General features: G+C 49.7%; 3 protein-coding genes across 3 annotated transcripts; all 3 read right to left on the reverse strand.

Moving 5' to 3' along the window:
- Positions 1 to 10,770: 10,770 nt before the first annotated feature.
- GPD1 (glycerol-3-phosphate dehydrogenase 1) lies at positions 10,771 to 16,215 on the reverse strand. Its single transcript, XM_007937819.2, has 8 exons — positions 16,175 to 16,215; positions 15,496 to 15,673; positions 14,228 to 14,368; positions 13,473 to 13,611; positions 13,115 to 13,227; positions 12,177 to 12,410; positions 11,852 to 11,958; positions 10,771 to 10,867 (listed from the first exon to the last, which is right to left on the reverse strand). Exons 1-8 carry the CDS (start codon positions 16,213 to 16,215, stop codon positions 10,771 to 10,773), a joined length of 1,050 nt encoding a protein of 349 aa, XP_007936010.1.
- Positions 16,216 to 21,073: 4,858 nt separating this feature from the next.
- SMARCD1 (SWI/SNF related, matrix associated, actin dependent regulator of chromatin, subfamily d, member 1) lies at positions 21,074 to 31,810 on the reverse strand. Its single transcript, XM_007937821.2, has 13 exons — positions 31,634 to 31,810; positions 30,815 to 31,002; positions 30,489 to 30,531; positions 30,274 to 30,396; positions 29,670 to 29,792; positions 28,533 to 28,649; positions 26,736 to 26,837; positions 26,236 to 26,397; positions 26,048 to 26,145; positions 24,123 to 24,258; positions 22,169 to 22,291; positions 21,268 to 21,369; positions 21,074 to 21,127 (listed from the first exon to the last, which is right to left on the reverse strand). Exons 1-13 carry the CDS (start codon positions 31,808 to 31,810, stop codon positions 21,074 to 21,076), a joined length of 1,548 nt encoding a protein of 515 aa, XP_007936012.1.
- A 2,960-nt stretch (positions 31,811 to 34,770) lies between these two features.
- On the reverse strand, positions 34,771 to 57,347 carry ASIC1 (acid sensing ion channel subunit 1). The gene is made up of 11 exons (XM_007937824.2): positions 56,986 to 57,347; positions 55,902 to 56,097; positions 38,570 to 38,720; positions 37,829 to 37,956; positions 37,408 to 37,558; positions 36,954 to 37,010; positions 36,344 to 36,497; positions 35,845 to 35,936; positions 35,260 to 35,339; positions 35,039 to 35,143; positions 34,771 to 34,875 (listed from the first exon to the last, which is right to left on the reverse strand). The coding sequence occupies exons 1-11, from the start codon at positions 57,345 to 57,347 to the stop codon at positions 34,771 to 34,773; spliced, it is 1,581 nt and encodes a 526-aa protein (XP_007936015.1).
- Positions 57,348 to 63,451: the final 6,104 nt, after the last annotated feature.

Here is a 63,451-nt window from a genome sequence, read left to right on the forward strand (position 1 = left end):
GGAGGAACACTCCCACCTGGAGACACAATACTGATTGCATTGAACTGGAAATTAAGAATGCCACCTGGCCGTTTTGGCTTCCTGCCTCTGGATCAACAAAGAAGGGCATTACTGTGCTATCTAGTGTGATAGATCCTGATTACCAAGGGGAAATTGTTACATAATGGAGGTAAAGAATATATCTGGAATACAGGAGATTCTTTAGGATGTCTCTTAGTACTACCATGCCCTGTGATTAAAATCAATGGAAAATTACAGCAACCCAATTCTGATTTGACTGCTAACGGCCCAGACCCTTCAGGAATGAAGGTTTGGGTCACCCCACCAGGCAAAGAACCACAACCAGCTGAGGTGCTTGCTGAGGGCAAGGGAAATACAGACTGGGTGGTGGAAGAAGATAGTTCTGAATATCAGCTATGACCACGTGACCAGCTGCAGAAACAAGGACTGTGATTGTTCTATTTTTTCATTGTTTATGTGCATCAAATATTTTTGTTTCCTTCTGTTATGAACTGTGAAATGTAAATAAGATTAATGCATTTTGGTTATATGTGTATTAGCATATCATGTTAGGCACAAATATGACTTTATAATTGCCCTTATTTAGAGATTATATATGGTTAAGAAGATGTATACAACTGCCAAGTTCACAAGGGGTGGACTGTGATAGTTGGAGCTGTGTGTCAACTTGGCTGGACCCCAGTTCTGTATGGTTGTTCCCATGATGGCATCAGATGACTGTGTTCTGAGTGGCCAATCTGTTCAAGGGGAGTTTCCCTAGGGGTGCGGCCTGCTTCCAGGATATCCAGGGACATCCTGGGAAGAGAGACACTCTTCTGTGGATCGGGATTCTGTTGTGCTGCCTACAACTGTCCATGAGTGAGCAGTCCACCATTTAGCCTGGAGATCCTGGATTCGTCATTTGTTGGAGTCTACAGCCGGTGTACTGCCTGCCAGCCTTGAGCTTCTCGGCCCCTGCTGTTGTGGGAGCCAGGGAAAGCCTCCAGCTTGACGTTTGCTCCAGGGACTTTGGACTTGCCGGCTTCTATATGTTTGTGAGCCATTTTCCTAAGATAAATTTATCCCTCTCTTTATATATATATATATAAGCTTTGCTGGTTTTTGTTTCTCTAGAGAACCCAGTCTAACACAGCTTCTCAGCCTCAGCAGCCAGTAGCTGTCTGAATGAAGAAAAGACTCTAGCTCCAGTGGGCCAGGAGCAAGAGGCAGAGCTGGACCCCAAGGTTGAGGGGCTTTCACCCAGCCCGTAGAGCCTGGCATTTTGAACTTGGACTTAAAGCCTCTAAATTGTAAGAATAAACTCCTGTTTGTTAAGGTCATCCCATTTGTGGTATATTTCTTGTCAGAGTGGCACTAGGTAACCAGAACACAGGCTATCAAACAAGGGCCACTACTTTCTTGACACAGATGCATGTGTGGTCCTGACAGTCAGAGCACCCATCACCTGGACACAGTAATTGGTCCACAACAGTCACTGACCAGAGAGCTTTTTAGAGAATCCTTTCAGGGGATTGATAAAGATGTTAGACAGTCTTTTCCCTGAGATCATGAGAGCGGATACCAACGAGAATGACAACAAAAGACCCAAATCCATGGCCATCAAGTCAATTCCAATTCGTGGCAACCTCATGTGTCCCAAAATTGTATGTGCCCCCACCACCACCACTCCACAGGTGATAAGAGCTTAAGCTATGGAAATTCTGTCTGTCACCAGAAAACTGGTAGTCAAGGTCCCCCTTCTGTGATCCAGACCCTATCTGGGTCAACAAAAACACTAAGACACAAACATGGCAGAATATTTAATGTTTATAGGTACATCTCACTCTCACACTCCTATTATGATTCATTAGCCTCTCAAACTGGCAGTACTAGAGAAAACATGGACACCTTCTTCCAGCAAAGTATGAAAACCATCAAGGCCCTAGTCTTCTTAACTTGGAAATAGTTGCAGGTGAGGTCTTTCCACAGCGTGTCTCAGGCTTCTCTGCTAAGGAAAAAGAGCTCTCATTCCTACAGGACTCCTGAGGTCTTCTGTTCTTCTGCGGCCTGGCGCTGGGAGCTGCGCCGTTGAAAATAGTGGTAGGCTCGGGCGCTGCAGAGGTAGCCCCCATACACAGTGAGTAGCATCATGGAGGTGGAGAAGGTCTTATAGCCAATGTCGGCTAGCTGCTTAGCAGTTGGCATGTCGTCCCCTACAAACACAGATTGGAATCAGACCCAAAGATGAGGTCTTACCTGCTCAGTCTACTTCCCTGTAAGGTCATTCGAGAACTTCCCATTTCTGCTTAGTCTGTCTGCCTCTATACTGAATAGTCCCTACACGTAGAGCACAGCCTTATAAGGAGACTGAGAAAATATAATTTGGGAACTCAAGGCTGAAACCAGATGCATCTGAATAACATTACAGCTAGCACTGGCCCTCCATGTTTGTGTACAGAAGTGACTGGTACAGACTATTTAGAAATGTCCTTAACTGGTACATTATTTGAAGCATGGGACAGTTTTTCTGGCTAGTGGGGAGTTAATGGAGATAGTTAGGGATTAAACATTAGCAGTGAATTATTCTCTCTAGGCAGATCAAATGGGAACCTTCCAGGCAATATCCCATTTATTTTCCCATAAAAATCATCTTATTCATGGTGGTTAGGTTCCCAGGCTAGCCCTCAAGCATCTGTTTAAGCTGTAATATACCTGAAATAGTGCCAACAGTAGTTTTATATCATTTCAATTACATTTAACCTTCTGTATCATTAATTCTAAATTCCAAATTTAACACCAAGAACCTATCCCAAGGGCTAAAATGAAACTCACTGGATCCTAGCAAATTGTTAACTTACATTTATATGAGATAAATTCTTTCCAATTTAATTATTCCCTGGATATTCTGAGCTAAAGAACAAGAGAAAGTTTAGTATGGGAATCCCTCATCCTGAACAAAATGTTTCTCTATTTGAGACTATGAATGTGTTCTTAGACTACTCTCTGTTGAAGGAATTGAAACTAGTGAAAAAACGTTTCTTCAAAGTCAAAAATGTGGGAGAAAAGCTCAGGATTAACCGGATTTGAGGGTCAGGATCGGGGTAAGAAATGTAAGCGCTCCACAGAGTGAGCCCAAAGGAGCTGACACTGCCTTTGCCCCAGCCATTAATGGTGGACCCCTAATTGAGCCGAGGCATAGCTTCTCTGAATTATAATTTCAAGTAACTACAGAAAGTGGCATTAAATGAGGTCAGAGGGAAAAAAACAAATGGCACAAATTTAAGACAAGAAAGGGCTGTGTTCAGATTATCTGAAGTCTGACAGGCTACCAAGCTGTGCACAAGACAGTAAAGAAAACATGAGCACAGAGTAGGCCATTAAGGTGGGAAAGGAGCACCCAGAAAAAAGTTTTAGATCTGTAGCCTTCAGCCGCCGCCTCCCTTATTCTTTCCCCTTCCATCCCCCATTACACTGAGCCTGACCAGACGTTAATCAGTTGTAGGACCCCCCTGTCCTATAGGAAGAGGAGGGATGAATTCACCAGCCAACAGGACAGTACAGGTTGGCTAGAAGAGCAACAGAAGACTGAATAACATAGATGTAATCCTGGTGTCGAGGAGCTCTGGTGGTGCAGCGGTTAAAGCATTTGGCTGCTAACCAAAAGGTTGGTGGTTCGAACCTGCCAGCCATTCCACGGGAGAAAAATGAGACAGTCTGCTTCCATCGAGATTTACAGCCTGGAAACTCTGAGAGGTAGTTCTTCTCTGACCTATAGGATCACTATGAGTCAGAATAGATTCAGTGACAGTGGGTTTTTAGTGGGAATATTGGTATACAGAACCTTACTGCCTTCTCTTGTCTCTAATCCATCTTGATTACAGGAGGGTTTCTTCTATTTTCAAATTAACAAAAACTCTTCAAAATTCCCAGACACTCAGGGGGCAGGAGTGCATGGAGGGATGGACACAGGGAAGACGTAACTATCGGGAGGAAGTATGAGGGGAAATGCTGTATTGTGGTAAATTGTGGTCAATGTCATAAGACAAAGTGTATGTGAACTGCTGTATGGAAAGTGAATTTGCTCTGTAAATTTTCACCCAAATCACAATAAAAAAAAATAAAATAAAAAAAAATTCCCAGACAATGGCAAGGCAGTAGCAGTAGAAATGCAGAGGACAGATACAGAAATTATTCTGGAAGTAGAATTTAAAAAAAAAAAAAAAAAAAAAAAAAAAACCTCACTGCTGTCGAGTCGAACCTGACTCATAGTGACCCCTCTTGGGTTTCCAAGGTGGTATCACTACACAAGTAGATTGCCCAACCTTCCTTCTGAGGAGTGGCTAGTGGGTTTGAACCGCCAGCCTTCTGGTTAGCAGTCTGGCACTATGCTACCAGAACTCCTGGAAGTAGAATAGGACTCACCAACTGAATGGATTAGAAGTTGTGAGGCAAAGCTGAAAAGGTAGCAAGTTAGGAAACTTCTTCAATTTGGATTCTGTCAACAGAAATGAGAAATGTGTGTGTGTTGCTATGTGAGCATGGCAGGGAAGGGGGCAGGAGTGTTGGTCAAGAAGATCATAAGCTGGGTTTTGGACATGTTAAAATTAAGATGTTTAACACAACATTCAGGAGCTCAGGTGGCGTAGCACCTAAGGCATTTGACTACTAACCAGAAGGCTGGTAGTTCAAATGCACCAGCCACTCTTCAGAAGGCCAATCTACTTCCATAGTGATACTACCTCGGAAACCCAAGGACAGGTCGCTGAGTCAGATCTGACTCGATGACAGTGAGTTGGGTTTGGTTTTTAACACAACAGTCATGGGATGATGTCTATCAGGCAGATGGAAACAATCGGGGCAGAGCTTGGAAGAGAGACAAGGCCAGAGATACAGATCAAGGTAATAGATGACACCAAAGTAGAGGATAAGAGGCGAGTGAGAGAATCCAAAGCAACAACTCTTTGGAGATGGAAACAGGTAAAAAACATGGGTAGGAAATTCCCAGGGGAAATCCAGAAACATCTGGAGTGGGGGGTTTTAACTACATTTCCCTTCTTGAATGAAAACTCAACTTGCTAATATTAAGTCACCACCACTGATGGAGGTGTGCTGTGTCCTTTGGATTTGGTGGAACAGAATAAAAGCTGAGAACTGTTACTGCAAAGTTAAGTGCCATGAAGATGGACAGATGGGACCACTGGTGGGAATGGGCAACTAGATCACTGGTAAGCCCTGGGTGGAAGTCAGTTTAGTGCACTGCTTGTGAATCAGCAATATAGGCATCATCTAGGACAGAGAGTAACAAATGATCAGAAGGCTCATAATCCCTAAGCCCCAAAGACAAGAATCACTGATATACTGGTTAAGGGAATGGGCAGAAGTAGCTTGAGAAGGTAAGAATTTTAGTTTCAGTTTGTTTTTTAATAAAGATCTTAATATATTCAGTGGGAAGAAGACAGTAGCTAGACTAAAGTAAAAGAAATGTAGAGTGGGGAAATGGATCAAGATCCAAGTTGGCCCAGGAAAAGATGAAATTAAAAACCCAGGTAGAAAGATTAACCCTGGAAATGAAGGAAAATTTTTGAGGTTAGCAGAACATTCTTATCTGAGGAAAATCCATTTTCTTAATAAGCACAAGGTTGTCTGTCTATTGTGGGAGGATGGAGTTGAACTGAAGATTTTAGAAAAACAGAAATAAAGGGGAAGAATTGTTATTGAAGATGCCATAGGGGTGAAACCTGCAAAGGTTATGTAGTTCTCTCTTTTCCTGCCTCCTAAACATAAGGGGAGCTCTGGTGGTGTGGTGCCTAAGACATTTGACTGCTAACCAAAAGGCTGGCAGTTCAAACCCAACAGTCACTCCTCAGAAGGAAGGCTGAGCAATCTACTTCCGTAGTGATACCGCCTCGGAAACCCAAGGAGGGATCGCTATGAGTCGGATCCAACTCGATGACAGTGAGTTTGGGTTTTCTTGGTAAACATAAGGAAGCACTGGAGGCTCAGTGGCAGAATTCTCCCCTATAACAAAGAAGCCCAGGGTTGGGTCCCTGGCCAGTGCACCTCATGTGCGGCCACCACCCGACCACAGAGTCTTGAGTGTTCTTGCTATGATGCTGGACAGGTTTCAGTGGAGCTTCCAGAATAAGACAATCTAGAAAGGAGGAGGGAACTAACTTCAGGAGGAAGTGAGAAATTGCAGTCAATGTCGTGAAACAAAATGTGTATGAACGCTATGTGGAAAATGAATTCGCTCCGCAAACTCACCAAATCACAAGAAATTTTTTTTTTTTAAAAGAGTAAGACAGTCTAGGAAGAAAGGCCTGGCAACCGACTTCTGAAAATCAGCCGGTGAAAACCCTGTGGATCCTAACAGTGGGATCTGTAACCAATTACGGGGATGACCCAGGTCTGGGTGGCATTTAGTTTTGTCATGAATGGGGTTGCCCTGAGTCAGGGGCCAATATGAAGACTTCAAACAAAACCTCAATGATCAGGTTTCTCCCCTAGAAAACTCATCCTTCAAACGATAGGTCCATCCCTTCAGTTTAGATTCACTCTATCTTTTTACTCCAAACGTAAAGCACCTCATGCTATGAAGGTCGCTGAGAAGAACATGGCTTCTGTATCAAGAGTTTACAGCCTGATGGGGATTAGATAAAACAAAAAACAAACTCGTTGCCATCCACTTGATTCGGACTCCTAGCGACCCATAGATCAGAGTAGAACTGCCCACAGCGTTTCCAGGGCTGTAAATTACCAAAGCAGAATGCCACATCTTTCTCCCACAGAGCGCCTGGTGGGTTCAAATCGCCAACCTTTCGGTTAGCAGCCAAGCACTTAACCACTGCACCACCAGAACTCCTTGGGGATATGTACCGCAAAATCTGTGAGACGAGGTAGAAGGCAGTAGATGACCAAACCAGAGAAGAGACATTGTGAGAGTGCAGATCAGAGCCATGCCTAGGCGAAGGCTCGAGAAAAATTAGCTGAAAGATGGAGGCAGGGAGTGTCTTTTTAGATGGATGAGAATGTTTACACCAGCTAAGAAGAGGGAGGAGGAGAGCAGCAAAAGAAGGAAAGGAGATAACCAGTATGCATAAAAGGTATCGGAAACTCCACGGAGCGGGGTGCAGCGGACCAGAAGGCAAAGAGGGATTATTCAAAGTTAGAACGTGAAGCGCTAAACCACAAAGCTGGAGCCAAGGTTTCCGGCAATCAGCGCTGCGCTTTAGCAAGGCTGCTCTGCACCAGCAAGGAGGGTGAACTGGAAGCTGTGGATGGAGATCGCGGGCAGAGGCTCTCGCAGAATATGCCCGTGACCTCAAGGGCACCGAGCCTAAAGACTAGGCGGGTGGACGGATGTGGTAAGCAAAGTGTTGGCTCCAAGTCAGCGCTCAAAAAGCGGATAGAAAGCCCCTGGCCGACCCCTGCAGGTGGCGTACCTGGATGCTGCAACACCCTCCTGTCCAACCGAGGCCTCAGCACGTAGCGTAGCGCTGTTAAGGTCTCCGCAATTTCGTACCGCAACAGAAAACAGCACCCGGAACTAAAGACGTGAGGGTAACAGCCCTGGGACAATCCTGAATGCCTAGCTACTGGCGCGGAAATCGAGCTTTTCCCCCTCCCATCTGCCTCGCTTACCCTCTAGAATTTAGTTCCCAACCGGAGAAAACCATGCGCTTGACACAGCACAAGCCCGCCTACTAAGGCGGGAACCGGTGCCAGCTGCTTCTCCGGCTGGTTGCTTCTTTTCCACTTCCGGCTTCCGAGGCAGCCATCTTTACTACTTATCTTTAAAGGAGACTTTCTCTCTGAGAATCCCGTTGAGTTCTGGGAGTTGTAGTCATTCTCCATTGAAAGCGGGTCTTTGATGACCAAGTTTCTAGAACCGGAATTTTTAGGATACTCAGTCAAGGTAGAATGGACTTGATCATTCTCTCAGATTTGGAAAGAACCCGCCAGTCCTCAGCGTACAGCGCGGTGACGTCAACAGGAGCTAGGTAGATTTTCTCGAAGTCACCTTCTGAGGTTCATCGCGCGCCCCCTAGAGCCTGGAGCTGCCCTCTTCCCTTAGCGAGTCTGCCCACCGAGCTCAGGTAGGAGCCTAACCGGCATCGCGAGGCTGGAACCGCAGAGGGTGCGGCAGATTGGCCCATCACCATGACAGAGTGGGAGTTTAATAGCGCTGTGGTTAAAGCATTGAGCTGCTAACCAAAAGGTCGGCGGTTTAAATCCACTAGCCCTCCGCGGGAGAAGATGAGGCAGTTGGCTTCCGTAAAGATGTTGTTGTTGTTGTTAAGTGCCGTCGAGTCGTTTCCGACTCATAGCGACCCCATGCACAGCAGAACGAAACACTGCCCGATCCCGCGCCAGCCCCACAATCCCTGCTATACTTGAGCCCATCATTGCAACAGCTTAGGAAATCCTATGCGACGATTCTGTTCTGTAAGGTCGCGGTGAGTCGGAATTGACGACGGAGGAGTGGGCACGGTGAACGAACCTCTAACGTCTTGTATGTAACCTCCCCGCTTGCAGGCGGCATGATACCACCCCTGAAGAGCACCCGAAGGCTGCGAGGTGGGGGTGGGTACCCAGTTTTGGGGGAAGGGGGTGGGGGACAGGATGGGGACTGAATGCGCATCGCTGCTGGGAGCAGTGATTATCGAGGTGAATTATTTTTTTGATTTTCACCTTACCTACCAAAAAACAGTGCTTTGGGATGTGAGTTATGAAAACTCGCACATTCATTGATTAACGACAGCATACGCAAATGCCCCATGTGCTGAAGCTCCCTTCCTCAACTCATTTCTGGAAAAAAAACACGTTTTATTGGGTGGACATGAAGGCCTGACTCACAGGCCTCCATTCATAGTTATCTGTGGAGTGAACACATTCCCAACCAAGGAAAGGGAGCTGGTCTTTTGGGGCCGGCTTTGACTCCCTGGGGAGACAGCTCTGGTTTCAGTGCCTGACTTGGGCCCAGCTAGGCGTGGAGTGACTGTGCCCCTCAGCCACCTTGCTGCCTTTCACTACTAGCAAGACTAAACTCTCAAGGGCTAGGGCCTGAGAGGAGCCCACCTACCCAGTTTGTATGGAGTGTGGGAGGGTTAGGAGCTCTGGTGGCACAGTAGTTAAAGCATTCAGCTGCTAACCAAAAGGTTGGTGGTTCAAAGCCACTTTACTGGAAGAAGGTGAGGCAGTCGGCTTCCTAAAGATTTACAGCCTTGGAAACCCTATGGGGCAGTTCTACTCTGTCTTTGTAGGTTTGCTGTGAGTCAGAATCCACTTGATGGCAGTGGATTATGGGAGGGTTAACATAATGCTGGCCAGGGCAACAGTGTGCCAAGTGCTGCCACACAAGCCCTGAGATCCTCTGCTGGCTATGGCAAGAGTCTCTCTGTCCTTGGGGACTATTTATAGCCAGGGGCCCAGGCTGCTGACCTGTGACATTCCCTTGTTGCCACCCCATCCTGGAGGAAGGCCAGTGCAGAGCACACTCCTCTCCCTCCTGCCTGTCCTGGCCTACCTTCTCACCCCAAAGCTTGAAGTGGTTTTATTTGTTCTTCCTCCTTGAGTTTCCCAGTTCCTGGGTAACTGATGTGGTCAATATCCCATGATAAGGCCTTCATTCGAAAGGAGGTGTGGCCTCTCAGGATCCACCCACCTGGGAACCAGCTCACAGTTTTCTCCCTGTCCCTGCTAAGCCTTTCCTCCTCTCTACTGTAGCCTCCAGGTGTCAGATGCTAGTTGGCTGTCTTGGCTGCTCTGGGGGCAGCTAAGAAAGAGGTATAGGGTTTGAGAGGAAGAAAGGGTGGAATCAGAGATGTCCTCCAGGGAGATAGTAGCAGGACAGGCCCAACAGACACCTCCCCCACTAGAGCTTCTGAGAAGGGAGGCTGGGCAAATACAAAGGTCACAGGGAGCTGAGTGATCCCAAGCCTGCTATGAAAAGGTGTTGCTCTGTCAGCAGATTAAGTTGCTCTCCCCAAAGAGGGTGCTGAGGGGGAGGGGGAGTGAAGGCTTGGAAAGGTCACACAGAATGAGGAGGAACTGGCAACTAGAACTGGGAAGTCTCTGGGGAGAGTGGCAAGCCCTGGGGCCAAAGATGCCAGTGTGACACCAACTGTGGTGCCAGGGCAGCCTGGGGGAGGGGACAGGGAGTGACCAGAGGTTTATGAGGACGCACATGTTGCTAGGAGAAGCTAGAAGGGGCTTGTTTGAGATCTTTGTATTTTGTTAACACTGAGATCCATTGATGCTGTGTGGGGCCTCGCAGAGGTCAAAGCCAAGGGGCCCGTAGGGCCTATGTCAGCTAAAAAACCCAGACCCTCCCTGGTAGCCCTTGCCTCATCCCTCCTGTGGCTGTGGTACTTCTTTAGCCACTTAACTGGGCTTGAGAACAGGATTCCTGGTTTGTATGAGGCAGCAACTGGCAGCACTTGCCCATGCCCCACCACCCCTGCCAAGCAGGCAGCCATGGGGCTTGGTCCTGCCTTTATCAGAAGACAGAGAGAAAGAAAGCCTCACATCTGGAGAGGGACAGAGTATGCCATTTCTGGCCAAGATGTGGTGTCTCCAGGCTGCAGGCTTCTTAGGGGGTTCAGGATCTCAAGATGAATAGCTGGGCCCCAGAGCCTCTTATTCTCCAGTGAAAAGCTGAGAAGAGGCTGTTCCATGGGGAGTCCTGGAGATCATGGTGGCCAGGTGCCCCAAGCTTCTGCCTGTCCTTGTTGGGGTAAAGCAGCAGCCTGGCCTCAGCCCCAGGCCTGCTCACAAGTGTTCTGGATGATTCTGTAGGCAGGTGATGAATTTAGCCACTGGCTGGCTCTCGTAGCATATCTTGTACACAGCGGTGAAAAGGGGGAACCTAGAGTGGAGAGGGAGAAGCCTAGCTTAATCATCCTCTCCATGTCTGCATCCCCCAACAACACACTCCTTGTCTACCCCATTTCCATCCACTCTCCTACCGGTCCACCTTCTAGCTCAGGCTGACTCTGGCTCTCAGTTTCCACTTGCTGAGAGTTTCAACTCTCTAGCCCTGGGTTTTAGGGTCAGGTTGCTAATTGCTCTGCTCCCTCTCTAACTGAACTTGCCGGCATGACTCCCTGGCTTAAATGTTTTGCTGAAATTAGACAAACCTCCTGAGCCTCAGTGTTATCCACTATAAAACAGGGCCCATATAACAAAGTAGTGAAGATAAGATTGAAGGTGCTCAGTAATTGCCAGTTTCCTTCTTTCTCATCCTCTTGCCGAGGCTGCTCCCTTTACCAGGAGGCTTTACCCTAATCAGCCATGAGCTGATCTTTTGAACCCTGTTTCATACTCTCTTCTTCTAGGATTCTTTCCCACATCAACAGAGCTCTGCTCTGATCAGCCCAATCACCCCAGCTCTCTTCTGTGTTCCCTGAAGCAGAGACCATCCTCCTCATACCTCAGCACCCAGGAGAGAGAAGGGTTAGCATTGAGGGAGAGGCTCAGATGGGGGCTGATAGACATAAAAGTGCTACAGTCCGATGGGTTTATTTCTGGTGTCCCCGAGCTCCAAGCCACATAGCAGAGGACAAGGAGGAAAAGACAGAAAGGAGAGGCTCCACAGAGGCCCCATAATGTAGAGTAAAGAATACCAGACTGGAAGGAGTTCAGAAGACCCAAATCTGATGACTTGAACTAGCCAAGAGACAATAGGTATATCACAGAAGGTCTCCAAGTTCTGATTTCATTATCTGTGAACACAGGTAGTAGTTCCCTCTCTCCCATTTCACAGATGGTGGAGGGTCCAAGGAAATGATGGACAGGGAGAACACTCCTGGCTGTGGCCCCCTCAACCAGCGGGCTTGCAGCAGATACTTACTTGTCCACCAGGCCCTTGTGCTGGAGGATGCTGTGTAGCTCCTGGGCTGTCTGGGGCCCCTGCAGCTTCTGCCCATTCAGCATTTCTTTCTCCAGCTGCTCAATGGACTGTGAAGGCAACAGGGTAGGGGAAGGGTGGCAGTAGGAGAGGAGGGCTGTCAATAGGAGGTAGAAAGTCAGGGGCTCAGATGATAGGTGGGGTCTTTGGAAAGAAGGGGTGAGAATGTTCAAACAGTCTTAATGTTTCTGCTCAGGAGGTGTCTTCTGCCTAACACTTCTATCTTGACAGGGCCCACCCTCTGTTCTCCCTTCTCCCTGGGCCACACCTTTCCTGTGCGAGCGAAGGCCTCGGCCACCTTGCGGTTCCGCCCTCCGTAACAGGTAGTAATGAGGTCAGCAACACCGCAGCTCTCCAAGAAGGTGGCAGAGGACACAGGGCCACTGCAGAAGAGCTTGGCGAAGGCAATCATCTCCATGAGCCCTAGCCGGATCACCGCTGCCTTGGTGTTGTCGCCAAAGCCCAGCCCATCACAGAAGCCAGCCCCCACGGCCACTATATTCTTTGAGGAATAAAAGTTATGAGTGAGAAGAGGACTCCTCAGCAGTTAGAGTTTTCAGCACCTGCCTCATGCTCCTTACATCAGCATGGTACAGCCAATGCATAAGTGAAGTATATAGTATATGGACCCCTAAACTGTTTCTACCTCTTGGCTTTCCTTCTCTGTACCCTACTTCTCTTAGACTATGCCTGTGCTTCCTGGCTCCCTGCCCTGCTCTGTACTCCATCCTTGAAGACATTTCATGAAAACTACTCTTCTTTCCAGCTGGCCTGTCCATCTATGACCATTCTGTTCTATAGCCCCAATGTCCACAGCTCTGAGTAGTGTCCAGGATCCATAGTTCTGGCCATCACACTGTCTAGATGTCATGGCTATCTTGATTCCCATTAGCCTGGGAGCTCCCCTAGGGCATTTCCTCTTCCCCTTGAACCATCCCCTGGAACCCTGGAACCAGGGACAGGGATGGCCCATAAGGGGCTAGAGGGAAAAGGGAAGAAAGGTCCCCAGTGTCTGATGATGAATAACTGGCAGGCCTAAATGACCTTGGCCTTGCTATTGCAGTTCTTCCTTATGTTATGGGACTCTCGGTACCAGGAGCAATTCCCCAAGAGTGAGAGCCTGGAGCACCAGCAACCCTGGGTAGCTAAGCTGAGCACCACCTTTGGGCCCTTCCCACTCTATGACTTCCTCTATGCCCCTCTCACCTTTAAGGCTCCACAGATTTCTACTGTGTCCACCTCTTGCACCACAGTGATGCGGAAATTGGGTGTCTGCATCAGTTCTTTCAGAAGCTGTCCCTGGGCTGGATCCTTGCAGCCTAAAACAGGCAGTGGGCAAAGCTTTGGAGGGAGGACTCTGACTGTTCTTCCTACACCTGTCCTAAGCAGGCCCTGCAACCTCTTTCCCTGGGGGTATATCCCAGCCCTCCCTCTCCTCTGATATTTGGGACTTCTTGTCCCTGCTTTATGGGAAGGAGGTGACTAGGTGGGTGGGAAGGAGTATGGGGGAAGGGATGCCATCAGAGCTGCATTGTGTATGTGGGTGGTGGAGAGGGGCTCTCACCAATGGTTGTCTCACAGAACTTCTCATCAGCCACCTCGCTGGCAATGTTGGCCCCCATCAGCACACTCATGGGGATGCCAAGGCGCTCCCCAATCACTTCAGAGATGAGCTTCAGCCCGTTGGGGCCCTCGTCTACCCCCTGGGCACAGGATGGAGCTCAGGCCAGGTGCCCTTTATACCCACATGAGGACTTTGCACCTAGAAATCCTGCCCCTTCCAAATCCACTATTCATCTGTATTCCTTCCCAGAGGTCCTGCCCCATTCCAACCCCACTAAAGTGGGCTGTGAGGAAAGCAGACAAAGTGTGGAAAAGGAATCCATCTGAAAACCCCATCCACATACTCTTAACCAACCTACTTTCTTTCCAAGGCATCACAGCTCATCCACATCTCTCAGCTCCCCTTCTGAGTTCCCTAGTCACACTTCCATCCCGGTGGTCACTGCTCTGAACCAACTCTTCTTTCATGCTCTTCAAACCAGCCTACTTTTCATGCCACCCAGGCATCCCTTCTATACCCCCTCAACTCCCCTAAGACCTTTGCCTCCAAACCAGTCTCTTACCTACTACCTAATCAGCCTCTTTCTTCCCAACGGATCCCAGCATCTGACTGCTTTCTCAAGCCTCCCCAAACCAAATCTCTCTGAAAACACTTGGTGTACTCTCATTTCTGTTCTCATTGCACTCACTCTAAGCCCCACACCAGTTAGCACCACTGCTTCCCCACCCCCATCAACATGACGGTGTCCCTGGCACCTTAATTAGAGATACGCCAATGGCCTTTGCCTTCAGATGGCCCTTGAGCTGGTCACAGATCTTGCCGATGAACTGATGGGGCACCACAAAGATCAAGATGTCAGCATCTGCTGCAGCTTGGACCACATCTGGGACAGCCACCTGTGGGGGTGACCAGGTGCTTATGGACCTGGCAGACCTCCTCTCTCAACCCCTATGGAACTCCATTCAGGAGATCTGGGAGCCAAAGAGTGAGGCTATGAAGGAGAAGAAATGGAAGTTTAGGGACTGAATCTGGAAGGGGCTGAACTTAGAGGAACAAGACACTCAGTTCCCTTCCTCCAGCCATTACTCTCTCTCAGTTCTTGCTGACCTGGACTCTTGAGGACTCTTGGAAACCTCTTCCCACTTCTCTCCCAGCCATTGGCTGTGGGACAGTGAGAGAGGCCAAAGGAGGCCCCAGCTTGGCAGAAGGGAGAGGCTGAGTAAAATTTCATCACTGTGCTCCTTAGGGCACCCAGCTGAGAAGGGGAAGTCTTAGATCTTCCTGCTCCCTCCCCTGCTTCTCCTTTCCAGGTGTTGGGAAAGCCACATGGTTTTGACCAAAGACCTTAAGTCCAAGAAGCAGCTTCTAAGTCTGCTGATAACCCAGTAAATGAGTAACAGGAGTAGAGCCTGAGGTGGCACTAACCAGACCCCAAATCTGGGAGCCCAAGAATCAGTCTGTGGTTGCCATGGAGACCAACTTCCTCATCCTCTCCTCTCCTTCCCACCTGGGAGCCTGTAAGGGGCAGCATTAGATTACTCAGTAGGCAAGGTAAGCACTGCTTGCTTATGCTTACTTACTAATCTGTAGTGAATAATTTCACATTTTTTCACCACATCAAAAATTCTGCTTCTAGGTATGGCTGGCATTTGTCTCCCACCCCCACAGCACCTTCCTACAGAATCAAAGCCTCTTTTTTTCAAATTTACAATCCCTGACAGAGTGCCCAGTAAGCAAAGTAAGCATGGGTTTACTCATCTGAGTAAGCATAAGGAAGCCCGCGCTTACATCGTCATTGGGTGATCCACCCCTGGTAAGGGGGCAGAAATGCATTCGGGTTTTCCTTAGTCCCAGAAAGAGGCCAGGGAACTGTTTGGGGGCTATCAAACAGGTGCTGTGCAGAAGCTTTCCAGGTGCAGCTGCCACCTGGGATGGTCCCTCTCAGCAAGGGACCCCTGGTGAGTCTGCTCTGCCCCTCCTCAGCCTTCCTTCCCCCTCTCCCTTGCTAGGTGTTAGGGCTCACCACATTAGGGGGCAGCTTGTGCCCTGGCAGGTATTTGACATTCTCGTGCTGTGTGTTGATGATCTCTGTCAGCTTCCTGCCCCCGATGTCTTCCTCAAACACCCACATGGCCACCCTTGGGTCGAAGTTTGCCAGCTGAGCTGCATTGCCACCCACGATCTTGGCGATGGCAGAGCCCCTGTGGGGAGGGGGGGGAGGCACAGTATGGTACAGCGGTGGGGGCGTGAGGGAGGGAATAGTGTCGGCTGACTAGTCAGGAGACAGTCTCTCACAGCCGCCCACCAGATTATTTATTCGCTGCCTTCCTTGTCAACCCCACTCCCGTGACAGAGTGTGTGTGTCCCCAGTGACCTGGCACTAGGAAGGAGATTCAACGTGTCTCACATTTAGCTGCTGGAGAAAGGGGTTAACCCTTCTGATCCCCCCACTTCCCCAACCCCAAGCAGCTTTTCAGGCAGGGAGCACCCTGGAGGCTTCCCTCCTATGGAGAACAGGTGCAGCTGTCCAGCAGGCAAGAGCCAAGGGAGGTTTGGGCACCGTCTGTCCTGGCGCGGGGGCAGGGGGTGGTAAGCACAGGAGCAAAAAGCAGGCCTCCTGCCTGCTAAGCCTCACTCCCTAAGCCACTGTGTGCTTGGAGCAACCCACCCTCCCCTCTATATCCCTTGACAGAGCCACTTACCAGTTGCCAGAGCCTACAATGCAGACTTTCTTGCCAGCCATGGTGCCGCTTCTCTTCTGGAGCCGGCTAGGTGCCACACGCCCTGGGTCCTCTGCCGGCTAGGAGCATTTAACTCCACCACACGTGGGTGCAGCCAAGCCCCACCCTCAAGGGGTGGGTGGAGAGGCAAGCACCCAGTGAGAGGGAGTCTGGCAGAGCCAGGGAAAGGGGAGAAAAGGGTAGGGACAGGTGGGGGACAGGAATGGGACAGAGACCAAACCCTGCATTTGCTGAGATTTGCCAGCCGACAGTGCTGGCGAATTCCTTCCTTGGCAGCAAGGTTCTTAGTAGCCCAGTTTGCTCCCTTGCTCCCCACCCCATGGTCTGATTTTGAGGTCTGCCAAGAAGCAGCCCAGATAAGGAGCCAGTGACTTATTTCCTCACACTCCCTCCTGTCACCCAGCACGGATCAATTTTACTCAAGTCCTAGCAAATACGGGAGTGCTTTTTTTCCAAAGGTAGCCTCAAACTATAGGGCCCGTGCCCTCCTAAAACCCCCAAGAATGCTCTGTAGGTTTGTCCTGTAGCACTGACAAGGATCACATATCACTGGTCCCACACTAGCTCCACTGCAGGGCTGTGGGAATGCTCGGTGGGCCCACTTTGAAAGGTAAGACCTAAGGGTAAGGGCCTGCTTTGGGCACAAACCAGCCCAAGGATAGGAAGAGACTCCAGGATTCCCTAGGGACAAGGTCTTGGTTATCCAGTGGTCATTTCAGGGTCTCTCACCAACGGGCTATCTCAAATGACCCTACCTGAACAACTTGCAGGGTGGAAGGGTGGGAAAGGTCAAAGTTGGAGGGCTTTGAGACTTAGTGGCCTACAGTTCTCCATTTGCAAACTCAGGGCCGAAGGAAGAGGAGAGGAAAGAAAGTAGACAAATTGTCCACTGCCTTAGAGAAACCATGAACTCCCAACAGCCCTTCACTGTTGGGTTTCTAAGCTACTGTCCTAAGGCCTCTCTCAGGCTAATGGCTAGTTTGCAGAAGGCAGAAATGGGAGGCAGGACTTGAAGCAGCAGTTACCCTCAGGGGTAGCCATGACCTCTGTGAAGCTTTGTGATCTCAGAATGCTGCAATTGAGAGTCAGTGGTGTGTGTGATTTTGGGGGGAGGGGAGAATGCAAGGAACACATTCAGCAGTTACAGGGTCCTCCAATGCCCACAGCCATCTGTTTGACCAAGAGGGAGCCCTGGTTTCTAGGCTGATCTGGAGAGTGGAGCAAGAGGCCTACCACTCTCGCTGTCTGTGCACCTTGGCCTAGAGGGCTGACACCATTGTGTGCTCACGTGCTGACCTCCTGGTTTGCAGACTGCTGAGTGGGTGTTTCCACTCCCCTGGGCTGCTGCTGGCTGGCAAAAGGGTAAGTACTGGGGGAAAAGAGGATTGTGTGTGCAACCACTGGGTAAGGGTAGTGGGTAGGAGATCAAGATTGGCGAGAAATAATTTTCTAAGTTCCAGGGACTGCCCAAGAAAAGTCCACCATATTCTCTTCCCATAGCCTGGGAGTTCCCTTAATAACATACATGAAATCAGCAGTCAGCAGTTTTCCTTAGAACAAAGTTGCATCCAACATATCCACTCTCTTACTGAACTGGCACTGAGAGAATGACACCCGTGCCAGGCTGCCAGCTGGGAGCACTAATTATGGATGAGAATGGATGCTTCTGTCCCAAGCACATACATAGGATGTTGTTGTTGTTATGTGCCGTCGAGTCAGACCTGACTCATAGCGACCCCTCCTTGGGTTTTTGAGGCAGCATCACTATGGAAGTAGATCGCCCCCCCCCCCATCTTCCTTCTGAAGAGTGGCTGGTGGGTTTGAACCACCAGCCTTCTGGTTAGCATTAAGTGCCTTTAGGCACTACGCTACCAGAGCTCCTAGCACATAGGATAGGAACCCTGAAAAATGAATGTTTATGTATAAAATACCCCTTGTTTTAACCTGAATGGTTCCAACATTCTTATTTTGCTCCACAGCCATTTTTAGTATGGAGTCAAAGCATTTGCTCATTTACGTAAAAATAGAGGGTGCAGAGAGATTAAGGATTGGCTGGTCACAGGGAGTTACCTATACCACTGAAGTTCTTTCCCAAGAGCAAACTATAGATTTACTTGAACTTAGTAATGGTCCATCAGCCATTCATTACATGTCATTAGCCTGGATAAAAACAGATGCCATTCAATGCCCTTGACACCAATTTTTTCCACTCCAAGTTACCACGCCCATAAACTCTTCTCCCTACTCAAGTCTGATAAACCCCCAAGTTCCAGAATGGAAAGAGTGGTTTATCTTTGGTGGGTTTAATCACATACTACATCTTCCATTTTCTTATCTATGGAGGCAAAGTTAATTTTTAACTACAACTTTGGAATGTGACTGTACTCAACCCATGTTCTAAACCCTTCTTGGGTAGAACCAAGCTGGTTAATGCCACAGAGGAGGAAAACAAGGAGCCAACAGGTGGACAGAAGAGATCTGAAGCAAAATTTCATGCCTTTGCTAATGGGAATCATTCTTGAGCAAGTCTTCCAAACTCTGATGATGAGGGGCTGGTTACCTATGGTATGAAGATGACAACATTGCACTTCCTTGTTGGTCTTAAGAGATGAAATCTTACTGACAATGAAAGTGGAACCTTAAAGAAAATGGCAGAAACAGAAAGCAAACCTCTCTGGTTGTCTAGGCCCTGGTCCATATCTAAATCACAACCCTGGGCGAAAAGTGAACTTCTCTAGAGGAGCTCAGGTTCATCAACCCTGAGGGGTCACAGGCACCCAAGGACAGCTCATCCCAGGTAGGAAGGCCTGTGTCCTGGGGAGGTTAGAAGAGGACAAGGGAGAAGACAGCAGACCACTCACAGGTACCGGCCTAACTTGGGAAGTGGGGCAGGGCTCTGAGTGAAGTCTGAAAACTGAACCAGCATGGGGCTTCCTTGGACCACTGGAACTGATGAAGCAACCAATAAGGTGAGAGCCTGAGGTTCACTTGGTAGGAACCTTGTTTTCTACCATAGCATCAACACCTAGCACTATGCCTTACACAGCAGGTGCTCAATATATAAACGTGTCAAATAAATGAACACACACCATGAGCGTGGCTAAAGATACAGGAGGGGAAAGAGCTCAAGGAGGAGCTCTCCCTCAGTAGGTAGGGGCACCCATCCTTCAGAATATTCTTTTATTAAAACTGGGTGACATCAATAAGGGCACAGTACAAAAAAAATTTTGGTCCGTGAAAAAAAACATAATCATTCAGTTAATAAAACCAGTTATCTTCAACAGGGACACCATAGGGGTGCCGAGCTTCCTTCTCATGGTTCCTAGCCAGGAGCTGGGCTAGGGCTCAGCTGCCCCAAGACAAGCTGTCCAGTGCCACTGTGGGGAGAACCTTTTAAAGGAGGGGTAGGATAATGGCAGAAGGGAAAATGGGGAGAAAATTGAGAAAATTCTGTTCCCAGCATGGAACAGGCAAGGATAAGGGATATGCTCGCAGGAGCCTGAGGAGGGGGTGGGGAAGCAGAGGCTGTCAGTTCTGTGGGTTTAGAGCCCATGCTGAACGGAATTCCCCCTCTGTGCCCAGCTGTCTCCCACCCTGCTGTGTTAAGTCTGCGAGCCTGGGAATATGCTAACTTGGGGGTGATACAACCTGGAAGAATCTGAGGCTCTCCTATAAAGATGCAAAACCATCTCAGCTCCAAGGGCCAAGATCACAAGGTCCTGCTGCTACCTGAGGGGTTTGAAGCTTTTGAGGGCAAGGGCTAGGGAGTCACAATCCTGTGAGGCAGGGATAGGTAAGAGTCACAAACCCAACTCAGAGCTATTCTCCAGCCCTAGGCGCTTTCACTCCTCAGTGCCCTAGAAGCCACCAATGGGTGTCAACTGGGCAGAAAAGGGACAGGAAGACAGGGATGGCCCAGGACTTTTACCCGTTTGATTTTAGGCCTGTTTCTCTTTTAAGGGATTTGGGGAGGGTGCAGGCAGACAGGGTGGAGTGAATGAATGAGTCATACCTCCAAGCAATAGCAGGAACAGCCTCTGCTAGCAATGGCGGTACCCTAGATTAGATCACTGGGGCTCTGAAAAGGAAAGGCAAAATTCCCCTACCCAAATACCCCAAGTTAGGGCAGATATGACAGAATGCTAAAAAGGGCAGCTACGGGGAATATGCTGGGTGGGAGCAACGGTTATGGAACAAACTCCAATACTGATGTGGACCCCCTACTAGGGAGTAAGAGAAGCACTAAGATAGCAGCCAATCCACAGGGCTGGAACTGACCTGGGGCTCACTGGAGCCCAAGACTCAAGGTTCCTTTAGTGCTAAACGACAGTAAGCAAAAGGAGAGTTTGCTCCGAACCTATGGAAGGAAGGAAGGAAGGAAACTGGATTCTGTTACCAGGTGAGCAAAGATCAACTAGCTTATAGAGTGCCCCTAAGCCTGAGTCTTAGAGAAGGAGCCAAAGCTCCCAACTCTTGGGTCTCTGAAGGGCAGGATCAGTGTAGTTGGTCCCCTTGAAGACCACTTGGCCTTAGGCCCAATCCATTCAGAGCACTGATTACCACTACAAGTTCTCTCTCTAACACTATCTAAAGGTCCTATGTAGACCAGGGGAGGGGAGAGGCACATGGGAACTCTGTGGGCAAAAGGAAGCTGGGGAGTAGGAAGGGATGGGATGGAGAAGAGGATAACAGGCATCTCAAAAGACAGAAATGTGAGACCCTCTTCATTCTGGTGTTGTCCTTGAACCAACAGCATCCCCTGGAAGGCCCCAACCAAGACCAAGGCAGGTGCTACGAGGCAGGCAGCACAGGGCCCAAATAAAGAATCGGTGCAGCCAATTCAGGGCTGTGGGTGAGGTCCTATGTATTTCGGATTCCCAGGGCTTGCTCTAGTTCTTGTCGTCTCTGTTGCACCTAAGGAGGAAACAGTGTAAGAGATAGAAGATGAAACATCCCAAAAGTTGATAAAAAACACTATGGACCTCCATCAGAGGTGCAAACCGCCCCCCACATCCTTTTGTCATTTTTCCCTGTGCATCATCCGAGGCACTTACCTTGGAGTAGAAGTATCGGCACACAGCCTCCTGGGCCCAAGGCTGGAAGTAGAATTCAGCTCGGCGCTCTTCCTCTGGATTCCCCACCACATCAGTCATGGTCTAAAAGAGATGGGAGCAGGAGAGAAGACTTTTTTCTTTCCTTCGACCCCTGCTATCAATAAGTCACTGTTGTTCAGGACTCTTTGCTGGCACCTCTTTTCCTTGCTCCTGTGCTTAGCCTATAATTGTAGTCCCACTGACCACAGGGAAGGAGTGAGGGCACATTTTACACATTCTGTGCTCATTCATCCCTTCCTGCCCTGAGCTTATGGACGCTCCCCTCTCTGGGAAATATCTCAATACCTAAATTTTCCATGTAGCTTTCTCTTGCTTTTCTAGCCTCTTTGACCTCCCTTCTCTTTTGAATTATCTCCTTATTGGTACTGGTGAGATCTATGTCTTGTCTACTTTTTAATGCATATTAGGTCTAGTTTCTCCAAACTGAATGTGTGCTGCTTCAAAGGCAGAGGTCAGGTCTTCCACTTCTGTATCCCCTACAATCTGGGGCACAGTGACAGCACATTAAAAAAAAAAAACACAACCTCACTGCCGTTGAGTCGGATCCGACTCATAGTGATCCTTCCTTGGGTTTCCAAAGCGGTATCACTACAGAAGTAGATTGCCCAATCTTCCTTCTGAGGAGTGGCTGGTGGGTTTGAACCACCAGCCTTCTGGTTAGCAGTCAAATGCCTCAGGCACTATGCTACCAGAGTTTAGCCTCCATTTCCCTACTTAAGAACAATAAATCCTGAAATGTCATAATGAAAACCTGGTCCCTCACTTTCCCCTCAGGCTCTTCTACGAACTGCTACAGAAATAAAGCAAATGTATTCCTTTGCACCTCTCCTTGGTTCTGTACCTTGAGATCCCGGCACTGGGACTGAAGCCAGTCATTGATGAAACCCTGAGGGTCTCTGGCAAAGCTCAGCATGAACTCCCGCTGGGTCTTCAGCTGATTGATAGTTTCTATTGTCTCATGGATCTGAAAGGAAGAGGAAACGGGAAGTCATAACATTTGCAAAGTTAAATGTCAGATACACCCTGGTGTCTCTGTGTGCCACTTCCAACATAGGCACACCTTGCTGCCCAATGATGGCAACACTGCCCAGAGGGCTGGCTATTCCAGCACTCAGCATTCTTTCAGCTTGTATGCACATTGTCTTTAGGTAATTTGCATTTGTTTCTGTGTCTCTGTATATCCCATGCGAGGGAAATTTTCCTTTTATTCTCTACAACGAGCAAAGCTACACAGTGGATACTTAATCCACAACACAAAAGGGTCCAAAAACACTCTGCTAGAAAAGAAGTGTTATAGAGGGCTGTATCAAAAGCTGTGGTTCCCCAACTTTTGTTCTCAGCTCTCTTCTGTTCTCATTCTAAATATTCTTCCTAACTATTTCACCTACTTTCATGTCTTTCACTACCACTGAGAGGCTAATCGGCAATCCAGAATCTATATCCTAAACTCCAACCAACCCAACTGCTTCCTTGACATCTCAAGGCACCTTAAACTCAACGTATCCAACACTAAATCCATCACCTCTTCTCCTCTTCCTCTGTTCTCTAGTCTAGTGAAAACCACTATTCATCCAAGCTGGAAACCTGGGAGTCAGCATGGTGCCTCCTTCCGCCTCACTCCCACCCCCATCCAAACAATGGCCAAGTTCCTTCAATTCCACTTTGATAACTCTCAAAGTTGTCTCCTTATTCCCATCTTTAAGCCCTCAACCTACCTTCCAAGGATTACTGTACCAGCCTCCTAACTGGAGTCCCTCCCTCCAGATCTGCCCCTCTTCCATTCACTCCCTACCTTTCTGCCAGTAATTCTCCAAGCAAATGGAATCAGACTCTTCAGTGGTGAAGATCTTTCAGCTTAGCTTTCAGGATGAAGTGTTAACCAGTACTCCCTGAATCAATGCTCCTGTGTCACTATCTAGTTTCCTCTCCCAAAACTTCCATCCTGGCACCCTGTGCTGTATCTAGCACAGTGAACAGCTTTAACTTCTTGAATATGCCAGGCTTTTTCATATCTTCAGACTTTTACACACCTTGTTCCCTCTTTCCGGAATGTCCTCTACCCCCTTTCTCCCAGGAACTACTATCCTTCTCCCCTTTTGTTAACTTCCACTTTGTCCTTCAAGATTTAGTTGAGGCATCAGCTCTTTCAGGAAAGTTTCCCTGTTCTCCTTTGTGTTGCCAGAGCACATATGGTTTTACTTGCAGGGGCTCTGTTTAATGATGTCAATGATAATAACAACAGTATTAGCAATTACTATTTTTTATTTTTATGTGCCAGGCACAGTGTCAAAGGAACTCTGATGGCATAGTGCAAAAAGCATTTGGCTGCTAACCAGAAGGTCAGTGGTTCAAACCCACCAGCCGCCCCACGGAAGGAAGATGAGGCAATCTACTTCCGTAAGGATTTACAGCTTCAGCAATCCATTTTTTTGGGGAGTGGGGGTGGAGTGGGGTACTATGAGTCAGAACTGACTTGATGGCAGTGAATTTGTTTTGGTTTTTTTTTTTTTTTTTTTGAGGCATAGTGTCATGTGCTTTACAAAGCACGTTTATACACATACTCTCATTTTACCCTCATTATCAACCTTAAAAATAGAAAAAGTCTTCTATTACACAGATCAGAAGATAGGCTAAAAGCTATTGAAACATATAGTCAAAATCAGAACTCACATGTGTCTGACTTTAGCCAGCACCAAGCATAGTACCTGCCAAATACTGGGGGGTCACAATATTTTAAGTGAATAAAGAACATCAGAAAGCAGCCTAGAAGCTGTGATGAGGGCAGAGGCCCCTACCTTGTTGTCTAGAGTAGCAATCTCCTGTTGGCTGGCAGTGGACAGCAGGAAAGAATTCATCTGGGTCTTCAAGGTATCATCCACTTCCACGTCAATGTCATAACAAGCTGTCTTTTTCTGATCATTAGGGTCAACACTGGGGAGTAAACCAAAGGGGCCTGATAAAGGGCTTGTCCCCTAAAAAGATGACCTGGGATAAAAGGGGAGGGAGTGTCTGGCTGCAAAAAGGCATGAGAGAACTTTTGAGGGTGACAGCAATGTTCTATATTTTCCCTGTGGTGGTAGATACACGGTGTACACATTTGCCAAAAGTCATTAAGCTATACTCTAAATAAATGCAGTTTATTATATATTAATTGGACCTTAATAAAGATGACTTAAAAAAAAAAAGGTGAATGACAAAAACTAAAAATGGTATAAAAGATACACAGTAAAAAGTTCCTATCTCCTAGATGAAATCACTGCTATAATGTCTTATGTATCTTTCTCCTTTTTTTTTTTTAATTTTTATTGTGATTTGGGTGAAAGTTTACAGAGCAAATTCATTTTTCATACAGCAGTTCATACACATTTTCTTTCATGACATTGACTGCAATTCCTCACAAGGTAACAGCTCTCTTCCCAATTCTTCCCTGTAGCTACCTCTTCCCAGTGTCCTTGCCTCCCATGCACTCCAGCACCCCGAGCTATCTCCCTATGCAAACACTGCCCTTCTGGTCTCCCATGATTGATCTCTCCAAGGAATGTATCTACCTGATATAAATAATAAATGTTCAGCCCATATGCCTGTCTATTATTTGGATAGAGGCCCCAGGAGGTAGCTCAATTCTAGACCTGAAGGGTAACTATAGGCCATAGTTTCAGGGGTCTCACCAGGCTCTATCAGACCAGCAAACCCAGTCTTTTTTTTTTTTTTAATGATTTTGAGTTTTATTCCACAGTGTTCTCCTACTCTGTCCAGGATCTCCTGCACTGATCCCCCTCTGAGTGGTTCTGGTCTCATGGTCATACAGGTTGAGTCCTTTTCTTAACTTTTTATTGAGACTTCGGTGAATACCTTTCTCCTTTTTAAACTAAAATTGACACTGAAAATAAATTCAAACAAAATACACAGACACACACACACACAATGAAATAAAAACTAATCTAACTTCTAAGCACAGGAACACAGGACAGAACCACTGCTAAAGACCCACCTTACAGGTTTTAGGAGTTACTATTAGGTGAGTGATTTGAGGATCTAAAGAAAGGAGAGCCTTTAGCTCCAGGCATGATGTGGAATAAGGGAAAGAAGACAAAAAGACCATATGCAACCACAGAGAGATGCTGCTCTGAAGAAGTGCCTTCCTTTACTCTGTGTCCGCCTGGAGATGCCTGACTCCCTCATCTTCTGAACAAAAAAGTGGATGTAGGTAATGGAGTTGGAGTCTCAGATGGGAATGTTCTACCATCCAGAGGAAAGATTGTTATTGACTGCTCCTGTCAGTGATGAGCTGGTCAATGTTTACAGGTGATGCTCCAAAGGAGAAAAAAAAGCCCTGATTTGTAGCATTGCCCATTTCTGTAGTTAAAATACTCCTCCCAGGGCTGATTTTGAGCTATCAACATTATGTCAGTGATCACAGACTTGGGAAGAGATGTGCAGTGGCATGCTATTATGTATGCTATTTCTACCATAAAGACACAATAGATACAAATAACTATGATAGCACATATTAACAGTAATATGTAATAAAATACATAGCAAGTGCTGAATTTTGAGTATGTATCATCCTTCTTTTTAATAAAATATATTAAAGTTTCTGTAATTTAAGTAATGGCTATTTAAAAACTTGCCTGCAAGTTTCCTAAAATTTGACAACTGGCTCTCACAAGCTGGTGAAAGCCACCTTCAGCACACCACTGCCTCTCATACGTGAGCTCACCTGATGACATGATTAATGATGATGGGTTCTGGTGGCATCAGCAAGGCATGGAGCCGTTGAGGGATCTCTGAAAACTTCATACGTTGAGATTCAAAGATCTGTGGGAAAAAGCAGCAGCTGGAAGTTGGCATTTTGAGCACCATTAGCGCTCCAGTGGGTTCCTGCAAAAGAAAGGGTCTTTTACTCACCTGCTGCAGGTACTTGTCACAGATGACAAACTCCCGCTCATGAGGATCCTGGAGCTTATGTGTCTTGATATATTGCCACAGTGCTTGGATGATCACTGGACGGGTCTGGGTGTGGATGCCCAGGAGCCGAGCCAGCCGAGGGTCCAATTTAAATTGGGGAGGCTGCAGAGAACCAGAGCATAGGGACAAAGTTAGTGAGATGAGTCAATATGCAGTTGGGGTCTTAGCATGGCCAATGTATTTAACCCATTCAACAAACATTAATGTAGCACTTCCTTTCCCTGAGGCAGAAAAATACTGGAAGAAATTCAGAGATGATTAAGATTTGTTCCTGTACTTAGAAAACTTAAAAAATATGGTGGGAGATTATTCATGACCATAAAAGTCTGGTGGGAAATTCTTCCCTAGATTGAAACCATTCAATGCCAGAAATGCTGATGGGATATGACTGTGAAAGCTTGACTCCCTCCACCCCACCCGACCCCCACACACCACAACACCTGGTAATCCAGCATCAGCAGGACAGTACACCGTACGTTCACGTCTCCTGGCCGCTTCACCTGGAAGCCATCAGTCTCCTGGGTAGTGGCGGTCCTGTGCCACTATAGAGAGGAAGATGTCAGGGGGTGCTCTCCCAGAGGAAGAGCTGGAGTGGGAGGGAAGAGCTTCTGTAATGACTGAATATTCAAGTTTTGATTACTGAGACTACTGGAGAAGAACAGCAGTATGAAGCATTTTTAAAAATTGCATATGGCTTTGGGATTAATGTTATGTATATATAATAGAGATTAACCTTTTAATTCTGACTACTCAGGGTCACAATTAGCCTGAATTTCCAGTGAAGATTTCATCCACAAAATAGCTAATATACACATACAAAGTAACATAATACAGCTACTATTTACTAAATACAATGTGCAAGAGTATTCTAAGCCATTTACTTCGATTATGTCATTCAATTCCCACAACATCCATATGAGATAGTCACTATTATACCTACTTTGCAGATGAGAAAACTTATGCTTAAAAGAGTGAAGTAACTGCTTAAGGTCAAACAACCATTAAGTGGTGGAACTGCAATCTGATCTCTGGTGTGTCTGATTCTGTATCCATGTTCTTAGCCACTATTCTCTACTACTATGAAATTAAGTGAAAAATATTTACAAATTGCTGCATAGTGCCTAAGGCACTTGACTGCTAACCAGAAGGCTGGCGGTTCAAACCCACCAGCCACTCCTTGGAAGGAAGATTGGGCAATCTACTTCCATAGTGATACTGCCTCGGCAACCCAAGGAGGGGTCGCTGAGTCGGGTCCGACTCGACGGCACCTAACAACAACAACTACAATTGATTCATAACTTCCTTCCTTGATTAGATGGTAAAGATCTTCCTGTGTCTCTTATTGGCTGAGATTAAGGGGCTGTGGCTATACTGGCAAAGAAAGGAGCAGGAAAAGTTGACTTGGAGTGTTGGATTGTCTCATTCTGATTCTGACTATATTCCAAAGAAATGTGTCTTTAGAACATTATGCAATTAAGCACAATACAAAATTTTTGGAATCTAAATGGAGCAGGAACCAATAGGAAGTTCCAGATCTATAAAGGTAACCTTGACAAGTACTAGCATTCTATTACTCAACCCTTTAACTATACCAACTTCTACCAGGAAAAAGTAGGAATGTTTCTGTGGATAACGAGGTCTCATCATTAACAAGCAAGATACAGATGGCCTGGAATATATAAGAGGCCTCCATTAGAATTTCCCTTAAAGTGGGGGCAGAAAATGAGCTTTCTGTGCAACTAAAATAGCAACATTAAAAAAGTGGGACAAGTTATATTGCAAGTGCTCTTGGGTTCAGCACCAGAATTAAGCACAACGAGTGCCACCTGGAGGGCACCGTGTAAACTGCAATGGTGGTAATGTACACCTGGTTGGTTGGTTGGTAGGTATGAGTCAAACCCGACTCATACTGACCCCTCCTTGGGTTTCCAAGGCAGTATCACTACGGAAGTGGATTGCCCCATCTTCCTTCCGAGGAGTGGCTGGTTGGTTTGAACCGCCAGCCTTCTGGTTAGCAGTCAGGTGCCTCAGGCACTATGCTACCAGAGCTCCTGGAGTGACCTTTAATTTTTGTCTCCCCACTCCCTACTTCCATAGTGATACTGCCCCGGAAACCCAAGGAGGGGTCGCTATGAGTCAGGTCCGACTTGACAGCACATAACAACAAGAATAACTCTCTAGATAGTAAAATTTGACTCCCAAGTCAGAGTTAAAGCCTAGAAGGCAGAACTACTCACTTCTACCAGATGGTTGTCTGGCCCATACAGGTCTTTGTCCAGTTCAATCACCAACGACTTAAAAAAGGAAGAGAATTTCCTCTTTTGTTTGGTGGCATCATATTTGGACAAGGCTGACTAGAGGAGAGAGAGGAGAGCTGTTACAAAAGACTAGAAGAAACTTCCCAAGACAAACACACAACAGCAATGTGAAAACATTCTGAAATATCTTCTAAATATCTCTTAAGAGAGCATGATGGGCTTCTGTGGGTATTAAACCAGTGAATAGAGTCTTGGAGAAGCAGCCTGTAACACACATAGGGTCAATGACTTATGCACCTTATTTCTCCAACGAAAATGAGGCAAGTTAGGCCAATCACTGCATATAACAACAAAGCAAGTTTCAACACAGAAAAGCCTGATTCTAGAGGGAAAATTAATCACAGGCACTAAGCAGCCAGAACAAAAACAGCTTTATTTGGATGGAATGACGTCAGCAGATGGACTGGACCTATATAGAGAAGAAGGAGGCTCTGATACTGAGCCCTGGTTCTGCAAAAATGCATTCAAATTAGGTTGCCTGTGAGCAGCTAAAAATAGAGAGCTAGGGAATATAAGGGAATGAGAGCAAAGTAAGCTTCCCCAAGGAGCTGCTGGAGTGGGAGTTTGGGGGCTATCACCTGTCAGCTGATGCTCCTCATGAAGTGCCGAAGAGCCTGTCAGAGAAATCTCTGTCACTTAAACTGTGAGGTGTCTCCAGTGAAAGCTGGGAAGAGGGAGATGCCTCAATGGGAATCAAGGACCTCAATGACTCAGGGAGAAAATCATGGCTTCAAAAGCCAGGTGCAAATCCACTTAATAAAAAAGAAATAAAAACAAAACTAATCTGCAGATACTGATAAATCCAATGGCCAGCAAGCAGCATCAGTAAGATCGTTGGACAATAAGGTTCTCAATATGATACCACAGTGAGGGCCAAAGTTGTGAGAGCCACACACAAAGAACCATTGTCTTCCAGTACAGGGAACAGAGTGTCCCTCTCCCTACTGCTCCCAACAGGAGCTGTAAGCACCAGTCAGGCTTCCTGCTGACCAGACAATACTCCTCGTTCCCAACAGCTCCCACCCTAACACCGACCACGGTGGACCTTGAACTCACATCTTCCAGGAGCCGTCCTTCTACCCGAAGCTCCCAGGAAGCCACTGTCCCTTCCCCATCCTCAGCATCTGACTTAGCCGGATTGAAAGTGTTAGAAATGAAAATTCGCAGCTTCCGTTTTTGCTGAAGAAGGCAGAAACAGGGTTGATGGTGGGGCTTCAGTGGTTTGATGCTAAAAACCAAGGTCTCCCCAAATCCCAAAATTTCTCCTAATAGACTGGCTTACTGTCCACTCAGTCCCTGGGGTGAGTGAATGAAGAGTCCATCTAGAAGGGGAATACAGGCCACTGGCCTGAACGTAAGTACATACACTGGGATGCCAAGTAGACAAAGTCATGCAGGGTGCCAGGTCCCAAAAGCAACAGAGAGCTATAGCAAAAACATGGACAGGGTGTATTTCTGGTACAAGAAACATCAAAAGCTCCTCCCCCTTGCTGTTGTGTTCTGATGCTCCTAATGGAATTCTCAGTTTGTAGGCGGAAGGAAGAGATGCAATTTAAATGCCAAGGAGAGCTGTGCTGCGCCTTTAATTTCTCATCCTAAGCCTGCTGAAGGTTTCCGAGTCCTCTCCTTTGGCTCTCTGCCTAGTGCACGCCTGCATTACCTTGATGGGACGTTTCAAGGCCTCCTGAATATCTAGCCGTTTCCTCATGATAGTCTGGTCCAGCTTCCTTTCAAAAGCCAAGAGATCCATATAGGCCTGAGATTCTGGTACCAGTTCACGAATCTTAGGAACAGAAAGATATAATTGGGATCTAGAGCTGACCATCTCTTCTCAAACTCACCACACACTCAAGAAAACCTACAGCCTGGACTTACCCTTTGAGGTAGAATTTTGTCAGCCATCTTCTTTTTCTTTGCACTGTTTAGAGTAAATACTGTTAATTAGATTGGATTGGTACTAGTCAGAACATGAAAACAAGCTGTCACCACCTCCATTTATATAAAATGGAGGAGCAGCAAAGCATTTCTCAAATCAAAGAACCACTACCCCCCACCCCACCCCAAGTAGCACAAAGCATTCTCAGAATGAGTTCCCCAGCACTGCTGACACAGCAACAGCAATTCTTGGTTCACCATACTCCCACCTGTGTCCTCACAGACCTATTCCCTTCCTCCCTCCCTCTTCCCCAGGGTCATCTTACTTGTGGTTTCGATTTTGGACTGCCTGCTGCTGGACCTGCTGGATCTGCTGAGGTGCAGGTCTTTTGCGGGACTGATCCATCCCTGACTGAGCCAGGCCAGGTCGGACTGAAGGATTCCCCCCATAGCCAGGGGGTCCCATGGAAGGTCCCTGAGGTGTCATTCGGCTGCCTGGCAGCATACCTGGTCTCTATAGAAGGGAGAAGACCCAGAGATGTCATGGCCTCCCTTGCTAACTCCACCAAGAAAGGGAGAGTAGGGGGTGTCTGAGTTCTTTGAATGAAATAGGGCTGGGGTGTAAGGGGGAGGAAAATGAGGACGGCCCTCTGCCTCTTTGAAATGCTGGCACCTTGTGTTTTCTCCACTTCATTCGTGGTTTCATAGAATATGACCCAGAAGCTGAGAAACAGCCAAATTATGCTAAAATTCTCCCTAATCTATTTTGGATCAGGCATATCAGCCATCATTTCTAGTCCCGCAGTTACTACACCAGCTACTATTTCTGTAGAAGCTGACCCCAATTTGTCAGTTACACCTTCTGTCTTCCTCTGAATACTGAAGCTGCTCAAACCCCTTGGCCCTCCAGATATCAAATCCACCTTGGCCCCACTTCATCCACACTTTCTATATCTTTACTTCCCACGGAAACAATGCCCCTAGAAATAGGTGGGGATGCCTCCCCCACCCCCACCCCCACCCCCATCCAGGGCCTGCATATTTCCCGGGAGAGTCCCTCCTACTTCTCCCCGTACTCCTGTCACTCCCAGGCCCCCGCTCGGCCCCGCCCCCAGACCGCGCGCCCCTGCTCCAGCCTCACTCACCGGATAGGCCGCTCCGGGCATCGGGGAGCGGTAGAGCCCTTGACCCGGCGCCGGGCCCATTCGCACTGGGGGACCCGGAGTCCCGCCCGGGCCCAGGGCGGCCGCCGCACCCGCCCCTCCTGAAGCTCCAGCGCCGCCGCTCGGAACCACTGACTGGAAACCTGCCCGGGCCGCCATCTTCCCCGGAGCCGCCGCTGCAGCTGCACAAAGAACCGGAACCGGAACTCCCCCTGCCCCCTGCGCGCCCACCGAGCGCCTGCCTGTCCGCCCGGCCGGCCGGCCGGCACGGGAGGCTCAGGGCAGCGAGACTGTAGGCTAGAGTGGGGGGGACTAGCGGAAAAGGCTGTGCTGACCACTCCCTCCCGCCTTCACGGGCCGGGAGGGAAAACCATAGAGAAGAGTTCTGGATAGAGAAGCCCTGGGAGCGGGCGCCCCCAAGCCGATAGGAGGAAGAGAAGGACTTGGAAGAGGGACCACAGCCCCAGTCTTATTTCTCTGAAGAGGGTGGCGGAGTAAGGCATCATTTTGGCGCAGCACTTTTAACTTTCCAAAGCGCTTTGATTGTTTTCCGTTTCATTCCCTTACCGCTGTAACTCCGGGGGACAGAGAGGAACGCGCTATTTATTCATTTTACAAACGGGAAAAGTGAGCTCAAAGAGGATAAATTACTTGGTAAAGGTCAACCAGCAAGTTACAGCAACATCATGCCCAGAATCTAGAGCTCTTGGCTCCTAGCCCGGGGTTCGTTCCACAGATAAAGTGGCTTAATAACCAAACACCTCACACTGGAACTGCAGCCCAGCTTTGTCCCTGGCCTTTAACCTAACTTGCTTCCAGATTTTACATTCCAGTTTATCTTGGATTTTGATCCTGCCTGCTTTCCGAAGAATCCTTTATGGTAGGACTTCCCTTTTAGGTCTTTGCTGCTTTTGACCCCTTCCTCTCTTCCTGCCCAGTAGTTCAAACCATTCCTCCCTTCCAGTGGTCAGCCCACCCCATCCAGGAGGGTAAGGACCTCTCCTCATCCTTATTACTACCTCTGATTGGCCCCAAGCTAAGCTCAGCACTAGGCACTTAGTGAGAAGACCTAACTACTTTTCAAATAAGTGAAAAACAACACTGAAGAAGAGATTGTTGAAACCCAGTTTATTAGACCAGAGGCATGCGTCACCCAGAGCCCCGCCTGCTGTTCCTTTATCCACTGCACACTTGGCCTTGCTACTGCTTCCCTCTGGGGAGGTCTGGTCTCCAAGGAACGAACCAAGAGTTCCCCAAGATCCAACAGCCTTACTCTCCAGCTCCAGGCCAATGCACAGGTGACCTGCCCACAGATCCTATCCTGGGGTTGGAGACCAAGAGACAGTTGGGCAGAAAAGGCCTAGGAAGGGGTTGAAGCTCTGACCTGGGAAGAATGCCTGGTGGGGAGGCAGGCTCTCTCTCACTTGTTTCTTGTTAAGGGAGGGAGGAACAGAACATCAGAGCTTTCAACACCCCCTGTAGGCCTGTCTTCTCCCAGTACTAAATCCCACCTCACCAGAAAATATGAGTGGTGGGCTGGAGTATCAGGTGAGGAAAGGGGGTTGGGCACCCAGGAGGGAAAGGCCACTGACTGAGGACCTCCCCTTCTGCCTATCGGCACCCTGCTGACCCAGCTTCCAGAGTTACCAATCCCCAGCTCCCTTTTGTCTCTGACACTCTGGCTGCCGGATAGGGAAGAATTCTCCTTGGCTTAGTGTCTTCATTCCCCGGTTGGGGCTATCTCTGTAACAATCACTTCCCTGGGGAGGCCAAACTCAGTCAGACAAAGGGCACTGGGGTGGGTGGAGCAAGGGATGGGAATGTTAAGGCTGCAGGGAAGGCAGAGGGGGCCCAGGTTGTGGCGAGAGGGTGAGGCCAGAAAGAGGCAGAGCTTGTGATTCACAGCTTCCTTTATGTTGCCACCGAGACAGTGCAAGGTTACAATGCGCGTGTCGTCTCCTTGTGCTTCTCAGAGGGATGTGTGTACACAGTACAGACACCAGGGGAGAGAGTCCAACTCTTTATACAGGCGAAGGCATTCAGAGACCAGGGAGTGGGCAGAGACACAGAAGGGGGACTTGTGTTGGGGGGTGTTTCTCAGAGACAAGAGGGGATGGAGTGGAGACAGACAAGGTTGGGGGAATATATACACAGAGATATAGCAATATAGAGTCTGTATCATATAGAAATAGAAAATGCAGATGAGGTTGTTGAGAGAAGCAAATGGATTTGAGGAAGAGGACTTGGGGGAGTTCCATAAGAAAATTTATGGATGTGGCCCTCTGCAGGGGCCCCTGGGAGAGGGACTAGTGAGGTCAGGCACCAGTGCCCCTCTCCCTGAGCTGGAAGCCAACCAGTGGGGTCTTTAATGGGACAGCTATAGAGGAAGGCTGCCTCTTGGGGATTTCCTTCCAGCAGCTACAGCTCTGGGGTGATGGTGAGGTTGTAGGTATCAGGATGTGGCCTACAGCACCAGGGCCACACCTTGCCACCATCTCCACTTCAGGGGATTCCCCCACCCAGCCCCCTAAGGACTCCACATGGTGTGAGGTGATGGGACTGGGGTCTTAGTTCCTGCCCGGAGCATTGGGATTGGGAGGGGGAGTCACTGGGCTGAGAGGGTCTCTTAAGGCTGGGGAAGCCCCCCCACTAGCCCTCCCCCTCAAGGTACATTCTCTAGTTTGGGGCAAAGTTACAGACCCCAATGATCCCCTCAACCCCCCACAGGGAGGAGGCTTTGGTGACTGGTGGCAGCAAATGTAGGTGGACACTCAGATGACAGCCAGACAGACAGAATTCAGGCTGGGAGTTGGGAGAGGCAGGATGGGACAGAGAGGGGCAGCCTGAGGTCCCTTAACCCCTTTCTCTCTTTTTACTGTCTCTTTTATATTAATTTAGTTTTGTTAAAAATAAAAAGGATGGGATAGAGGCAGGGAGACGACTCTAAGGTCAAGATTCCTTCCTCACCACAGACAAGAGGAAAGGACTGCCTAGGAGTTGGGGCGGGGGGAGCTGCCCTGGGAGTGGGGAGTGAGTCCCCAGGACAGATGGGGGGCAGCGCTGGCCCTTGCTCTCCTAGCCCTCCCCATCTAGGCCTTTGGTACAGTGGGCTTTAGGGCTCAGCAGGTAAAGTCCTCGAACGTGCCTCGGGCCGGATGGTGAGGTAGGATGTTGGCAGCGTATGTCATCCCGGCAGGATGGCCACGGAGGCTCTCGCATGGGTTCTAGGGGAAGGAGACAGGAGGGGCACTGGTTATCGGAAAGGCCACAGATGGTGTTGGGGCGTTGGGGAGGCAAAGGAGAGAAGGGGCCAAGGGGGGTGCGTGGTCTTGGGGTGGTGGGGGAATGGAGGCAGGGCCGCAGGATGCTCCTCGCTTGCTCCCTCACGTGTCTTTTGACGTCGTCCAGGCTGAGGGCTACGCCCTTGTCCGCGCTGCTTCTTTTGGCTTCCTTCTGGCACTTTCCTCGTCGGCACAGCTTGTGCTTAAGAACCTGAGCTCGGCAAGAGGCCAGGGTGGGGGTGGGCGGGCTGGAACTCTGTCCCGTGGCCCCGCCCATCGGCCTCGGCCCCGCCCTGGCCCCGCCCATCGACCTCCCGCCCCGCTCACCTCATAGGCATAGTCAAAGAGCTCCAGCACCGTGAGGATGCTGGCCCCGATGAATAGCCCCATCTGGCCCCCAATGTCACCTGTGGGACAAGGAGGTCAGTGGGATCTGGACCCTTTTGTGGGGGGTGTCAGGGTTCACTGGCACAGGGGTGGGCAGGTCGTAACCGCAGGGCATTGGTAGCCTTGCTACAGAAGGAGCGCAAAGGCAGCTTCTGGAGGGCTTTTTACTGTCTTCCCAAAGCTTTCCTGAATTTTTCTACTTTTCTAAAATGAAGATATTATTTCAGGAAAAACAATTGTTTACCAAATCACTGAACACACTTACTGTCTTGTCCACTTTTCAGGGGCATGTAAAACAGTCCCCACTTCCACCCCCTGCCTGGCACTCATGCCCACAGGCCTCTTTTACTTTGTCTAAGAGAAAGCTCAGGTGCCTCTCCCCATATACCAGGACAACAGGATTTGGGAAAGGCTTCTGGGGCTGGGGGAGCCTCGTGTGACAGAAGCTAGCACCCTGCATTGGGTGGTGGGGAGTCAGTCTGTATCCATGGCACAGGCAGGAGACAGATATCATTGGCAGCTCACCCAGGAGCCCTGCAATCTCATAGGCCTTCTTCTGCTCAATGGTCTCATAGTTGAGGACTTCAAAGAAAATGTCCAGCACCAGGATGTTCTCCCTGCAGTGGGGTTGGGGGAGGAGACCTAGGTTCAAGTCATATCTCTGTCCCTTACTTGCTGGGTGATCTTAGTAAGCAAACCTCTATACACTGAGATGCTAACGGAACTACCTGCTTTGTAGGACTGTTCAGGATTAAATGACATACTGTATACAAAAAGACACTGTGCACACTGGGAAGTGTGAGGTGACCACAGTTAACAGTAATGAGGATAAAAACAGAGGACCAAGGGAGAGGGGGAGAAAGGAGGCTTTCCCCTTGCTTATTCTGGCTTGATCTTCCCTCTCTGCCCACCCAGTCTCCTTGGGCCTTCCCCGTGTCATCTCAACTTCCTCTTGCCTGCCCCCCCATCAAACCCCTCATACCCTTCACAATCCCCAGCTTAAGGTCACAGTCAGAGCCCTTACCCTATGTACTGCTCAGACTTGTTGAACTTTTTGGCCAGGTACTTGGCTGAGGCTTTGCTGGGGATCTTGACCATGGACAGCTCCTTGCCGTAGCGGGTGAGGTTGCAGGGCATTTCGCACACGCAGTACTCCTGGTCCTTCTCCACCAGGAAGTCTGTGCCCCAGCCAGGTGGCAGGCCCCCGTTGAATGGCACCCTTCTGCCAGCACCTTCCCAACATGCACATCCTAGCCTTGCCCAAAGGAACCCTAGGCCCATGTCTCTTCCTGCCTTGTCCTTCACCTCAGCCCTGTGCCCACCCATTGCTGATCTTCTCCCAGCTTCTCTGTGGACATTTCTTAATCCTCTCATTCCCTCAGAGCCCTCCAGGATCAACCAGCTGAGATGCTGATGAGTGAAGATAAGGGCCCCTCTCAGATGACCCCCCACTAATTTTTCATAAGGGCCTTCTGGAGATGCTGTTCACAACCTTGCTAAAGTGAAACACAGAGGAGGGTAAAGCCTGGTCCAAGAGTTATTTGAAATCTCTGGGAGCTTAGTCTGAAATGTCTGTGTATGTGGCTGGCAGCACTTCCTTCCCTCCCCCAGACTGTCCTAAGCAGGGCACTCACCCAGAGCAGGATCTGCACATTCCTTGTACTGCTCTGGAGTGCAGTATGGAGCATCCCCTAGAGAGGAGAAAAGGCAGTGGTGCAGAGGGGAGATTAAGGGGGTCTTTTGGTGGTGGTAGTACCAAAGGTCCCAAAGGTAGAAGTTTATAGAGGATGAGACGGTAGAAATAGCCATCTCCCAGTCTATCCTGGAGTTGACACCCCACATACACACTGTCCATCCCTCCTGGACCCTTCCCACTCATCCCTGTGGACTCATTCCATCCCTGTAACAGGCAGGAATTGAGGTCAGAGAGACAAGAGCCAGATGGGTATGGAATGGAATGGAAGTGGGGTGGGGAGAAGCCAGCTGGTCTTGCTCCCATGCTGTCAGGAGGTTGATGGGTGGGAAGCTGATGAGAGGTAGGGCAGGCTAAGGGGCCCCAGGACTGTGATTGGAGCACTGTGGCCTGACCTGGCATGTGTACCATGCGGCAGTTGCAATTCTCCACCAGGTAGCGCGTCTCACAATCAATGCGGCAGGCGGTGATGCTGTAGGAGTCGAAGAAATCCAAGTCCATGGTAACAGCTTTGCAGGTGCCCCAGGGCGGGGGCAGGTAGATGAGCTGCTGGGAGAGCCAGGGAGCTGGGGGGTGTGGGGACTTCTCCCGAGTCACCTTGATGTGCTTCTCTGACTTAGGAGTTCTGCCCCTTCTCCCTCTGCAGGCTTGGAGGGCCTCAAGGTTTACAGAACGTTCCCATTCATTCATGCTTCTGACTAGCCAGATGGCCACCCAGGACCTAACTCACCTGTCTCTCTCATTACTGATCATCCACCATGGCACTGTGATCCCACAACAACCCACCCTGGGAACAGCCTCCCGTGGCCCTCTCACCCGCTGCTCCTGGCAGGCCACGAAGGTCTGGAATCCTGGAGCTACACCAAAGCCCAGCTGGTCAATGAAAGGAGGTTCATCCTGACTGTGGATCTGCACTTTGATGCCAGCCTCAAATGACGTCTCATCTGTGAGAATAGGGGGAGGGGGTGTTGGGAGGGCTTCAAACTCCCTAGTCTCCTCTAGAGCTGGGGACATCCTTCATCTCCTGGGAGTAAGCATAACATATGCTGGGGCTTGGAGGTTTGTAGGGTCCTGCTCACCGTAGCCTCCTTCTGGGTCCACCAACCCTCTGCTGCTCCATGACCCCTACATCCTTGTCACCTCCTTTCTTACCTGGCTTCTGTTATAAATCTGGGGGTTTCAAATTCCTTTTTTTCTGATCGTCACTGTCTCAGCCTCTCTCCATCTCTCTCTCTCTCCCTTCCTCCCTTCTCTCCTATCTCTCTCTGCCCCAAGGCACCTGAGACCAGACAGACAGCAGGCAGCCGGAGAAGAGAGGGGAGAGGGAGTTATTTATAGAACTAGTGGCGGCCACTGATGGAAAAGGATGGCTGGTTACCTTGGAGAGTAACTGAGCCAGGAAAGGGGAGCTAGAGAGATGTGAGTGTGGAAGACCAGTAGAGGCAAAGACACAGAAGGCAAGATGCTGGGAGGAAGGGAGGAGGACCCACAGTAGAGCCCAGGAGGCCCTGGCTGAGGCTGGGGCCAGGAGCTATGAGAGGGGACACCAGGACGTACCAGTCTCCCCCCACACGGGCAGGTACTCATCCTGCTGGATGTCTAGCATGATTTCCAGCCCGTTGCCTGTCCCACCCTTCATGGTCTTCAGCCGCGGCCGTCCATCTCGGCCAGAATTGAATGTGTAGCACTTTCCATATCGCGTGAAGACCTGTCAAGGCAGAGTGGAGAGCTTGAAATGTGCCCAGCACCCCCTGCCTACCAAGTCCCCAGACTCCCCCAGCTGCTAGAATCTCAACACCCTTAGGAACCATTCCTCCTTTGCAAGGCATTCTCCATTTGCTGTTGTCTCTCACCCTTTGTCCACCCTTCTTTGCCGTGCCATGTGCCCTGGAAAGCTGGCCCTGTAGGGTGCATCACCTGAGCTCCTTTGCTACCTAGATGGGCTTCCAGTTGGGTTTGGGCAATGGGAGGCATCAGAAAGAGATCAGAGGATGGGGAGAGAGAGAGAGATGGGGTACTCATCCTTATCTCCTACCCCTCTGTATTTCAACAGTAGCTTCACTCTTGGTGTCTACAGATCCTGCCAGGAGGCCTCCTTCCATAGCACTGTTTCCACCCCTTGCTTTTTCAGCTGATAAATGGTAACAGTTTCCCACTATTGTTAGTGCATTGGCCTCTGTCATGGGTTTCCTTAATATGCCCACAGCTCTGTAAACAGTCCCTTGTTAAAGTCTTGTCATTGAACTATTTGAGTGGCAAGCTTTTCCCTGCCAGGATCCTGACATATACACCTCTTTCACTAAGATCTTATCATTGCAAGACCTCTGGGCCCTCCTTTGACCATACCACTCAGGCCTGAACTCATGGGGCCTTCTGAGACATCTCATCTCTTCTCCTGAATTTCATCCCAAGCATATGAAATCTTGCTTTCCCTAAGATCATCTCCCAAACTAAGCTAAGCCTTTGTTTCCTTCAGCCCTTTATGTTCATCATTGCCCCATGGTTACTAGAGCCCAAAAGTAGACCTAGTTACCATGCCAAAGACCATGTCCATCCAAGTTCCAGCACCACTCACTCAGCATTTGAGACTGACCACCCAAAGTGTGGCACATTTGGTCATCCTTTTGCAGAATTGTAGGGGCCTCAGAAGAGCTCTCAGCCATGGGACAGACTCTCTTAACTTTTTCCACACTCCATGCCCCAGTGTAGCCCTTATCATAGCTCTGATTACACAGCCACACAGAAAAAAGTGAGCCAATTCTCCGTGGCCCTCTCATCACAGCTTCCATGAAAGCCCCAAGTTCATACAAGTGGGGTGGGTATGTTTTTACTGCTGCTGGATGGTGACAAAGTCCACAGAGTGAGTCCTAAGGTGAATAGAGACACAGTCCAGAGAAAGAGAGAAACAAAGATTTTCAGGGTCTACTGGAGCCCAGGGTGGGGGATGGGGAGGGATAGCTAGGAAATAGTCTTTGCTCTCCCCCTTCACCCCCCTCCAGAAAATAAAACATTCTAGTCTTTTCCATTCTGTGGGTGAATCTAGAGATGAACTTGAGAGATGACTCAGAGGACTTTGAACACCCAGCCCTACTACCAGGTCCTATGACACTCAGCCATAGGCTCCGGGCTAGCCACACACCCCAACTTTACACCCCACCCAGAGATGTGAGGGATTTGAGCTAGCTGACAGCTAACCAGAAGGCTGGCAGTTCAAACCCACCAGCCACTCCTCGGAAGGAAGGTTGGGCAATCTACTTCCATAGTGATACCGCCTCGGAAACCCAAGGAGGGGTCACTATGAGTAGTCCCACTCCAAGGCACATAACAACAATGCTGGCTGGGAGCCCTAACGCAGAGGGCTGTGCTGCTAAACAGAAGTTTGCTGCTGCCACCTGATGGCTGTGGATGAGAAGTGTCTGCTCTGCTCTTGGGCCTAGAGGAACTCTTCCTTCCTCCCTCTTCCTGTATCTCTTGGACTACCTGAGGTGCAGTAGCTAAAATCTCCCATGTCTCCATCTGTCTGTAATCAGTCCGCAATGCACTGATATGACACCCATCTGCTCCTACACTAGGGAGAAGTGGGGCGGGGAAGGCCTTGAGAATCTGGGAGTGGGGCAAGAGAAGAGTCAAGCGAGACAGAACTGGAAACCAGTTTGGAGAGAGTATGGGGTGCTGGCCCTAGGAGGGAAGGCCCTAGGTCCTTGGGTGGGAGGGCTGAGTGGGAGGCAGTCTTCTTCAGTGACAGTTTCCCTGAGTAAGAAGTCCCTATCTCCTTGGTCAGAGGTGGGTGAGATAGAAGTGATTAAGAGGAGGCCTTTTGTTTACCTCAGACAGACAGACATATACCCAGCAGGAGGCAGGGATCCTGGAGGAGGGCACACAGAAAGAACAAGTAGGGCTGCTTCCTACTGTGGGAGCCACTGACATGCTGAGGACAGACGAATGTGCTAGGTAGAGGGGGGCTGCTGCCCTGCCCCCTCCACCTCCTGGCCTGGCACCTCCAGAGACCAGATGGCACCCACTCTAGCTCTAGTCCAGGGGTAACAGTCAAAATAGTTAACAGCTAGTCAGGTGTGGGCACCCACCGACAGATCAAACGTTGGCCTTAGAGGTGGAGCAAGGTCCTGGGGCCCTGCTGGGTCACAGGGAGGTCTGGGGGAGGACCAGAGAAGCTGGAGGATATTCAGGGAAACACTAGGGGCCTCAGGGGAGCAGCTAATTACCAACCTGTATGGATGTATTTGGAGATTCCAATAGGGAAAGCTGTACTGATGTGGATCTGGGAATATCAACCTAGCGCCAGACCCTGGGGCTCCCAGGCACATCACAGAGAGTGCGTAGGGTGGGGGAGGGTGTAGAAGGGTCATAAGCCCCAGGAGGTGATGGTCAGAATGAGCCATGGTGGACACCCTTGGGTGCTGTATCAGGCATGGACCCCCACTCACCACGGAGAAGTTGTGAGGGCCACAGGGCCCCCCGCGGTAGGAGCAATAGAGCAGCATGTCCTCCAGCCGGTGGCAGGAGCGATTGTAGAATCGGTGTAGGTTAAAAGGCTCCCCAGAGAAGGCCTCAGGCCCCGGTGGGGCAAGGGGCACCCCAGGGTCATCACTTTCATCCAGCCCCAGCATTGGGGCCAGGTAGAGCAAGTCGGGGTAGCTGAGCTGAGACAGCCGCACAGCATTGGTGTTACACAGGGTGACTGCTGGGAAGGCCAGCTCCGTGGTCGTTACTTCGTCTAGCAGAGTCACGTGTGGGTAGCTGAGGTAATAAGCGACGCGGTCGCCTACCTGGCATAGGAAGGCACCCAGTGCCAGGACAAAGGCCACTGCCCACAGGGCTTGCCTTGGCCCTGGACCCCCCTCCACAAAGATGTGGCTGGTGCCATGGAGGGTGCAGCTATTGGCAAAGGCCACCAAGTCCATAGGCAAATCCCCCTCACTGGCCTCCTCCTTCGCTGCCTCCTTTTCCTTCTCCTCTTCCTCCTCCTCCTCGGATTCTGAGTTATCCCGTTGCTGCCGCTGGCGGGGACCCCAAACATCTCCCAAGGACCCTGGGGCATCCTCTCCAGAGGAGAAAGACACAGAGCAGAAGATCTGGATGGGCATCTTCTCAGGGGGGCTTGCTGGCACCAGGGTACTGGCAGAAGAATGGGGAAGGTGCTGGGGAAGAGTGGTGGCACCAAGCAAGGTCCAGCAGTGCCAGTCACTCAGCTCTTCCGTCAGATCTCTGTGCCTGGCTGGCCGTCCTTCCTTGTCAGGGGCCTCTGTGGCAGTGTGGCTGAAACAGGGCGGGGCCTCGAGAGGAGGACCAGCCTGCCCTGCCAGGGAGGGCGGTCTTCTGGGCTGATGAATAATTGATGGCGGTGAGAAAGGGAGGCTGATGGTAAGGAGGGGTGTCCAGAACCCTTTTCCTGTCATCAGTTCCAGCAGGGTAGAGAGGGTTGAAAACAGAGTAGAAGGCCCTGGAGGATCCCAGGGGTCCAGCCTAGGGCTGGGAGTCCTAGTTCCCATCTTCCCGAGGTGAAGTGGGTCCAGCACAGTCCTCAGCACCCATTGCCAGGATGACCTTAAACTCCAACAACCCTCCCTGCCCCTAACACAAACTTTTTTGTTTTCATCTACAATCTATTCCCTCAGTTTCCCCACCCCAATTCTGGGTCCTCTCCCTTATTATTATTTATTATTAATAACTGGCCCGGTTATTCCTCTGAGCTATCCAAGGCTCCAACATCCTGCAAGCACTCTCTGAGATCCCAACTTCCTCTCTAACCCCTGACTCATAATCCCCCCAATTATTTCATTGACCCCCCTCCACTTCCCCTAATATACCCTTAGATCCAGTCTCCTTCTAATTTTTTCATTGATCCCCTCAATTCCTTTCCAATAACTTTATGGACCCAGATTTATTTCCAGTTATTTCCCTGGACCCCAATTCCCCTGCAGTCATTCCTTTGACCCCAATTTCCTCCCAATCAGTCCCTAAGCCCCATTTCTCCTCCCCTCACTCCTCTGACCCTCAGTTCTACATCAGGTTAGCACCCTCCCCCATGCTGAGTTGCACTTAAGTCACTTTCCCCAGGCCTCCCCCCCAAAAAAAATCCATTTTTGTGGCTTGTGGGACAATCCAGGTTCCATTAGCAGAAGTCTCTCATTGACCACAGACCTATTTATGGCCAATTCCCGGCACTAGGGGGAGGGACCCCCATCTCTTGCAGTTGAAAAGCTTCCTGGAAGCTCCCCACTACTCTCCCAGCTTGCCCACCCCTCAACAGTCCAGGAGAGGAATTCGAGGAATTCTCCCCCAGTGGGTGGAAGAAACTGAGATCAGAGCAGAGATGGGGTGGGGGTGGGGGTGGAGAGCTGGGTCTGGTAGGGAGTACTGGGAACCAACCAGGGGTGCTCCTCAAACCCTCAGCCTCATAGAACCCCCCTGCCTCTGGGTCTTGAGGCTCCCTCTGCCCTCAGTTTATGTTCTCCACCCCCAGGCCCCTGGCCCCTCTGTGTGCTCTGATTACTCAGGGCCACTGGTTGAGGAACTTGAGCCACCAGCCAAGTCTCTGACTGAGAAGGTGACCTGAGGGGAGGAGAAGAGGGGGGGAAAAGGTACAATGGATTAACCCTTCTTCTGCAGGGCCAGAGGAGGAGCACTACGGGCTAGACAAGTCTCCTGGGTGTCCTGTTCCTCTACCATCCTACAGCCCCAGGCAGATTCTCCCTCCTCTTTCCTCCTCCCCACTGCCATTCCCCCACACCTTCACATTTCCATTTGCAGGCAGAGACCCTAGAGTGTGTTGGGATTGGGACTAGGGTGCTAGGTTTTAGCAGAACTGACTGATGTGGGACCTTTAGCCTGAGCTTTGCTGCCAGGAACATAGAGGCCCCAGAAGGAAAGAAGCTTTGGCAATCTGGCCTCTCTCCATCCTCACCATACTGACCTCAGATTGGCCTCATCATCTCTTGCCTAAACAACAGCCTCCCAACTGGTCTCCCTATCTCTCTGCCTCCCAGCAGTCTCTTTCTGCTAGTCCATGCCTTGTAATTCTGATCATTCTTCTGCTTAAAGACCTTCTTTCATTGCCCAGTGCCTCCAGGTAAAATCCCTCAGAAGGACCTATGAGGCTTTCCCAGCTGAAAGCTTTTACCCTCCTGTCTCACCTCCTATCTCTACCCTCTATCCAGAGTCTGGCCACCATGACCTTCTCTCCAGTCTCCAAACACACTAGGCTTATTCACTCATCTGGAAAATTCCTACTCATTTTTCAGGACTTCACTCACATGTAACCTCCTCCAAGAAACTTTCCCTGACTCTGTGGGACATATTAGTGCCCATCCAGGGAAACAATAATGGGTCCAGTTCTGTTCAAGGCCTGTTAGGGGTAGGTAGTGGTCAGGAGATCCTTGAGGGCAGGAACTGTGAGAATGAGAGTAGGATCCAGAAACCACACAGAGAAATAGGTACAGAGAAAGGCCAGATAAGTCAGAACCTGAGGAATACCCATGGTGACCAGCAATAAGTTATTACAGAGATAAGAGAGAGAGCCTCACCACCCATGCTGTTGCCCTTGAGCTTTTCTGCTTCCTGTCCTGTGTGCATTTTCTTCCTCCTTATCAGACCTTATGCTCCCAGAGGGCAGGGTATGCCTCCTTTCCAGGTCATCAGACATGTTCTAAAAGTATGTTCTACACTTGGGTTGGAGGCCAGTTTGCCCAAGTTGAGGCTTGAAGTGGGGAAGCCGTGGCTGCTCATGCATTCTGTGCCCACTAGAGGGCATTGCCACCCTCCTTAGACTTGTCCCGGAAGGGGAAGTAGACTGGACTTCTCATTCACTGCCATCGAGTCAATTTGACTCATAGCAACCCCTCCTTGGGTTTCTGAGGCAGTATCCCTGCAGAAGTAGATTGCCCAGTCTTCCTTCCGAGGAGTGGCTTGTGGGTTTGAACCACCAGCCTTCTGGTTAGCAGTCAAATGCCTTAGGCACTATGCCACCAGAGCTCCTAGATTGGACTTCTAGAGGGAAGGAACTAAGGCAGGGTGAGGTTTTTAGCTTGAGGTTCCTACCAGAGAGAAAGGCAAGTACCCACACAAAGGACTGTGAGTTTGGTATGGCTGGACAACTCTTCCTCTCACCAACCCAAAGAACCACATTGCATACCTGCACATCACTACTACACGGATGCATAGTTCTTTTTGCAAAGCAACAAAGATCAGATACACATACAACTGCACTTCCTCTCTCCTCCATCTTTGATCCCCTAATAATCTCTCCTGCCCTCATCTCAGTTCCAGTAGACAAATCCAACTTTTTTACAGCCATGGGGAGGTGAGAAAATGTTCAGCAGCACATATCCCCCAAGCATACACAGAGGACCCCAGGAAAGGTGTCCAAGTAAACATATACACAGAACTTCCCTCAATTCTGAACCCTTTGTCCAGGATGCAACTGTTCCCCATGTCACTCCCCACCCAGTACCTCTGGTCAGCCATGTGTAATGACTATATGGTTTCTGGCTTTCTCTATGTCTCTGTCTGAATCCAACCACTCACACATCTGTGGAATGGCTCATGGTTTTCAACTGAAGTCTCCTGGGATCCTTGCACAAGCCAGTGAAATATGCAGATGCGAGTAAATTCACCCCCATACGCCAAATGAGAAAACTGAAGCACCCAGAGCAAGTGGTTGGCTTGAGACTAGAATTAGGTCATCTATCTCCAAATCTCTTCCTTAACTCTTTCATTTACTCACCAAGTATTTACAGAGTGTCTGTGTGCTAAGGACACAATGGAGATCAAATGATGGACCAGAACCAACCCTCATGGAACCTACTGTCCAATGGGGGAGACAGACATCAATTGAAAAAAATCACAAAATAAACACTTAAAAACTATGGTAAGTGCTATGAAAGAAATAATATTTTTCCACGGGGGTGAATTACAGCGGAACTTGGCTCAGACCAGGGAATCAAGGAAGGTTTCTCTGAGGAAGTGACATTTGAATTGCAATCGAAAGAATAAGGAGAAGCAATTCAGGTAAAGGTTTGTGTGTATGTGTGTGTTGCAGGGAGGGGGTATTCCAGACAGAGAACAGAGTCTGTGCAAAGACCCAGAGGAGAGAGATCTGAGAGAAGGTGACTGTGGATGAATAGGTGGGTGAGCATAGGCCAGGAAGTCAGGTAGGACCCGGACCACACTGGGCTTCAAAGGCCTTGGTAAGCATTGTGGTCCAAGAGCAATACAAGACAACCTGTGGAAGTATTCTAAGCAATGAGATCTCTGATTTGATAAGACCACTCTGGCTACAGAGTGAAGGTTGGGCTGGAGAAGCCAGAGGGACTTCCAGGGGACCTGTTAAGAAACCATTGCAGCAGTTCAGGTGACAATAGGTAGCTTAGAAAAGCATGGAAGAGTGAGAGGAGAAGTGAGTGCACTGGAGAGATATGTAGGAGGCAAGATGGGCAGGTCCTGTCAAGGGAAGTGAGGGAGAGGGATTGTCAGGGATACTTTTATGTAATTGGGTGAGTGGTAAGGTGCCTCACCAGATCAGGCACACAGGTAAGGGACTAGTTTGGAAGGTAAGATGATGAATTTGGCTTTGCACATGCTGGTTTTGAGGAGCCTTGAGACAACCAAGTGGAGAAATTGGCCATTGGGTCTGATGCTAAGAAGAGAGCTGTGCTGAGACATATATTTGGCAGTTGTCAGTGTGTAGATGGTAATTGAAGTCATAAGTGAAGATGAGATTGCCCAAGAATAGAATATCAGGTAAAAAAAAATAATAATAGATAAAAAGACCTAGTTTGGCAATATCCACTAAAGCTAAACAGAATCCTAGCCTATGACTTAGCCACAGCTCCTGCTTATATACTCAAGATAAATGAATGCAGTCGGATCCGACTTGATGGCACATAACAACAACAACAACATGTCAAACAAAAGCTACATGCAAGAATATTCATAGTAGCTTTATTTATATTAGACAAAACTAGTAACAACCCAAATGTCTAGCAACGGTGGAATAGATAAATTGTGGTATGTTCATATAATGAGGTAGTACACAGCATTGAAAGACAACCAACCATTGCTACACACGACAGTATGGCTGAATTTCACAGCCATAATCATAAGTAAAGAGCTCTGGTGGGGCAGTGGTTAAAGCATTTGGCAGCTAACCAAAACATCAGTGATTCAAACCCACCAGCCTTTCTTTCACTCTGTGAAAGAAAGATGAGGCAGTCTGTTTCCGTAAAGATGTACAGCCTTGGAAACCTTTTGGGGGCAGTTCTACTCTGTCCTGTGGGGTTGCAATGAGTTGGAATTGACTCAACGGTGATAGATTTGGTTTTTGGGTAATCATAAGCAAAAAAAGACAGATGCAAAAGAGTATACACTGTCCAAAGTATACATATACATGACATTCAAGAACAGGCAAAACTTATCTATACTGAGAAAAGTCAGAGAAGTGGTTAATTCTTGTGGGGGCAGAGACAGAAGAGTAGCTAGAAGCAGGAGGAAAACCAGGAGAGAGTGGTTGTTGGAAAGACAGCCATTCATAAAAGAGATAATGGCCAACTATTTTGAATGCTATTAAAAGATCAAGGATGAAAAAAAAATGTTTGTTGGATTTGGCAACATGGAAGTCACTAAAAGCCTTAGCTAAAACCATTTTGGTGAAGTGATAGGGATGGGGGAAGAAGGCAGCCTTGAGTGGATTAGAGAATGAGTGAAAGATGAGGAAATGGAGCCAGTGAAATATATTTATCACTTTTAAGAACTCTGTGAAGAAGCAAAGAGATAGTGTAGAGGCTGGAGGGTCTGTGAAGTTGAGAGAGGTTTGTTTCTTTGGTCTTTATCTTACCCAGAACGAACAAATCTGTCCTGAAAGAAGTGCAGCCAGAATGCTTCTCAGAAGTGAGAATGGCCAGACTTTGTCTCACTTACTTTGGTCATGTTGTCAGATGGGACCAGTCCCTAGAGAAGGGCATCATGCTTGGTAAAGTAGAGGGTCAGTGAAAAGGGGAAGATCCATAATAAGATGGATTGATCCAGTGGATGCAATGATGGGCTCAAACACAGCAAGGACTGTGAGGATGGCACCGGACTGGGCAGCATTTCATTCTGTTGTACAGAGGGTCAGTCACTAGGGATTGAGGCCGACTTGACAGCACCTAACAAGAACAACAATATCTTAGTGCAAAATCTGATCCATAGTACCAAAACCACCAACCAAGCCTGTTGGCATCGAATTGATCCCAACTCACGGTGACCCCATGTGGTACAGAGTAGAACTGCTCCATAGGGTTTTCTTGACTGTAATTGTTATGATCGCCATGAGTCAGAATTAACTCAACAGTAGCTAACAACAACAATAATATTTATGGAAGGAGATTGATTGCCAGGTCTTTCCTCTGTGGTGCCACTGGGTGTTTTGAACTGCCAATCTTTAGGTTAGTAGTGAAGCACAGACCATTTGCAGCACCCAGGGACTTGGTACATAGTAAGTGCTCAATAAATGTTAGCTGTCATTATAGTTGTGTATTTTAAGAATGTTAACATGTTTCAGTATGGATGGGAAGGTTGTACTTGAGAGAGAACGACTGACTGTAGAAGAGGGAGAGGTGTAATTATCAAGGGAAAGTTCTTTAAAAGGCAGAAGGAAATACCATGGAAAGGATAGGTCGAGGTTTTGTCCTAGGTAAGTAAGATGGATGGTCCCCCTGGATTTGGTATCCAGAGGAGAGAGAAGAGCTTGTCTGAGGCTTCTGTTTTCTCTGTAAAGGGGGTAGGAAGATTGTCTTCTGAGAATAAGAGGGAAGCTGAGAAACGTGGCTGTTTGAGAAGTTTGTAGTAGTCATTGGGGAGAGGAAGCTGACCAAAAAAAGTGGGGTTCCAGCAATGCTGCAGGCCTGTTGAAAGAGGCTGATCCTGAACACAGTGTGTTACCAAGCTGCCCTGTTGTGTGACTTTCTCTGACAGAGTTTGGCTGTGCTGGTGCCACCTTGAGGAAAGTCATTGGTCAGTTCATCTACTGCGGAGACTTAGCCAGATGGTACAATGAAAAGGCACCAGGGTCAAAAGACTTGGTGCACTCAGGCTGTGAGGGCAAGATTCTTAGGGTCTTCCCTTTGTACCCCCTTTCCCCCCCCTTCCTGCTTCATCACAGAGCATGGGCAGCTGGGGATCCCCTAACACTCTTCACCACACATAGTTCTGCTCCCATAGCCATACACAAAGAACCTGGACTTAGAATTTATGAAGTCAAGGTCTCTTGCCCAAGAACTGCCTGTGTGACCTCAGACAAGTCACATAACTTCTTTGAGCCTCAGTTTTCTCATCTTTGAAAAGAAAATAACCAACATCTTCCTGCCTTCCATAATCATGAAGATCACATGAGCTGAAGTATGAGAGGGAATTTGTAAATGGAAAAGCACCACCATGAGAGATTATGAGAGATGATAAGTCCACTGGTATGTGCTCCCATGAGCTCTAGTGGCATAGTGCCTAAAGCATTTTGACTGCTAACCAGAAGGTTGGTGGTTCAAACCCACCAGCCACTCCGCAGAAGGAAGACTGGGCAATCTACTTCTGTAAAGATTTACTGCCTCAGAAACCCAATGGGGGTTGCCATGCATTGGAATTGACTCAATGGCAGTGAGTTTTGTTGTTGTTGTTGTTGTTGTTTGTTTGTTTGTTTTCCCATGAGACCAGAAGTTGTCTGCATACAAGCACTCTCCCACAGCCACACATACCGAGCTGTGTGTGCCCCCATGCACATCCACACATTCCACTTCACACCCTCATCTGCATCCACACTCTCCCTCAGACACACACAGAGGTGCACACTTGTGTTTGCACATTTGGGCACATATGCAGTGAGTGTGTCAGAAAGAAGGCAAGGTTGGCTGCTATGCATGGTCAAGGCCACTGCTGTGCATGGTCAAGGCCACTGCAGTAGTCTCTCCCCTAGGGACGTTCCCGACCTGGCACACTGGTACAACACACCTATTAGAGACACACAACACTAAGCTCCATAGCCCAAACCTCCCAGGCCCCCAGGACTGTCAGTCACATGGAAGGAATGCAGAAGTGAAGGGTGGGAAAGGCTTTTCTTTCCAAGAACTCATAGTATCTGAGAAAGATCACAACTTGCTCTCTTTCTCCATCAGGAGTGGCCCTGGAAAGCCTAGGGTGGTGAAGTATCAAGGGGACATCCCATCAAGGTGAATACACAGCAGTTTCATGCTCATCTTAAAATTTCCCATAAAGAAGATGTTGTCTGATGCATGCATCCAGAAAACAGTCCTACACATGGATGAGCATGGGTTTGGCCAGGGAACCCCAAAGAGGATCTTCTCCCTGGAGGCTGAAGGAGGGGCTGGTCCTTGACAAAAAAAAAAAAAAATTAACAATGTGCTTAGTGTACCCCACTGCACAAAATAGAATATTGGGAAGCTGAGAAATGGAGCCAGATGGAACTATGCTCAGAATAGAACCCAGGAGTCCTAATGCCCAGCCCTATCCTCTACCCAAACTACGTACCAATTCTCATTTTTTGTGGCCCCTTCCCGGTTTTGCCTCCCAGAATCTCCAGCCAAGGTCCTGGCTGGAAGTTTCTCAGCCAGAGGGAGAGGATCCTGGAGAAGAGGGAAAGCTTGTGCCTGAGAGTCCTCGGCAAGGGCAGGAAAATGACTCCAGCTTGTAGAGAATAGGGCTGGTTCATCAGCTGGGGAGTATGGGGTGGGGTGGGATGAGGGAGACACCAGCACATTCCATAAAACTAGAATTTTCTGAATAGCTGAGCTGGGCTGGGAAAATTAGAAAGAAACTCAAGATCATACCTAGATTTAGAAGGTCTTCTAATCTCTATGATGTTACTTCTTGCTCCAAAGATCATCACTTCCTTCCTCATGCCCCTCAGCTCTGGGCCTCACTGGTGCTGCACTGAACTCTAAGTTCCCTGTGGGCAGGGACAGGGTTGGCCTATTTACCACTGTACCTCTGCACCCAGTGTAGGGCCTGGCACTTAGAAATGGTTCTATCTGTTCCAGGAAGGAATAAACTGGAGTTCAATAAAGTGAAGCTTGATGCTCCCCAACCACAGCCCTTCATTCCTAACAGTCGATCTCTTTCACCATCACCCCCAGAATTGAACTTGTTTTTCACTAAGTGGAAGCCTTCTCACAAGCAACCTCTGCCCACAACCTCTCTGCACACCTTGCCCTCCTTCCTGACCCCACATTAGGGATAGGAGCCAGACCTGCTAGTTTTCCGTGGATTTGGCCAATGAGAAAGGCCCAAGACTTGGAAACACTCCTCCTCTTTCTCACCTCTCCATTCTAGCTTCTGCCCCTAGAGACACATAGTTACTTACATCAATTCTCTATTACTTTAGCCAATGGCCAGGAGATCAATTAGCTAAGAGTAGCCTCTTAGCTGATGGCAGTCTGGGAGAGGGAGGTAAGCGGGGAAATTAAGTTACCTAAAGGATGTGTGTGCACGTATGTGTGTGAAAGAGAGAAAGGGAGAGAGCGAGACCCCAATCTGAGGTCCCCTGGACTCCTGCAACTGGCTCCGCCCCTTCACCACCCCAGTCTCCTCTCCTCTATCTCCTGTATCCAATTCATGCACTTCCTAGAGAAGGAAGGAGAGCTGGGACGATCAGGCAGGAGGGGATATTCAGTCACCCCTAGAGCAGAAAGCACCCCTCCTCTGTTTTCACCTCTCCCTTTTCCCTTTTCCCTGCTATGTGGGCAAACTTTCCACACAGCAGCCCCCTGACTCCCTGTCTACCTGGAGAGAACAGAACCTTGCTGAAACCCTCCCCAGGGACTCCTTATCAATGGGTGTCACTGAAGGGGTGGAACAGACTCTGGGGATGAGGAAGCTCCCATGCTGGTCTTGGCTCTCCACAGGACCCCCCAATCCTGGCTCTGCTTGGTTTCAAATGACCTCTCCCTTTCCCTCTGTGTCCTAGGATCACCCACCCACATCCATGTCTCACATCAGCCTCTCACCTCCCTAGGGGCTCCAGGAGGCAGGAGGGAATATCAACCCCTAGGAGGATTTCTGTACCCTACTTCCCCTCTGGGGGATTCCTGTTCCCACTCCAAGGCCCTGGGGGCTACTCCTGTGGCCCTCCAGGGATTCCTGTCTCCCTATCTCCTGCTCCTCAGTTTGACCCAATCCTGAGAAAGACTGCTATCACCACAGCACACCCAGTCCCAGGATTTCCATTCTCTGCCCTCCCCTTCCTTCACTTCCAGGGTCCAGAAAAGAATTCCTGTTTCTCTCTCCCCTGTGCAAAGGCTCTGGGTCTCAGATGGAGGAGGGGCGGTGGCATAGGGCAGACTGGGCAACCATCTGCCAGCCCCCTCCCCTTGATGCTGCTCAACATTCCAGCCACATCTGCTGCTCCCACTGCCAGGGACTGATAAGGTGCAGCTGGAGGCTGGCACCAGCTGCGACTGTGCTCACTCCCCCAGCCCCCACCCAGGCAGCTGCACCCCCAGCCCTCCTCCATGGAACCCCTGCCCTGCCTTGGCCTGGCTGGCCTCAAGGTAGGGTGGGAGAGTGGAGCCTCAGACCCTGTTGCCCTGGCAACTGAGCATCCGACTGGGAAGGAAAGAAGATAGCCAGGGAAGAGGGGGCCCTGCAGTTGGGCCTTGGGTTGCTCTTTTGGTGCTCAAGAGGGAGCTGCCGAGGTCTGCTGTGGGCATACTCCCCCTGCTGCCTTTCTGCCTCTTCAGCCCCGAAGGATTTCTAAACTAGTTTGTCTCAAATTTAGTTGAGGTTCCCTGTATTTGACACAAACCCCACAAGCTGACTCAGGCACATCTAGGGGGATGAACCCTGGTCAGACGCTCTGTGACCACCAGTCTATCCCCTGTGGTGAAGCTGGATTCAGAAGCATATCTGGAGGGATCCCTGCCACTGCAGATGGCAGTCAGGGAAGCTAGGGGCTTTGAGGGACCAGAGCAGTCTGCAGCTGCAACTTCTCTCTCCCTGGAAGTGGGTTCTTATTGTTTGGATGGGAGTCGCCCTTGGAATCCACAGAAAAGTTTATATGTACCTATGTGCTCTCTACCTGACAAACACTTTCAGGGAAGGTGTGGACCTCTGTTAAGAACTCCCGCTCTCAAGGCTGAAGAAGACTGCCAAGACGTTCTACCCTAAGTCCTGACCCTACAGACAGATGTCCTGTCAGTGCCGCATCCACCCAGTGGCTAGATATACATCCCCAACACACCTCTGGACCTGGCAGAGGAAGTACATGAAAATCAGACATTAATTGTGAGACTAAGGGGAGGGGAGGGAGGGGAGCGGAGCACCAGGCAGGGAGAGTCTGAGCCCATCGGGACTGGGGAACAGAAGGAGAATGTCAAGGCCTTCCTTCTTCACCAACAAGCTGTCAGATGTGGAGTCACACCTGGAACATACCTTTGGGCAAAAGTTGTAGAGTCCTTGCCATGGAAAGGGGCTGCCAGTTAGGTCAGCCAGAGGGGATAGAGGGAGAAGGAGGGGCTGAGAGGTTTGATCTAGTCAGATTCAGGATCAGGTCTTTGACATGGGCTGAGCAACAAGGAAAACCTGGTCTTCTCTTGACAGCTAAGAGCTAAGAAATGCCACAGTTGGGCCTGTATGGTACTAGCCCGTGTGTCTCCTCCTCCTCCCTCCACCCCCCAGCATGAAGAAGAACTCAGATTACTCCAGAACATTGTGAAGTAATCATATCTCCATCGAGCTGCTTAGAACTCTGCCCTCAGACAACACAAACCAATCACATTTTAGTATCTCCATTACCAGGAACCAAACATGCCTTAGCATTACTACTTGCAATCCTTCTGGACACAATGGGAAAACATAGCCTCAACTGAGTACTTTCTATAGACAAACTTATCTCAATCTTATACCTTAGCATCTTCCCAGGTTAAGCCAAGCAATTCCCTCCCTCATCCAACACTACAAACTATCCAAGCTGATGAGGTTTCTCCTTTTTTGGTGGTCCCTTCTGCCTGCAGCTTGAGGTGTGTTTGGGATGGAGGAGGGCTTTAGCTTTCACTTCCACCTTTAACTACAGTTCTGCTACTCTTGGGAACAAGGTTGGAGGGTAAGCCTGAGAAGCCACTTGGTCTCAGGCTCTGGGGAAATCTCCTGTTGTGGAGAAGGAAAAGAGGTAAGGAAGTTGTACTTGCATCCAGGCTAACCTCATCATCTTGGCTCACCAAGGACTGTGGTTGGGTAACCTTTGTACAGTAGGACTGACAAATGCCCATGAAACTGGTCTGCAGAGCAGGGCTTAGAGAGATTAGGAAAGCCTGTGTAATTTTAGTAGGAAAAACCATGCATCCCATGGCTCCAATCTTTCTACACAAAACAAATATAGTTCATGTCTCCATAAGGCTGGGAGGAAGCAAGCAAGTTTGGAAAGAAATGATCAGGGAGAGAAGGGGAAATCTGAGAGTGGAGCGTTGGGAGCAGGCACAGAGTGCAAGAGGGCCTTAGGCGAGACTGGATTTTGAGAAAGCAATGAAAGAACTAGAGGTGAACACAGTGATTCCAGCACTATTAATGAAAAGGGCATAGTGTATTGGGACTTACTGAGATATGAATTCTACTACTGAGTCTGTCACTAACCAGTCAAGTGAGCTTGGGCAACTCACTCTACCTCTCTAGGTCTCAGTCCAAGCATTTATAAAATAGAGATGATATGGCTGATTCTACTTTACTCACAAATCCATCAAGGGGATCGAGGGACAGCCTGGCAATCATTCTGAAGAGTTACAAGTGCTATCCTCTCATTTGGTGTTGTTATTCATGCATGGTCTCTTTCCAGCCTCTGCCTGGTTCTTACCTCTGGCACATCAGATGCCAAAGTAAGCTCCCCCACACCCTCCCTGGGGTGCTTGCTTTGAGGCAGCTCCATCTGTGGGGTGTGGGGTTTGTGGTACATCTGCACCTTGAGAAGCTAAAGGATCCTCCAGTTCAGCCATGACTCTGCATCCTGAATCATCTCCCCTTCCTAAGGCTTGGCTCTGTAGCACTTGCTGGCAAGGGGTGGGGGTTGGGGAAGTGGGGAGTGAAGCCTAGTTAGACTGTGTGTGTGTGTGTGTGTGTGCGCGCGCGCGCGTACACGGGAGGGTTGACAGAGATAAAATGACATGTCTATTTAAGAGAGAGCTTCCCTGCCTTTCTATGTTGTGCAGTGCTTCTCAAACTTAGTGCATTCAGATCACCTGGGGATCTGTTGAAATGCAGATTCTGATTCACCAGGATTTCTGGTAGCATAGTGCCTAAGGCATTTGACTGCTAACCAGAAAGCTGGCAGTTCAAACCCACCAGCCACTCCTCGGAAGGAAGGTTGGGAGATCTACTTTCGTAGTGATACTGCCTTGGAAACCCAAGGACTGCCTCGGAAACCCAAGGGGGGCTTGCTGTGAGTCGGGTCTGACTCGACGGCACATAACAACAACAACAACAGGGCTGAGGATGCGGTGATGTTGGTAAAATTCTGCTTCTCTTTCAAGCTCCTAGATCTGATGCTGATGCCACTGGTCCTCAGACCTCACTTCAAATAACAAGACTGAATCTTACCCATCATTACCTCCAGCTCTGACACCTGTGGCCCAGAAGGTAAGATTGGTGAGATCTGTGTGTGTGTGCACGTGCACGTGTGTGCGTGCGTGCATGCGCATGTCTGCTTGTGTTGTATGCTAGACTCTCTTTCCTGCCATCATGGATACAAAGCTGAGGACAGGCCTGAACAAATGTGGCGCTGTGCTGAGCAACATCTCCTCCTGGCAGAAGTGGGACACACGTTCCCCCTCTCAGAGTAGCCTGCTCTCTCCTCTTCCTCTGGGGGTCAGGCTGCACGGCCCAAACCAGGGGACTCACTCACCACCTTGAAGTCTTCGGCGCTGCAAACCTCCCCCCGGAAATGGCAGGAGAGCAGCATGTCTCGAATGTCATGCCCTGCTCGGTCATAGAACTCGCGCATGTTGAAGGGCTTGGGCTTGAAGCTGCGGAAGTTGGCCTTGTCCTGCAATATTTCCAGCTGCTTTTCATCTGCCATCTGTGTGTCTGGTATCTCATACCTGGAGCCCAGGGTGAGCAGAGCACAAATCAGCATGACCTTTGGTTCCTGCCACCCTTTGGTCTCCAGCATCAAATACCCAATGTGCGGGGGGTAGCATCTCCCCTTGGGGATCAGGCCTAGGCACCAGCAAGGAAGGAGAGCTGAATATGTCCAGAGGACTTGCCACATGGGGTCTGAGAAAACAAGAGGGTCTGCAGGGCTGCCCAGGGACTGGGCATCTCAGTACATGGGCAGGAGGGAGCATGGATAAGGGTGGAGTGGGCAGAGAGATGGAGGCAGGAGCTATAGCTTTTATACTGTAGTCTCTACACTTTAAAGATGGTCTTACACTCCTCCACCCATCCCTGGAGTGAGGAGAAGGTCAGGACATAGTGGAGGAGGGGACATATGTCACTCCAGAGAAGGTGACAATGTCTCACAGCTCAGCCTGGGTAGGGGCAGAGCTATTTTGGACTGTGCTGGGATCAGAAATTAAACTCAAAAACCAAACCCATTGCCATCAAGTCAATTCTGATTCATAGCAAACCTGCAGGACAGAGCACAACTGCCCCATAGAGTTTCCAAAGCTATAAATCTTTACGGAAGCAGACTGCCTCATCTGTCTTCCACAGAGAGGCTGGTGGATTCGAACCAACAATCTTATGGTTAGCAGCCAAATGCCTTAACCACTGTGCCACCAGTGGTCCTTGGATCAGAAATTGAGTACCCTTAACTGGATGTTCAGCAGGATCCTAATTCGTTCGTCTGCTGTGAGTGGCAGGTTTGGGGAGGGCTGAAGGGTTCTATGTTGGGTTAGGGAGACAAGCACCCTGATGGGGTGCCTGGGAGCTGAGACTCATGCAACTCCAGGAGTGGGGCTGAAGGAGGGTGGGTGGGAGCTGCCCACCTGTTGTTGAGCAGGGCCAGCAGCTCTCCGGCGTGGTACAGGTCATTCTTGGAGACTTGGCTAAAGCGGAACTCATTGAGGTTGCACAGTGTGACGGCAGGGAAGGTGAGCTGGGAGGCGGCCACCTCATCAAGCTTGGTGACATGGTGGTAGTGGAAGTAGTACTGCACACGCTCCGTGCACACGCATAGCAGCACAGCCAGTGAGCCCAGGAAGCACAGGGCCCACAGTGCCCGCTTCAGTGACAGCCGCTCGTAGGAGAAGATGTGGGCCAGACCGTGCAGTGTGGAGCTGCTGGCAAAGGCCTGGATGCTCACCGGCTGGACACCACCCACCTCCTCCTCCTCGGCCTTCAGTTCCATCCTGGCCGAGGGGATCCTGGGGGGGGGGAGTCTGTTATTGTCCAGAATCCCAGTCCCATAGGTCACTGGCTCTAGGGCAGGAGAATACCCTGAAGTGTGAGCCCAGAAGGGCTGACAGAGGGACATACTCCCAGGACAGGGCTCCTCCAAATGTAGGGGCTAAGGATGGGGGTGGGGGTCAGATTAGGTTAAAGAAAATTCTTTCCCAGAAAAGCTTTTCCAGCCAGGGGAGTCATCAAAGGATGAGAGGGAAGTCCCAATGTTCCCACAGGCAAGCAGGCACAGGAGTTCCCTCCAGATGTGGGGTTACTCTGGGACAGGAAATGTCCACCCATCCTGGAGACAAGAACTCCCCCAGATAGGCAGAACTTGGGGTCAGGAGGTGTCCCCAGTACTGGGATCTTCTTTCCTTAACTAAACCAGGGCCAGAACTCCCCGCACCCCCGGAGGTGAGGTACATGTGGGGAGGGGCCCAGCTTGGGTCCTCACCTGCGGTTGTCTCCAGTTCTCATTTCGGTGCAGGCTGTGTGCGTGTATGTTTGGGGCGGGGGCTGAGGGTGGGGGTAGGAGTGGAGAGGAGCCCGTTGTGGACCGAATGGGGGGGGCGGTTCCCTAGGACAGCGAACCGTACCCGCCCCGGACGCAACCCCTCTCCCCCCCCAGTCCAGCTTCTCGTCGCAGCCAGATTCCCTCCCTGCTCGGCCCCAGCCCCCGCCCCCCGCCCCAGCCACCGCGCCGCCCCAGCAGCTAGGGAAAGGGAGAAGGAAGGAGAGACCCGGCTTGGGGCGCCGGGGAGCTCCTTGGCCAAAAGCAGGGGTATCGGAGACCCACCTGAGGGGGCTTCGGGAAGCCGGCAGCCAGCGGCGGGTCCTGGGGCGCGGGGCCAGACGCCGGCTCAGCGCCGAGCCGCCGAGGGGCTCATGGTTGGGAGCGGGAGCGGCGGCTGCCGCGGCACGCCGCGCAGCCCTGCAGGAAGCGGCCCGCCCGGCCCGGCTAGACTCGGCTGTGCTGCCCGCGCGCGCTCGATCGCTCGCCTTGGTTCTGTCCGCCGGCTCGGCTCCGCGCGGCGCGAGGTGCGCGGTGCTCTCAGACCCGGGATCTGCAGGGATCCATCGTCCGGCCGGGAGGCGGCAGGAGGGAGGGGGAGGGGAGAGGGTGCGCGTGCGCGCCTACGAGTGTCTGCGAGGGTGTCTCTGGGCCGGTGTGCGCGCGGGGCCCACGGACCCGGGAGCCGGACCGAGGGCTCCCTCCGCCAGCTCACCCCCTCCTCCAGGCTGCTCTCGGTGGCGCTGCCTCCCTCCAGTCCCGGGCCGTCTCCCTGCCTCCGAGGCTCTATGGCTTGTGTGTGTGACTATGTGGGGTTTGTGTGTGTGTGCGCGCGTGTGTGCGCGCAGGAGGGAGGGTGTCTGCCCCCAGCGTCCCCCTCCCCGCGCTGTCTCCTTCGGATCGATGCTCCTGCCTCTCAGTTGCTGCTTCCTCTGATGGCACACGCACACGCGCGCGCGCGCGCGCGCATACACACACACACACACACACACAGAGGGGGAGAGAGAGAGAAGCTCCGAGTCACACTTGACTGATTCGAGCACTTGCCGGTGTGGAGATACACACACATAGAGACCAGAGTCACACCCTGCCACTCATAGCCATACACACACCCTACAGACACCCACACATCCCAGAGGCCTGACACACATGGCAGGTATCGCTGCCTTACACATATTCACCTGTTCTTATCCCTGCTCCCCACTTACATGTGACACACACACACATATGTACCCAGACCTCATTGTTGTAGCCATGAGGTCGCCTTCCGGGGCGTTTGCAGCCCCTCAGCCCAATGTCTCTAAAGGAACAGGAAGAAGGAAGGAGAAGTAGCCAGAGGTCAAGGGAATTCGGGGAGAAGTAGGCAGATGGAAAAAGGGACAAAGAGAGGAAGGGGACCTGGTGAGGAAAGGGTTTAAGGGGGAACTGGACTCAAGGGTGGAGCAAGAGTCTGGGCCAGAACCCAGGTGGTGGAGCTGCTCCAGTAGCTCTCACCTCTCTCCTTTCCTCCCTCTCCTTCTCCTCTCTAAGAGGCCTTGGGGGGCCCTCCCTGTCCAATTAACCGAGAAGGGGCAATCAAGGGAAAGTTGCTAATTTGCTGATGCTCATTAGGGGCTCTTAGCACAGAGGCTGTTGAGGTCTGATGGTGTCAGATGATGAGGAGGGGGGTGCGGAGACCAAGATTCCATCTCTAGTGGCTCCTTTGCTCCACTTGCGGGCTGGTGCAACCCTGGGAGAAGGAAGGTGAGAGGCATGTTCTCAGGACATGATTGGGGAAGGGGGGAGGGTTTTAGGTAGAAGAAAAACTGTGAGGAGATAGGGCTGACACAATGGAAAGAAGTTGAATGAGAAGTTGTGAAGGTTTGGGGGCACGAGACACAAAGCATGTGAGAAGCCAGGGCAGAGAGCTTGAGAGCTCTTAAGAGAATGTGGGTTAAGGACTATGGAGGAGTCTGGGTGCCTGGATGTGGAGCAGCCAAAAAGAAGAGGGAATAGTCAGTTCTAGTCTTCGTTGCGGAGCTGTCCAGCAGCGCCAGTGGTGCAGGGGGCTGCCATGTACCTGGGTAGCCACTGGGTGGCAGGACTCTCCCAGACACTTTGAAACAACCCAAGGGGGCATTTGAAAGTAGGAATTTGGCCTAAGAGGACCCCAAACAGGGACCCAAGGGAGCATTAGAAGGAGCCTTGTTCTAAATCCTAAATGTCCTCAAGGGAAGGGAGGACTGTTTTGAAGCATCTGTAATTCTACCACCTCCCCACCTTCGCAGGCTGAGTGACACACGGAGCCTCTTCAAATGGCTGCAAATTGCTTCAGTCACCTGGGATGTAACTAAGGGAGAGGCGGGGGTGGAAGGAAGGTGATGAGGTGAGGTGGAGGCAGCCGAGCATTGATCGAGGCCAATGAGCAGTCCCAGGAGGATTCTGGGGGAAGATGGGAGGTGTGAATCAGGCAATGCAACTTCCAGACCTGTTCATGAGCATGGAAAGGCCACTTGACCTCTTGAGCCTCAGCTTCCTCATCTATAAGATGGGGATAAAACTTCTTTCACAGGATTTTTTTTTTTTTTTTTTTTTTTAGGATTACATGAGCTAAGCCATGGAAAATGCGTAATACTTTGGCTTATACTTAAATTCTCCACAAATAATGGCTATTAATATTAGTATTTGAATCCAGTGTGAAAGCATCCAGCCCAGCTAAATCAGAATAGAATCTAAGACAGTGTTTCTCAACCCAGGCTGAATTTTTTAATCACCTGGAGAGCTTTTAAAAATGCTGATAACATGGCCCCACCTTAGCTGTTAAATCAAAATCTCTGATGTGAAATTCTGGGGTGGGGCCCAGATATCCCAACTTTTTAAGACCAGCAGTTTTTGAGAACCTTTGTCATTCAGAATCCATGGGTCTGAATTACAGGCCCTCAGCCTTGGGAAGTTCTTTCTTATGCACAACCTAAATCCTCCATGCTGTTGTTTCCTTTTCAGTTTAGGTGAGATGGATCCTCTTCATCTGTACATTTCAGACCTCTACTGAGGCTTTTTCTGTGCCAGACCCCAGGATTGGCCCTGAGAACATGGCAAGGAGTGACATGGTCCCTGCTCTTAAAATCTCCCAGTGTCAAAGGGGAGAAGAACATGTTGACAACTGACTTTAGTACAAAGACTGAGAGCAAAATAGAGGGATGGGCTAGGGCTGCCAGCATAGAGCAGCAGAAGGGGCAAATCATTCTGTAAGGGTTTATGGGGCAGCGAAGAGGAAAAGGCGAAGTTGGCACTGCTGAGACTTTGATAAGATGACCCTTACAGGATCCAAGGACTGTGATTAGTGTCCACAGCTTTCTGCTTCTCTGGGCCCACCCACCCACCTCTTTTCCAGATTGTGACAGATCCTGGTTCCTTCTGCATCCTTCCAGCTTCTAGTCCATAGTTCCTTCCTCATCTCTGGCCCCTGCAGTCCTTAGACCTTGGTATTCTCTCTCCCCTGGGACTAAGACGGAAAAGGGCCTGGAGATAGTCTCCTATGTGAGGCATCTATCCAGGACTCTCCCAGGGCTTTGACAATGTGCTGACCTGAATTCAAATCTCAGCTCTGTCACACCAGTGCTGTGTGATCCTGGGCAATTACTTAACCTGAGCCTCACTTTTCTTCACAAATCATAACATCGGGCTAATGCCCACCATACTATTGTTATCAATAGTGGCAAGTATTGCTATCATCCCTGAAAAGCTGATGGGGGCAAATTCCCCATGGATGCTTCCCTTGCAGATGGCCCCATCTGTTGTGGGTGCAGACGCACCCTCCAGCCTCTCAAAGACCCAGGAGAGGGAGACAAGGCCCCCTGGGAGTCCTAGGAAGCTCTTCTCCGCTCTCCCGTGCGTGAAATCACACGCGCCCCAATCTGTCTGCATCCACTTCATTTGCTAGCTCAGCAAATGCAGAGATAATTAAGGAGTTAATTAGCAGGCGGTGGAAAGGGGCTGGGGATCTGAGGCTAATAGAACCCATCAGCACACCCCCCCTCCAGATTCCATGTTGCCCCAGTGACCCTCATTTTCTCCCCCTGCTTTTTCTCTTCTCCCATCCAAATGCTCCTCTTACCATGCTCCACCATTTCTCTGCTAACCTCATCCTTTCTCTCCCTGCCCTTTGCTGTCTTTTCTCCCTTCTCCCTCATTCCTCTAATATCATCTCTCTTCCTCCACTCCTTTTTCTCCTTTTCCCACCCATGCCATTGCCTTTCTATCCTTGGAGACTCACTCCTTCTACCTCTCCTCCCATCCTGGCCCCCCTTCACTCTTCAACCTTCCATCACCCATCCCTCTCCAACTTCGCTTTTAGCTCTCAGTGAATGGCCTTGTTCACTAGATCATGAATGACAGTGAAGCTCCATATCTGCTATAGGAGTCAATGGGTTCAAGTGTACCTGCCAGTCCCTGCCTCTGCAGTCCTGAAGGGGGTTCCTTGGGTCCTCATCCTCTCTTGGCTCTCTGGGGGTCTTAGGCCTCTCTCCTGTGTTGGTGCATCTCTGAAGAGAGGTAGGTCTCTTCCTACACTGCTGTCTTTCTTGGGGTCTTAGCATCCAGGATCATGCCAGACCCTTCTTTTCTTCCTCAGCTGCTAACCAAAAGGTTGGCAGTTCCAACCTACCCAGCAGCTCTGGAGGAGAAAGACCTGGTGATCTACCTCTGTAAAGATTACAGCCCAGAAAACCCTATGGAGCAGCTCTACTCAGCACACATGGGATCACAATGAGTCGAAATAGACCTGAGGGCACCTAACAACAGCCATAGGAGCTCTGTGAAGAAACCCAAGGGGGGTGGTGTTGCTATAAGTCGGATCCATCTCCATGGCAGTGCGTTTGGTTTTTGGTTTCTTCTAGCACATGGCCTGATTTGTGTGTCATCGTGTCACTTGAGAGGTCACAGCTTTGGAAGGGAGGGATAGTCAAAGAGACAATATACAGAGAATAAGACTCATAGCGTTCCCTCCTTGGGTTTCTTAGGCAGTATCGCAATGGAAGTAGATTGCCCAACCTTCCTTGCTATGGAAGTAGATTCCCCAACCTTCCTTCCGAGGAGTGACTGGTGGGTTTGAACCGCCAGCTTTCTGGTTAGCAGTAAAATACCTTAGGCAGTATGCTACCAGAGCTCCTGAAAATAAGACAGACAGCAAGAAAAATGTGGAGAAACTGAGGCCAAAGCCTCAAGAAAGGGCAGATGGGTGCACACTACCGAGAGGAAGTGGAGAGAGAGACAGACTGAGACTGAGAGAAGGGTAGGGAGAAATGAAGAAATAGACATTGAGATAGATTCTTCCATACCTTAAAATTCTGGGTCTTTGAGAGGAAGAAAGAGAGGAGAACAGAAACAAAAGGCTTACAGCGTGCCTGGGGCTTTTGCTCTCCCAGGAAACTACCCAGTTAATCCTTTACCCCAGCATCAGAGCTCCTGTTCCCTTCTGCCTCACCTGCCTTGATCTCTCTGTTTTGGAGGCTCTGGCTGCCCTTGGAGCAGGTCTGTGGTTCTCTGCCCTTCTCCTACCCTACCCTCAAGGCAGGGTC

The sequence above is a fragment of the Orycteropus afer genome, unplaced genomic scaffold, assembly GCF_000298275.1.
Source record: "Orycteropus afer afer isolate SDZICR_OR568_19922 unplaced genomic scaffold, OryAfe1.0 scaffold00045, whole genome shotgun sequence".
NCBI classification, from domain to species: domain Eukaryota; kingdom Metazoa; phylum Chordata; class Mammalia; order Tubulidentata; family Orycteropodidae; genus Orycteropus; species Orycteropus afer.

Excerpts from the sequence above, each read along its gene's own strand:
- GPD1 (XM_007937819.2), bottom strand. The coding sequence starts at position 16,215 with ATGGCTGGCAAGAAAGTCTGCATTGTAGGCTCTGGCAACTG. Across the intron at positions 12,411-13,114 it reads AAATCTGTGGAGCCTTAAAG|AATATAGTGGCCGTGGGGGC; the intron begins GTGAGAGGGGCA and ends TATTCCTCAAAG. Across the intron at positions 10,868-11,851 it reads CACAAGGGCCTGGTGGACAA|GTTCCCCCTTTTCACCGCTG; the intron begins GTAAGTATCTGC and ends TCTCCACTCTAG.
- SMARCD1 (XM_007937821.2), bottom strand. The coding sequence starts at position 31,810 with ATGGCGGCCCGGGCAGGTTTCCAGTCAGTGGTTCCGAGCGGCGGCGCT. Across the intron at positions 30,397-30,488 it reads ACAAAATTCTACCTCAAAGG|ATTCGTGAACTGGTACCAGA; the intron begins GTAAGTCCAGGC and ends TCTGTTCCTAAG. Across the intron at positions 29,793-30,273 it reads CCTTGAAACGTCCCATCAAG|CAAAAACGGAAGCTGCGAAT; the intron begins GTAATGCAGGCG and ends TGCCTTCTTCAG.
- ASIC1 (XM_007937824.2), bottom strand. The coding sequence starts at position 57,347 with ATGGAACTGAAGGCCGAGGAGGAGGAGGTGGGTGGTGTCCAGCCGGTG. Across the intron at positions 36,498-36,953 it reads ATGTGCAGATCCTGCTCTGG|ACTTCCTGGTGGAGAAGGAC; the intron begins GTGAGTGCCCTG and ends GCTGGGGCACAG. Across the intron at positions 35,937-36,343 it reads AAGTCTGAGCAGTACATAGG|GGAGAACATCCTGGTGCTGG; the intron begins GTAAGGGCTCTG and ends ACCCCACTGCAG.